The sequence below is a fragment of the Psittacula echo genome (assembly GCF_963264785.1).
Source record: "Psittacula echo genome assembly, chromosome: 2".
NCBI lineage: Eukaryota > Metazoa > Chordata > Aves > Psittaciformes > Psittacidae > Psittacula > Psittacula echo.
The window spans coordinates 149165479-149232099 of NC_137737.1; the positions used below are offsets into that span (position 1 = coordinate 149165479).

At 46.9% G+C, this 66621-nt stretch overlaps 2 protein-coding genes across 4 annotated transcripts; both read right to left on the reverse strand.

Annotated features, from left to right (window-relative positions):
* Window positions 1–933: 933 nt before the first annotated feature.
* On the reverse strand, window positions 934–25379 carry FBXO32 (F-box protein 32). Of its 3 annotated transcripts, none has more exons than XM_080611687.1 (9): window positions 25080–25379; window positions 22002–22114; window positions 20259–20308; window positions 19486–19578; window positions 13069–13162; window positions 12031–12215; window positions 8433–8615; window positions 6720–6863; window positions 934–6055 (listed from the first exon to the last, which is right to left on the reverse strand). In XM_080611687.1, the coding sequence occupies exons 1-9, from the start codon at window positions 25193–25195 to the stop codon at window positions 5966–5968; spliced, it is 1068 nt and encodes a 355-aa protein (XP_080467813.1). In that variant the 5' UTR covers window positions 25196–25379; the 3' UTR covers window positions 934–5965. The 3 variants fall into 3 exon arrangements, with proteins under 3 accessions (XP_080467813.1, XP_080467812.1, XP_080467814.1); XM_080611686.1 differs by having other exon boundaries at window positions 13069–13189; XM_080611688.1 differs by lacking the exons at window positions 12031–12215; window positions 13069–13162.
* Window positions 25380–57261: 31882 nt separating this feature from the next.
* Window positions 57262–62303, reverse strand: KLHL38 (kelch like family member 38; the record flags this gene model as incomplete). The annotated part of the gene is made up of 3 exons (XM_080611069.1): window positions 57262–57548; window positions 59454–59559; window positions 60954–62303. 3 exons carry the CDS (start codon window positions 62301–62303, stop codon window positions 57262–57264), a joined length of 1743 nt encoding a protein of 580 aa, XP_080467195.1.
* Between the last annotated feature and the right edge of the window lie 4318 nt (window positions 62304–66621).

Sequence of the window (66621 nt, forward strand, 5' to 3'; positions counted from 1 at the left end):
ATTAAAGTAGGAACAATCATAGACAGACCTCACTGATGCACCCACCATGTTCCTAAAAAGATCAAGTGATCTTTTTAGTCTTTGAGTCTATTAAAATACGTAGAATGGAACATTTTCAAGGAGGTTTGTGTAATAAACATGTCTTAACAGCTCTCTCATCCCCTAGTTTAAAAGGCTCTGGGCATCTTGCAGACTGTCCCTTATTTCCAGAGCCTTGTGTCTTGGGGGTGAAACCCTCTAACTCTAAACCTGAGGCATAGCATAACTACAGACAGACTTATGAAACCACTTAAGCATACCTTGACAGTGCAAATGAGATTAAAGCCCAAGCATCTGCATTTCATGCTTATTTTCATAGCTGGCATAGCTTTTATCAGGCAAGCAATCCTGTTTTACCATGGTAACTTCTCTTCCAACCTGAGACATCTCATTTGCCTTTTCAACTGCTTTTCCTCCTATTTATTGGGAGTCCTTATAGTAGGGTCCTATTCGCATTCCCTCTGAGCAGGAGCCTGGGTCAGCCTGTTGCAGTCCTGACCAACCAGATGCAATTGTAACTGAAAAAAGATAAAAGTAAGTAATTTGGATAACATGTCCTTGAAAAACAACATTTCCATAAGCCACGGGTTAGAGCTGAAGCTATCAGACCAGAGTGAACACTGGTGATCTCTTTTTGGGCAACAATCACTCCTGTGCTGCGTCCAGAGCACACGAGCTCCACATCAGCACTGTTTTTTGCTAGAAGTAAGGGCTCCATTCACCTCAGTCTCCTTCAAGGTACAATGAAGCAACAGCTCTATCCAGGATATTCTTCTACTGCCACAACAACCCGAGTTCTGGATGTTCCTCCATCTGGATGTTCCTCTATTGCTTATAGTTACCAGAAATGTTAAGTCTGAAAGGTCAGCTTCGAAGCAATGAGACGACCAACTCTGTGGTTCACATTGTTTGAACATTTATTGCAATTCAGTGTCAAAAATGTTTTACAAAAATACATTACTGTCTGCACAGAACAGATGTAAAAATCAGAGCTCAACATGCAAGGGAAGAAGAAAAAAAAGTGCAAATTTATAATGGAAGGATTTTAACCACACAATAATATTAAACAGAAGTCTTAGATAAGGGATGCCTTTCACTTCATATCATCTCTAGTTACAGCTTTAAGGAAAAACAAAGCAGTAGACACGCTCCCTTCCATATATAAGTAGGTATTTATAATTACTGCCCATTAGTTCCTACAGATGAGCGTGTTTGCTGTTTCAAATTAAAATGTTCTCTTGGTAGCAGATCCGTTAGCATCCTGTGCAGCACATGATGGCTAAAACAAATACACAAGTTCCACCCTCAGCTGCCCTCCCAGGAGGGGAAGCAGCAATGCTTGGTCAGTGGAGGAGAATCTCTCTCATGTTCAAGGTATTAATATACTAGAGACTGCATGTGGCAAGGACAAGACGGATTTGTTCTCCCTAGGGCCAGATCCTGCAAAGCTGATTACCAGCACCCATGTCTATCACATCTTCCTCCAGTGATTTTGTTAAAGGTAGGTAAAGACACACAGCCCAGGAGCCACATGCTGACAGCTTCTGTGACAGCATCATTATAAGCCATGAGTGGAGCAAAGCAGCACAAGCAGAACACCAGAGACCCAAACTTTGTAACAGCAAGTCTTTATCAATCTAATCAGCCATCAGCTCCACAGGGTGTGTGTTTTGCAAGCAGGCCAGCTAGGCAGAGTGGCATTTTAATTTAAAGCTATGTCTTTTTGGCAAAGTGCTGATCTGTGGGGAAACTGCAACGGGTTTGTAAGAACAACCGCAGAGGACAATGCTGGTTTGCTATCCTGAGCAGGAGAGAAGTGTGAAACAGCACATCTGATTTATGAGCTACAGAAGAGAATTTGAAATGTTCCTGCTCTACATCACATTTTAGCTACTAAGGGCCAAGGAATTTTCCGGGCAGGAAAAGCTGGTTTAGTACCTGCGTATGTGTAGAAGGTGACAGCTTAGCAAAGGTAATTGAAGTCAAACAGAAATGGGAACACAAAGAGTTCAAAACCTGGGGGCAAAGAAAAAGAATACAAAAGATATTCCCATATACAGAAAGTGGCAGGGTGCAAATAAATGTTTACATACAAAGCCGTATCTTCAGAGCAATACAAGTCTTCCTAAGCACTTTACAAAATAAAAGGATCTAGAAACTCCCACAATTAAAAAACAGAAACCCAAACAATACAAGAGGACGTACACATTTTATGATCAATCTTTACCATACCATAGTTAGTATAAAGGGCTTAAGGTATGTACAGCTGAAATTACGCCTCTTGAAGTGGCTGTCACATTAAAATGAACTCCAAATGCCTGCCTCTTCTAGAAAGCTGAACTGCAATCTCTGGGATCTCTCCCTTCCTAAGCCGCCTCCTTCCCCTGCATGGATCTATTTTTCCTCTTCACAACACCATGTTCTACACTGCTGCACTGGTTAACACATCCTCTGAAGATAATGAGATTTCTTTGGATATACTGGCAGGAAAAAAATAGAGGAAAAAACCCCTCCTTCCATTAACTGGAAGGTGAAATGTCATTTGAAAAGAACATTCTATTTCCAAAATACAAGTAAAAGTCTGTTTTCCCTTCATAACAGCTTTGCCACCATTGTCTTAAAATAAAGAGGTCCTTTTTGCATGAGAGCAGCCTCAAACCATCCAGCCTGGAAGCCCCGTTATCACTGTCAGTTCTGTTACTCTGCCATCCTCAGCCAAGCAGATGCCTTTGCACTGCTAAAATACTGATCACTTTGTTTGTAAGTTGTTGGACTAAGGTATTTGGATGCAACAGCATTTCATTTGAAATACAAGAGTATTGAATTCACCACAACATCTTCCTGTACCAGACTTTCAAGAAACAATGAGTCTCCCAAAGAGATCAAGGCCTTATGTGACTCTTGCTGTAGCAGGAGGGTAATGACTGAGGCAGTAACTGAATGAGGCTTATTCTGTTTCCTTTCGATTAGTCCATTTTGTTCTCCAGCACAGTAGTTGCTTGGTTTTCTGCTGCTTTGGACACAGACAGCAATATCCCAGGACCTCACAAGAGCAACACACAAGTGTTAGTATGTATTAACAAATAATCTTCACCTCTTTGACCCTTTAAGATTAAATACTGCTAATAAATAAAACCCCCACCTCTAACTGAAGCTTTATAAATACGAGCCTCAGTTGCACATTATGTTGTGAGCACGACCCGTGGTCTCTGGGCAGAGGACAGAGAGTAAACTCTTTGCTCAAGAGCAGCGAAGGGCTGATAGAGACAATGGGTAATGCTCGGACATTCCCAAATCACAGCTAAATGCTGAGATTTTGTCTTGCTGTGCAAGGAATGGACTGGGCTGGGTTCAAACCTGAGCTTGAAATTCACCCAGTGTCACAATCTCACAGTGGATAAGTGTCATCTGCTAAGCATGGACTCAGACTAGGCAGAACCCCCCAGCATTTCATAGTGAAGTAGCATTGCCTTCCCATCAATCATAGTGAAGTTGGCTCACTATGGGTGGCAAGACAATGGAATAAACCCACCCTAGGTCAGAGCTGGAAACAGATGCTGCCAACGGGCACAGGTCCTCTCGCTTCTAGAAGAAGGAGCTACAACAATCTGAAAATACAGTGGCAGTGCTTCACTCACTTCACTTGCATGTTTCTGTCCTTAATATCCTCATTCACAGAGCCAGATTTCAGCCCCATCTACCTACTGTGCATATGAATATGAACGCACAGTGTGGGAATGAAAACAAACTGGCCTCCTTCACTCAAACATCCCCCCCAAACAAGCACAAGTTCATTTTTCCAAGGTAACAGCTTTTAAATCACTTTCAGTTGACGTATGATCAGCAGCTTTATGCTTTCCATCAGCAAACTGATGGATAGGGCATCAACACCAAGATAGAGCTCCCTATGCTCCACATGTTTTCTCCTCATCTCTGGAGTGTGCCAAGCTCTCGGCCATGGCTAAGGGTGCACAGGCTCACAGAGCAAAAGCTTGGGTTTGCTGTTGGAAGGCAGAATGCGCTTGTCAGCATTTTCCTGGTTTTCCTCCCCCATTCCCCAGTGCTCCATCTAGAGGCAGCTTTTTTCCCTTTTTGCGTCTCTTCCAAGAAAATGCGAAGTGATTTAGTTTGCAAAAATGCAAATACTGTCAATTTTTAATATAAACAGCTGCAGAAAAGTGTGGAAAGTCAGTTATAAAAATGTAAAAAAAGGAACAAAATAGTTAACAATCATTAACTCAAGTAGTTCTTCCTGAATTGTCCTGAGTACTCCACTTCCTCACGCTTCTTTGTACATAGTCACATAAACGTTTACCCTTCCAAGGTATCTTACTTACATCAGCACAGAGAAAGTGCTATACAGGAAATCTACTGGCAAACAGCAAAACCCTTGCATACCTTGTTAGATATGAGCTGGATGCTTCGAGCTCCACTGTAGGGAAGAGCGAAGCATTGCATGCAACAGAGGAGATGCTGAGCCAGATCACGGCCGAAGTGAAGTCAGTTTGGCCACTTACTCCATAGAACTGAAAGTTTAGCTCTAGGCTGGTATTAGATGATCTCATAAAGCAGCTCAGCACTGGAAGTGGAAGGGATTAGAGGCTGGGTCTTTGGTTATTTCTCTGTGCGAGTAGCAAAGATGCCAAGGGCCATGCTGGAAACCCCTTGATTACCCCAGTCTTGACTGCTGTTTTTAGGAAAATGCTGACCAGTTTCTTCACGGGGGTTGGACCAGATAAGTTCTGAAAGTCCCTTCCAACCCAAACTATTCTATGATTCTATGCTGTCTCGCTCATTACCCTAAACTCCAGTAATCTGAAATGATACTGCCAGTCCTCCAGTGATTAAAAACCGCATAATTTTACTAGACTGGATGGTCCAGTTCTCCCTGTATTTTACCTGCCCCAAGATAACTGAATTCACTTGACAGCAGTGAGAATACAGAGCAGTGTTGGAAAACATGGGCTTGAAGAACCAGATTCTAACCTCACTTGGGATTTCAACCAGTGTAATTAACCTAGTGGAGTTGATACGGCTTTACATGATGAGATTAAATCCAGTCCTTTGTTTCTCTGTAACAGAACTTCCTCCCTTTTAGACAATCTTCATCCTTGTGGCTTCTCTTTTCCCTTTTGCTTAGTCTTTCATAAACCCAACAAATTAAAAGAGGATGGAGTAAAGTCTTAGGTATTTATATGGTGCCTATCATCTAGGCATTCAAGCACAGAGCAAGAAAACTAATGTAAAGAGGTAAGCATTAATACAAGAAAAGATGCTTACTATCACAAACATTTCCCTTTAAATCATTGTACAAAATACAAAAGTTCACATTGTACACTGGATTCTTGTTTGAAAGGTACTCAATCTATTAGAGGTAGAAAGTAGTATGTTGCCATTCTCTCACACAAGTAGGCTAGAGTTCTATGCATTTCAGAATGTGTCCTTTAAAAACAAAAGTTAAACTTGTCACAGGGATATTTTTCATAAATAGTTTTAAAACATCGTATTTATAAATATGTATGCTAAATAAAACCAGATGGAGGAACAGTTCAACAGTCCTAGCCTCATATTGCTTTCTCTCTATGAGAAACAAACCAAAAGAGTTCTCAAATGGTTGAGGGGCAATTTCATATTTAACTCCTAAAAGCAAGAAAATGAAGGTTTTTTGCCCTGTATCTTGTACTCTGATCATAAAAAAGGGACTCTGTACAACGTGCTGCATTTATACACCAGTCCTATGGAAGTCTGTATTCCTTAAGTGCTGCACGTCAGTGAGCAACTTCACCTTTCATCTCCGAGATCCTCTTGTTCCTTGACTCAGGAGCTTTGAACAGACACAAATATTTACACTATTTACAAATGGAGTGTCCAAGCTCAGTGGCATAAAGTGTCCTGTAAGAATCGCATAAGCTGCGGTGACCCAAGTTCAAAACCTGAACAAGTTGATAAAGTCTTGCGGCGAAAGTGAGGTGGAGCAAGTCTCCGGGTTGTTGGCTGTGCAGGGGTGATCAGTGCCCTGGGAAAGGAGAAAACAACTCCATTTAGAGAGACTGTGGAAAGAGCGCCAGAGCATCAGCCAACTTAGCACTGCCCCCTGCCAGATATCCTGCTTGCAAGTAGAGCAGAGCCCAGAACAGTATTTCTACTCTCCAAAGCAGTCAGAACTGGGCTTTGTGTATTAGGGGCTACTGGCAAGTCATGGGAAATAAAATCAGCAAAGATCCGATTCATTGTTTTCCCTTTTTCTGAGGGATGAGAGACTGGAGCCTACCATCAGCAGCACGAGTTTAACTAGAGACCTGCCCTACCACAGCAGCCAGCAGATTTTTGTCTAGGCTGCTCTGTAGCCAGCTAATTGTCTTGCCAAGACCTCCACCTCCATGTAATGGGTGGGAGGAGTTGCTGGCAATGCTAAAGTGATTTACTGCAGGCAGCCCTACAGTATGCCCATTTCCCTCCCCTCTGGGCCTTGAAAGCCACTACTTTGTTCAAGATAAAGATGGGATCTCAAGCATATGGGAGAAATGACCTTAACAGCTGAGGGAGGATTAAGATGTAGGAAAACACCAGCTTATAGAGGCAAAGGAACCACAGCACCCCAAACCAGCTGCAATCAGGCAAAGCACTGGTTGCCCCAGTGCTCCCACCCCAATTCAGTTTGCCCCACCAGCACCTCATACCTTCCAGGAGAGGATGTGGCAGTGCCTGCAGAGCTGCAGCGTGTCACCATACTGCTCCTTCCGTGGGTAACACCTTATGAGCTTGAAGTACATCTTTTTCCAATCCAGCTGTCCCTTGTCAGATAAGATTAGCCGTTTGCGAATCTGAAGAGAAAATAACAACTGCAGCAGGTCAAAAAAATAATGCTTTGTTCTTCCCAATTCATGCTCTTCTCTCCCTCGCATCCCTGCGAGGTCTCATAACAGTTCCTGAGAAAGCTCCTGCTCTGAATATCCAGCTACAACCAGCTTCCTGATGGCAAGAGCCTCACCCAATACCGTTATCAGGATCTATCCCCATTTCATTAACATTACCATATGAAGCCTGAAACACTGGGAGCTATTTTGTAACTACTTTGGCCACTGTTTCTGGCTGGCAGAAAGTACAGTTGCATTTAACAGTTTCAGAAGTTGAGGTATTTTGCTCCTTCACTGACTTGTAGTCAGTGATTTGTCACATTAGCTTGTGCAACACCCATCTTCAAGGGTTCATTACTTGCAGAGACTGAATTTGAATTAACTTCCCCAGAGTCACTTCCAAAGTCAGATTCAGAGTAAGCAAATAAAGCCAAGTCAGCAGAGAGATGTGGCACATGGTCCCTGAAGTGCTGAGGTCTGGTTATCCACACCCCATTCACCCATAAATACAGAGAGGGACTTTTGTTTGGTTTTAAGTTCAGAAGGTCCCAGATCTGGAGCCCACAATGTAAGGATGTGGACCTGTTGAAGTGAGTCCAGAGGAGCTCGTGAAGATGCTCTGAGGGCTGGAGCACCTCTGCTCTGGAGACAGACTGAGAGAGTTGGGCTTTTCCAGCCTGGGGAAGAGAAGGCTCAGGGGAGATCTCAGAGCAGCTTCCAGTGCCTAAGGGGAGCTACAAGAAATTTGGAGAGGGAATTTTTACAAGGGCCTGTAGGGACAGGACAAAGTGTAATGGTTCTAAACTGAAAGAGGGTAGATTTAGGTGTGAGGAAGAAGCTCTTTACTGTGAGGGTGCTGAGGCACTGGCACAGGTTGCCCAGAGAAGCTGCGGCTGCCCCACCTATGGCAGTGTTCAGGGTCAGGTTGGATGGGGCTTGAAGCAACCTGGTCTGGTAGAAGGTGTCCCTGCCCATGACAGGGGGGTTGGACCCTTCCAACCCAAGCAATTTTATGATTACCAGCTTGCAAAGGGGGCAAAAGATGTTTGCCTATGTAAACTTGGGTACTGGCAGGGCTGTTTTCCACAGGGCTGTTTTCTGCATAGTCCTGTCACTCAAAGAACAGCTCAGAGGGGATTTCCTGCTCTAAAGCATAAGACAGTACAACTCATCACTCATGGACCACATCCACAGAGATTCTCTGTGAGGGTGTCAGCCCTTGTGACATCAGGGTCCAGGCTGGAGCTTGCCTGCATGTTTTCCCCACACACGTGGGGAGAGGAGCATGACTTGCAGTTGTTACTACCTGGATTAGGGTTGAAGTTCACCGTATGACTAATTCCTCAGGCTCTTGTTTCAGGAATCATTGCTGTGGCATGCAAAGCCCTCTACATAAACCATCTTCACAGCCATCCTCATGCCAGCCTGTATTATCAGCCTGTGGCACAGCACTTAGATCCAAGGAGAGTCAATTAAGAGTGTCCTACCCATGTGTTCACTTGCAAGTGGGGTACAACAAGCAAGTGGTGGTAGTACCTGTCTGTCTGTGAAGTGGTACTGGCAAAGTTTCTTCCACAGCAGCCGGTCTTCGCTGAGGACTTGCAGGTCAGGAGCCACCTGACCAAGGCTAACCAGGTCTCTCCCATCGCTCAGTCGCTGCATGATGTTCAATTGTAAACACAACGGTAGGTCTGTGAAAGTGGTTCCTTTAAAGGCAGGCTGGAAGAGACAGACAAAAATAGAGCTCACAGGAAGCTGAAAACCCAAGCAATTCTATGCTGCAGCAGTTACTGCTTTCTTAGCATTGTTCTTCACATAGAGAATAATGCTGTAGTTGCCTCTTTGAATAAGGAAAGATTTTACATAGAGATATTTAACCTTCTGCCCCAGAACAGTTTGAAATACCTTCAAGGATGAGGCCATGTACATGTAATACAGTAGTTAGAAGCAGACTTGCAGTTGAAGCCTCCTCCTCTCCTTTTTGTGCATCCCACATCCACACTCATGAGACTCTGCCCCCAGAAGCACCACCATCAACTTTCACTACAGCAGGACATTGGCTGCATCATGGTATCAACTATAAACCATGCAGGTCTCTCCACCATGAGGGAGATCAGTATTACTTCTCAGGTTCAGCCTCATGTTACACATATTGCTGGGAATCTCATGCTCCTCTGACATGTGTTTTAGCTTATGTTGTCACAGGACCCTACCCTGCTGTAACCACAGCAGTGACTGATGAGTACCCACAGCAGGGTTTTTCCCTGCATGTCTTCCCAGGTCACTGCTGGCAAGACTAACTTTGTGAACGCTTGAAGGACCTGCCCCTTTCCCATCAGCTCCAGCCATGGCTTTCCAGGCTGGTCAGCCACACCAGAGCACATCCTAGCCCACAGAGACAATAGCCACCTTCACACCCCATCCACCTTTGCCTGGTCTACATTGGGTGCAGGACTGTTTTGCAAGTCATCATGGTGGCACAGCTCCAGGACAAACTGACCACGATGGATTTGCAGGCCCTGCACTTGGGAGAAATTCAAGGCACACATGGGAGCAAAGCATCAGCAAGGACCACAACCCAGACTCCAACTGCTTCAAAACCAGCCCCAGCCTTATTAAGGCAAACAGCAGCTTTTAGGATTAGGCCCCAATGAAGAAACAATGTTAGACAGATGTGCCAAGTTTATCATTTACCCTGTACAGAGATGCTGCTATTTTAAGTCACAGAGTCACAGCACCCATCTCACAATTGGCAGAGCTATTAACTGTTTCAAACAAGAAGCACGAGGCCCACCATCAGCAGGGGAACACTGCATGAAGCTGCTTTTAATCATGTTGTTCCATCTCCAGTCATCCCATGTGAAACTCCACAGGCACAACAAGTATGTGTGTACACAAATAGCTCCCACCTTCCCTCCAGCACCCTCATCACCAGCCTGGCCAAACCATGCAGCACTGCCAAGTACCTGCAAGTGCCACAGCTTTTCAAATGCATCATTTCTGGCCATCTCCACCAGCAACAGGCCTGAAAGAAATGCTCCAGGAGTGAACTGTCTCTGCCATCGCCAGAGGACATTTCTTCCCATGACAGCCTGGGTCATATCTTGGGGTAAGAAGAATGCACTGGAGCCTTGGATCCCATTGATCCCCCTTGCATTCTCCTGCACTCGCCACATACAAGCTTTGCTAGGGCACAACACTAAAGACTAAGCTCAGAGGCTCAAAAAAGCCCCAAAGTTCATGCTTATGTCTTATTTCTGAAGAAACCAGAGTGACTCAAGCAAATCCTTACAGGTTTCCTAAGTCAGGGCCAAAGACTTATCTGCTACTTCTTTTCCCTCAGTACTCCTTTCCAGGACTTTTGAACATTACTTATTTTGGAGAAGGAACAGAACAGAGATGAGATCAGAGCAGAGCAGTTTGCTGTCACTTTCTGGACAGAGTTGGTTTTTTTGTTTTAAAGCAGCTCTAGTGCACAATATTTTGCAAGTTTCTTTATTTTAAAGGGTTAGGTCTTGGCTGTTGCGAGACATTTCCCCCCTCCAGAAACCCCAGAAGCACTCAGTGCACTGTAAGCAAAGGGCTGCACAGAGCTGACCTTGTTCTTCCTTCCTCTAAACTCAGCTGGTTTTGTTCTAACTTGACCTGAAGTCATCTTCAGGGGTGTGAAATTTGTTTTGCAAGCTCAACATCTATTTTATTTTAGAAAAGTGCCTGTAAACACACATGTAAGTACATAAAAATTGAGTTCTGTTCACAAGCAACGTTTTGATGCACTTTAGTCTGGATAGACAGTTCTTTGAAATGCTTGTCTGTCCTTCATGAGTTCCTAAAGTAGAGGGAAGCAGCACTCAGGGCAGTAGACGCCCAGGTGAGCTGAGCCTGACAGTGCCCAGGCACAGGGCAGCTCCCCAGCTCATGGACCTGCTGTGCCCCAGAGCCACCCCACAGCTGGGCCAGTGCTTCCCCTGCAAGGCCCATCCCAAGAGCTGCACACCAGGAGGGACAGCAGAAGTGGGGACTCCCTGACCGCCATCAGATAAGGCACTGCTGCTTTTGCAGCTCTTCAAACTCCCCAGAGTTCATCTCCTGTGTCCTGTTGCCTGCATCACTTCAGTGAAGGACTGGAAATTGTTTCCTGGTGTTCCCAGAAAAAATGATGAATATAGGCCCTTTGCTTAATCTTTTGCAAATGTCTCTCTGGTTAACCCCCCAGAGAAAAAGGTGCTCTTTATATTCTCTTGAGCCATGCCTTGGTCTGCCCAACCAGTTTCACAGTCCAGTTCACTGCAGGGAAGTCCTACAAGAGGCACACCAGAGATCAGCCTTGGAGGAAAGCTTGATCATTCCTGTGAGTAGCTGTCCATTCCATGTGGAAAAAATGTTTAGACATGGTCCTGGGCAACTGGCTGTAGCTGTCCTTGCTTGATCAAGGGTGCTGGACCAGACTACCTCCAGAGGTCCTTTCCAACCTCAACCCTTCTGTGATTCTGTGAAACGGAGCAAATTCAGACTATTCTCATGCAAAGCCAGGTTAGGCATTTCTCAATACATCTTTCCCATCCACAGTGACACTGCTGAAAACACACATTGTAAAAGCAGGACTCATCCAGCTAGAACAGGCAGCTCCAGACTATTGGAAGAATCAGTGATATTTTCAGCCAGGAAGCATGAAGTTGCACAGCTCTTTGGAAATTTGCATTTAATTTACAGATTGAGCAAATCTAAAAACCTCAACTATCTGATAAACAGGTTTTGATGACAATGTCTCAGTTTCAGAAAGACTGAGTTGACTTTTTATACTGAGGCTTAGTCTCTAAAGACTCTCAAGTGGGGGAGGTGGTTTCCTGCCCAGCTGTTTGCACAACATTTCATGGCCATTAAGGAGTCAAACCACGGTCTGTGACCAGTAACAGTGAGCATGATCCTGGGTCATGTACACTGAGTTTGATTTAAGGGACACAAGTAATGCTAGGAATGCATCCAGTTATTTTGGCAGCTCCAGGTCCTTCCCCAGCACTCTGTGCTTGCACTTGGGAGTACAGTGAGATGCAGTCACCTAAGTGAGAGCTGCCACATGAGAAGGTTTCACAAAGGAGCCACGTTATTTTTGGCTTTCAGGATTTGTGCTTACCCTGGTGATCTGAATGTTGTTCAGTTGCTGCTGCCAGTGGAGAATACTCTCCATCCTGTGCACCCACATGTTGATGTTTCCAACCAGGACAGACTTGCCGACCCGTTGAACTAATGTGCAGAGGGATGTATAGAGGGTCTGCAGCAATTCCCGTATTAGCCTGATGTTCTGCTGATCTTCAAGGACTTTGGAAGAACAGGAAAGGTTAAAATTGGGCACTGCCCAAATCCTTTTCTAAATTTACACGTTCCTCAGGCAGGTCAATTTATCTGCTATAACCCCACAGGCCAGAAGAGCCAGCCTGTGCTTTTCTTTTTAGAGGAAAGCACTTAAAACATTAGCCAGGCACAGTAGGTTAGACAACAGATGGAAGGAGATTCTCCAGGATAAGCAGATGAAGTATCTGCCCTTTCTGCATCACTCCCCATTTCCCACCACTGGCAAGCAGCCAGTTTTCCCCTCTGATATCCATGTGTACCTCTTCCCCATCTACCCCAGCTGACATGCAGGGAGACAGCTCAGGATCTCCTTTCTCATTATGTATACACACACTAAGAGGTTGTTCTCAATTCCCAGCCCTCAGACAGAGCTAGAGCATCAGGGAGGGAAGCGCCACATGTCAACCATTCAGCCCCCCTCACAGGTGAAGACAGCTCTGGAGCTTTCCCTCCCTCTGGAGCAGTGGGAGCACTTGATACAGCAAACTGGCAACAAGGCGGCAGCAGAGGCTACAGATAGGCTGGGGGCAGGAGCAGCCCATCTCTTCTGCAGTCAGAAATAGGACTCAGTAGGATGCAAGAAGAGGTGGTAGCAAGGAAAAGGAGGAATCACCTCAGATACCTACTGGAATACAGCCATTTCCCACTCGCCCCCCTCTCCAGTCCTTCCCCGAGGGAAAATGGAGCTGCACTACAGAAATAAGCAACGGTGCCCTTCTTCACCCATCGTGTATTGCCTGGCTGTTCTCAAGGATGTGGTTCACAGAGGACAGCAGATCAGATCCACCTCCTCCTCCCCCTCCCTGCTCCTGTTTCTTACCTTTCTGCACCACTTTCTCCAAAATGTTCATGTAGTTCTTCTGGGCAATGCCGCTCAGTGACGTCAGCTGAGACTTTGCTATCAGCTCCAGCAGCTGTGGATAAAAATAGAGGTTGCAAGCCTCAGAGCACAGAGATACCTTTCTAATCTTGACTCCTGGTCACATGACACAGCAAAACAGTCCACGGACTTGTTTGCTGCTGGAAAATAAAAGTGAGATAGAACGACAGAGCAAGCGAATGCAAAGGCGGAGGAGAGCAGAGCCAAATAATTAAACCCACATTGAAGGGGGGGATAAGAGCATTCTAATGATCTTTGAGGGGGAAGAAAACTTGATTTCACGGTTCAGAGAAGCAGAGAAACCACAGAGCAGCGCTGAGGCTGGCAGCCTCTATTCACACCAAGAGAACAACGAATAGCCAACGTCACTGTCCTTCGCTGGGGCACAAACAAGCCCTGTCATGGGGGAACACGACCAAATGCCTGTTTGGATGGGGACATTATTGATGGAGCCTTAATGAGAATCAGACTCCGCGATTTACGTCAAGCTCCTGGGTTGCATGGGTTTTGTCAGAGTGCTGTCACCATGGCAGAAAGGTTGTGCATTGTATTAAAAACAGCCTCCTCCCTTCAACAGACTCCTATTCCCCCAAGGTTTCCTCCCCTGTTCAACTCTTACAGCTGAAACACCAAGCCACCTTTCCCCCTTTGTCCTGTTTACTTGTTAACCTCCCCTAATGGAGGTCTTGCTTTTACTTTCCATTAGGATTTGTTTCCCCATTACTGATCTGACTTGTGTACAATCTGAACACTAATTTTGGGCTGCAGATGCTAAAGGAAGCACTTCCCACAGGGAAGATGCCCTTTCCTCCCCAGCTACCACCACAAGAACAGCTGTGGAAGTTCCCTATGGATCATGCACTGCAGAACATGCGTCCTCTGATCTTCCAAGCCTTCTTCCCTTCCCCCAGCATTATATAAATACACAGGCTGTCCACGTGTCAGTCCATTTGGTTTGGATGTACATAGCCTTCTGTTTTAATTTAGAAAGGAAAGAGAAAACCTTTTATGCTACAAGTCAATCAACACATTGCCACATGACTAGCTTATTAATCCTTTATCATCTTCAGCTATAGTATCCAGTTGCTGGCACTGCAGAGCCCAGAGAAGGTGCAACTACTTGTGTCAAGCAACTAAGATGGCTTTTGACAAGACTTGATAAGCCATAAGCTGAGCTGTTTGCCCCGCTATAAGAATGACAGGAATGCATCCAAAAAGTCATCGGCAGCTTGCCACAAAGCAGGGAGCTGGGGAGAGGTGTCACTGCAGTCATTCGCCTGCTCTGCTCACATGTGACTGCCACTTCGGAGCAGTGAAGTTGCCTCGAGTGACTGATCTTCTTCCATCTGATTTCCAGGCCAACACCACCATCAGATGGATTTGAGTTTACATTCTATTAATATCTTGTACCTCTCATGACCGAAAGAAAACAAGATGAAAAAAGACCTGTGCTAGCTCCTGTGAAGGGCAGGCTGCCTGTTTTCTTGGCTCATCTGGAGGGAAACAAGAGATGCAGGAGTTTGCTAATACTTGGTGCACAGGCATCAGTGGGTCTTCTTGCTACACCAGCTAAACTGAGACAACAATAACTAGATACTCTTAAAAACAAGGCAGTTTGCAAGATGCTCGAGATGTTTTATAAGAGGTCTTTTATTCATTTTTTGAAATAATGGAGAAGTAGAAAAAATATCAGTGCCCCAAAGTGGTCTGTAATACCCTGCTTACACTGAACTGTTCAGTCTTTAGACCTTTGATTATAGTGATCAATTTACCAGAATCCATCTGTACATTAGCCACACATGCACCCAGATCAGCTCTTCTGTGCATGAACAACTGCTGTCTCCAGATTGCACCATTCTGGAACTGGCATAGAGACAGCTTCCTCCAGGCTGGGTGTTAGCAATGTTGTGCCCATTACAGAAAACACCAAAATGCACCCAGTGATAAGCATCACGTAATGCAATACTGTAGGAGTGAGATACCAGGGCCATTCTTTAAGAACAAGGATAAAAATCTCAGTTCCTTGAAGAATGGCTAAATTAATGCTGTCCCAATTTAGCAAAGGAACAGATTCAAATTTGCCCGGTGTTTATCAAGGTTCAATTTATGCTCAGTGAACCAGCTTAGATATCACGTGTCACCTCCCTTCCCCTGCAGCAATAAACACAGGATGAAATTCCATATGAAAACTATGTTGTGAATACTTCTCGGACTGCTCCATCGGGACTGCTGGCTGAAGCAACCGGCTTAGCTCTCCAAACCAAGACACTTTTTATTCTTCTGTGCTCATGTAACACACAAAAACCAAGCAAGCAATACAGTTTTATCCATGCCCCACATGCTCCAGTGTATTGGAGGGTCTTAGCCTTGGCACAGACCCAGAGTATGTTCTCTTAATGGACTGCCAAATGGGGGTCTATAGCATTATTAAAAGGAAATCAATGTTGCCACTTGCATAATACAGACTAAGAGCAGACTGATGAGTTCAGATTAATGCTGAGTAGGGTAAAAAGGTGAGAGAGCTACAAGCATGTGTTATGATGCAGTTGCATTAAGTCCAACCCACGCTCAACTGAGAGGGACAGATGGTAGGAAAGAGTGCACAGGGAAAGGTTAAGAGCAATTTTAAAACGCCTGCTTTCAAAACCACGAAGTGATTGCATTCCAGCTGATTGTAACTAGGCCTGGGAAGCCTGCAAGACCTTCAGAACACAGGGCATTAGATCCCAATTCACTCTTTCAACTCCTCAGAAGTTGATAAAGGTGATCTGGTAGCTTCCCCAGAAAATCCTTCCTACCATCTCACCCATATTATTTTGTGTGCTCAGAGGTCTACCGGAGCCACAGAGGAAGGGCAAGAGGTGCAGTGGGCTGTTCCAGAGCCTCTGCAAAGCTGGCAGGAGGCAGCATCTTCCACAGCAGGGCAATAACCTGCTCAGTTCCCCATAAGTGATGGGGCTCCTGCCCAAACCCCACTAGCAGTCAGCCTAAAGCAGCTGGTGCAATGAGCCACTCAGCTGCACAGGCAGAGCAGGTCTCCTACCATAACAAGGGAAAAACCCAGCAAACACAACACTGCCATGTGGCAGGGAATAAAGGTCCCTGTTTCAGGACCATGAGAACACATGACATGAGTCACATACAGCAAGTACTGTGCACAGCATTGCCTAAACCTGCTTCAGTCAGATGGCCCTTGTGCCACTGTCCCCAACACTGGGGTGTGTGGGCAATCCATACCCCAAATAACCCACAGCTATGGGCTTATAGCACAGAGAGCCAAAACCCCCCCCAAGCAGGCCTGCTGCACCCAGCAGATGGGCACAACCTTGACTCAAAAAGGGAAATGATTTGTAATGATTAAAATCACAAGTCTCAAACTACTCAAGTGTAAACCCCCTTTAAATACCTCAAAGCAGCTATAGGGAACCTGGACTGCACCCTGTGGGGATCCATAAGCTCCTCCTAGTTGGGGATTATGGTTCCTCACATCTGTACAGCTTAAGAAAAATGTATTGCAATGAAAAATTCCTCCTCCAGCCCCACCTTGCTCTCACAGCCCTTCAGTTTGTGGCTGAAATGTCACATTGGCTTTCAGCTTGGATGTAGAGCAAGAGCAGGGCAAGTTATAATGATTTACAGCACAGGTGCTGACAGATCTTCATGAAACAGCATCAAGCTGATTCTTTCAGCACAGCATAAATCCAGGACTCCTGGAGCTAACTGCTGTAAAAACATAACAAATATAAGAGACTACTTTAGCAGGCTGCACACTATCTAGATCATGTTATTCCAGAACTGTGCCCATGCAGCTTAACCTGACCTAAGCTTTTATGATCAGACACAGCACCTTGCCTTGAGATATTACTGCACAACCATCACACAACAAATCTTTCTGAAGGAAGCAGCCTGTAAAATCTCACTGTCATCTGAACAGTGATCCCAAAGGAGAACAAACAACTGCTGGGCTATATGTACTTGTTGTCTTTGCTGATATTACTTATGCTCACAGAATACTTCCAGTCTTTAAAGCCAGAGAAACCAGGGCTGCTTCGAGACCAAGAACAGTTTGGGTACTCTGTACCAATCACACACTTCTTTACTAGCTCTAAAACTTTGTCCTGTAACATGTAGGCAGATGGTATAGTTTAAAAGATCAACAAGAATCAAGTCCTAGCAGCAATGCCTAGACTTAGCACTTCCAGCACTGCATCATCAGACTGTCAAGATGAGATTGATGTTGGAAGAGAATTTCTTCAGTTAGACGAACTCACTGGCTCCATGAATACCTGCCAAGCTTCTTGCAGCTCACACCACCTCAGAGGTGCCCATTTGATCAGTGCACTGTCAGTATTACTTTGGGAATATCTTAAGCAGCAGACACTTACGTAAGACAAGAAAATCAGCACCAAAACCACTGTAGCACTTAAGTTCAGAGAAATTCAGAAAGGAATGCTTTGAAAAAGACAAGCTGATGCTCAGCCTGAAAGCCCATTTTGCTGTCAGCAGTGACGTAGCTTATTTCTCTGTAGGGCAAGTTGCATGTAGCCAGCAGAATCCCAAGCCTGCAGCTGTTTCTCTCCTCTTTTCCCCTACAGATAACCTCATATTCTTCCCCAGCCTCCAACTCTAAACTTCCCTCCTTGGAAAGCATTTGCTTGATGAACTAAGTAGCATGACATTAATCAGATACCCCAAGCAACGGGTGGAACTAGAGAGAACAAGGGAGGGAAAGGAAAAATGTTATGCCTGCCAATATTCAAAGGCATTTTCCATGTGACAGTCTGCTCATCTGTGTGCTCTAGGAGGCCTGTGATTTGCAAAGGACCATAAACAAGATCCACATCTAGGCAGAGCTTTTCATGAGTAAATCTGGCCTCTAAGGCACTTTATGAGCTACTATCCACCGGAGACTTGGCTGATAGAAGTCTTTCATTTTAAGAAGCCAGTTTTCTATTTGATCCATGGTACCAGGTTTAATACCTTCTTTAATCTGCCAAACCACAAGTCAGCCTCAATTAGGAAGCTTCATACTTCTCAGTAGTCCTGTATCCTTAAAACTACCGAGGGGAAAACTAATCTTAAAAGCTCAGAAGAGAGGCAATCTGTAGAAGCAAGGACACATGCTGACTTCCATACAGAAAACTGCTGTTTTGGACACAGCAGACTCAGGATGCTTTCATGGGAAAAAGAAGGAAGAAGGTCAGCCAGAGCCTCCCCACCAGACCACACCAGCCCCCCTGAAACTTCAGTGCACTATTCTGCTCAATCATTGCAGTCCTATGCAAGATACCTTCCCAGGCTGACAGAGGCTTCCACAGGCTTCTTGTCACCTAGACAAACCAAGGTGAACCTGCTCAGATCACTTCTTCCTTAGACACTTCATGACATTTGAGGGAAAGCAATACCAATGCTGCTTGCTCCAGAACCTAAAACCTGAACAGCTGGTGCCTCACCAGTGATCAGCTGCTGCTGAGACATGAAAAGGAGCTGTTTATAAACAGCCTCAAGTTAATAACAGATTTTTTTTTTAAGCTTATTGAATTCCAAACCTTGATAAACATCTGAAATTCAAGATCAATTTGCAGATCACATGCACATAACATACAAGCATCCACAGTCCCTGAGACAGTAGCTCCTCAACCACTACCACCCCCCTCAGTCACACAGAGCCGAAAGATCTGTTACGCAAAGCCAGAGTATGGGGAACCTGGGGCTGATGCCTCTTTCCTACCAACTAATGGTGTCAGGACTAACCAAATGCTTCACCCACTGAAACCACTGCTACTCACGCAGTATTTAGAGCAACCACAATCCTTAGCAGAGAAGAGCAGTGCCTCCAAGAGGTTCAGCCCATTCTCTCATTCCCCAAATGCTCAGCTCCTCAGTGTTTCTCCTTTATCACTTCAAGAAAGATAAAGCTTCACAGCCCTCACAGAGCTGAAGCCTTCTACACGAAGAGATTCCTGCTGCTCTACAGCCTCTGCAGAGAGCCCATGCTCCTTTTGAGGGCTACAGAAGTTACACTTAAGCTGAACTGAGAAGTCAGGAATGAGAAGTTAAGTTTCCTGGGTTTCAGAAGTGAATTTCACAATTGAAAAGTAGTAGGAATGCTAGGCTAAGGACAACCCATCACCTATGTTACCACCACCTATGTGCCTTTCCATTTCAACAGATCAGAGAGGAGGTTTTGGGCATTTATCAACACAGCTACCATCAACTACTTGATGCAGCAAAACACAACACCCCCTCCTTCCATGCCTGGGCCTCTCTTGGCCAGTGCTTCCCATCACCCAATTGCAGCTCAGTTCAGAGCCTCTACCACCATCACCACAAAATAAACCCCAGCCTTTCACTCACCCTCACAACATAGTTGAATCTCCTGGAGTCCAGGATAGCACTGGAGAAGTCAAGTCGGTTGAAGGCTTCCCCCAGGGTGCAGTAACCATGGCGCTGAGGAAAAACAACCACAGTCTGGGTCATGCTTTGGCCGACATCAGTCCAGACAGCACCAGGTAGATGTGACCCAGGGCAACTCAACTGAGCAAGCTCATGGTTACAAACCATGGGAGCAGCTTGCAGCTGGAGGAGGCCTCCCACAGAGCCACGCTTACTGACATCAGGAGTGGGCATGGCCAGATGTAGATTAAGCTATTTTCCTCAACAGTGACCTGAGATCTGCTCATGACCAATGAATTTATGGGTGAGAATGAGCCACACATTCCCAGGGTTCAATATATAGGGCAAGTTCAGAGCAGTCTCATACAGCTGCTTCTCTCCATGAACGCAAGCAAGGCGTTGTGATGAATTCCAATGATTTTCCATGTTAGGACTGTTCTGGGTGAAAGCCAAGAACAGTATTATGGCTTGGTCTGCAAATGGCTGTTTTTTTGGTGGGGTTTTTTTTTCCTAACTGAGGAAAGCAAACAAGTCATATTTTAAACACATGTACAGCAAGCCCTGGCTCCCTGATTAGGGCTTAAAATCATTACTGAAATTCCAACCACAAGCCAGATCTTCCACTTATCTCTGAAGAGCTTCTGCTGATTTATATCAATACAGTATCTCCCACTGTGTGGGGAAAAAAAAAAACACAGTAGAAAATGGAACAAAGAACCTATGGAGGCACTCACCTCTTTTGTGCTCCCCTTATGAACATAGATCCATTTCTCCTGGTGGAAATCTGTTTGGATAAAGACATTTTGTTCAGTTAATCTCCCACCTCAGAGGGCTGGGATCTCTGTTCTGCTCGTAACCCTCACTGCCCTTTTAGTGCAAATGAAGTTATTTTATGTTTACACCATCTGCACTTGAAACCGAATCTAGCAACTTGCTAAGCTGCTTTGTTTCCATACTCCTTCATTTGAGACTGCAGTCCTGAGCCTTAGAAAGGGCTTCTGTTTCAGTGACACAGATCAAGACTCTAAATGTTTAATCTGCGAGCCACAGATATACCATAGCACCTTCTCTTCTTTGGTCCCAGACAGTAAGTGTGGCTGACAGCCAGGTTCTGTTGTTATTGATTTTATTAACTATTCATTACCTTGGTTACAGGCTTGGGATTGAATGTCAAATTCAAAGTTGAGCAAAAATGTCATGAGACACCAGGCATGTGAGAGAGAGCTTTTAGCAGTGAGGTCAGGCTCAGAGGAGCATGCTTGTGCTTGCAGCTAACTTGCTAAAAAAGAAAAACCTATTTGGGACCAAAATTTTCCTATTTCTAATTGCCCCTCCCTTCCCTCAGAAATGGGAGTTGTCCCATCCACTCCCTAAAATAGCTTTCTTGTACCCACCACACACTGACTTGGTTTGCAGTAAAGCCCTTATTGTAAGCAGTTTTGCTGCTCAATCCTCCTCCCACTTGACACTACTTCTACCACACACTGTCAATCAACAGCTAGTGTAAGGAAAATTATTCTCATTGTCCTGCTAGACTTCTTTCCTTAAAGAAAATATCAGACTTTTGGAGTCCCTCCACCTAAGGATGCAGCCATGTCACTGCTGCCTGGTAATGTGAGTCCAAGGCCAACCCATCTCAGTTACAGATGTGCAGACCCTGCACCAGGCCCTTTTAAATAGTAGGTCACAGCAGAAACCAGCCAAAAACTGTCATGGTAACATTTGTTTGTTCAGAGAACCAAATACACTGAGGGGCCAACTTCTGGCCCCAGTTTCTGAAATCCTGGGGGACACACAATGAGCTAATAGTAGTGTGGGAATTGTAACTCATTTCCTCTGTGTGTGTTTACATTTGTAGCCCTCACATTGAACTCTAGTACCTATCTTCCAATCAGATCAACACAGACCCTGCTGCCCCTGCAGGCTCCCCTGAGTCCTCCACAGTGCACCATCCAGACCCCTGCTGCTCACTGAGCACAGAGAGATTTCAAACCTTCCATTGTTTTGAGCGAGCTGAAATCTTACTTCATTTTTCACGCACTCCGCACACAGAGATAGGATCAAAGCTCGCATTCAGGCTTATAGCCTCCAGTAATGTAGATTAGTGCTCAACATGCATATGGAAGGAAGAATAAATTTAGCTTGTTGTGCACAAGGAAGTCTGGTGGGGGGGGACACCAAACCCTGGAACTGGTTCATTTGAATGTACCATAGGAAAAAATTACCCCTCCTTCTGACAAGCACAAATGACAAATTTGAACAGAACAAGAACAACTCCTCAGAGCAAGGATTATAGCAGGGGCATAAATCTTCACATTAAACTGTATCCAAGTTCTCTACTTAGGTCAAACATGGGCGCAAAGCCCTTCAAGGCACTCTGGAAGGCTTCATAAACTGCAAAAACCAGAGATATGAAGCATTTTCCATTGTATTGCAGCAACTCCTCTTAAAAAAGAAAAGCCAAATAGACATCTTACATTGAATCTTGGCTTTGTTATTCAGCAGGTCTTTTTTTCTCTTCTTGGCAGCAACATCATAGTTCAGGCTGTTGAAGAGATTCTCTTTGTTGTGATCATCCTTCTTGCAAAAGCTGTGAATGACACAAAGCAAGGTTTCTGTTTATTTCTGCAGTCTGCTGAACACTATGTTTCCTGCAAGGAGAGAAAACACACAGGTTTTCTCCAGGAGCTCCAAAGCTGCCTCCTTGCAGGCTGCTCTCAAGAAGTCTACATGCAGATTTTGCACCCAGTAATGGTATTCTTAAATGAGCCTCTGGTGTTTCATTCATGTGCTACAATACCCATAACAAACAGGAACAAGTAATACAGATTGCAGTTAGTGCTGGGACACTACTGGGCAGTATTTTCCTTCCTTTAACCTGTTTCTATCTTTAAGTAGCACCGTATCCTCCTGCTGTAGGTGGTAGATTCCTCTGAGCCATTCAGGCTTCCACAGAAAGACATATTTAGACATCTGAGGACATATATATGCACTCAAAATATTTATTAACAAAAGAGTCCCTTCTTTCAAGCTCAGCTGGTGGCTTTCCAAACACCACATAGTAGTGACTATACAATTTAACAGCTAGGATCCCTAGTTCAAGACTGCCCATCTGCTTTTGCTGGAGCTCTGCTGTAACTATATGATTAGTGCAGAGAGCTATAACCCCTTATTTCCTCCAAGGCCAATGAAAGACTATCTATAAAGAGGATTTGCATCAACATCTCCACATTCTTCAGACCTGCAAATGAGCAGATCCATGTAGCAATGCCAAACCAGGAAGCCCCCAGGCAGTCATCTCACTGTAGCACAGATCCATGGGGGTGGCAGCACCCACCAGGAGCTTTCACACCAGAGGACCCTGCACTCACCATGCTGCCCAGAGCTGTGGGGATGATGTGTATGTGTGGAGATGCTGTGAAGACAGGAAATGCATGCAAGAGAATGAAACAGACAGCTCCCCCATTGCCTCAGCAGCTCACAAGGGACAGGAGATGGCTGTCTGCAGCTCCGAGTTCAAAGAAGGGTCCCAGGCACATCACTGCACCCCTCAGCTGCTGTGGCTGGAACACCCCTGGAGCTCTGGCAAGCCCTTGAGAGTTGCTGCTTACACTCCTGGGCAAACTTCCTCCACAACAGCGATGAGGACCTTCACACAGCCAGACCACTTCCTCCACAGACCTCATGTTTATACTGCCTCCAAAAGACAACACAAGCACCACACCTGCTCACACCTCTGACAGCTACCCAGCATGGGCTTCTGCAAGGGAATGAAACCTGGGGGACAAGGTCCCTCTCCCATTTGCCATCTGTCAGCACAGCCACACCAGCAGCATACATGGAAACCAAGTGACCAGGTCAGTTTCAGCCCCATGAGGGACCCAGGCCTCTTCCAGATGGGTATTCTGGTTTGGCATCTCACATGGCTCCCGATGCAGAAGAAACTTCCCCCGGCTTCAGAACACCAAGAGCCTCAGCTCCCCCTTCCTGCTCCATGTTCTCCTCAGATAACAACAACTGCAGCAGCTCCTGGAGGTTCCACCACCACACTGCAGGAGGAGAACAACAGCAGCAATGCAGCTGCACAATATTCACAGTAACAACTCAGGGAGCCTGACACTTCCACCAGGATCACCCAAACCTAAGTGCAGAACATCTCAGCTGCACATCTCCCCCATCCATGCTGCCTTCTGGTAGGGGGACCAAAGCTCAAGAACAGAGAAGGGCAGTAAGGAAGAAGCAGGTTTGAGATGTTCGCACTCACATCTTATCAGGGTTACACAGAATCAATAATGGGCCAGGTCAACAAGCCCCACGCAGTGTCAGAATCCAGGCCCAAGAGCACAAGATGGATCTGCTTTAAATCTTATGTGTCAACAGCACACCCTTGACTGTTGACTTCCTACTGAATGACTCTGTAATCTGAAACCTCCATAACAACAGTAGTGGACAAATTCCAGCATGGGAGGAAGATTATCCCCCGTTTATGTACTGCCAGGTTTCCACATGCTTCTCCAAGACATCTTGACAGGTTGAACAGTTGGACACCAGGACCTGGCACTGCAAGAACCTCAGACTGGGGCCAGTATGCCACCTGCTCGCTTTTTAATGGGAAAAGGGGTGTATAAACCCATGGCAAAGCCAGTATTCACAACACAATCACAGTATTAACAGCCATTTTCCTACCTACTTACAAATGAGATGCTTTCAATTCTAAACTTCATTTTAACTTAGAGCTTGCAGAAAAGGGAGACCTGCTACATAAACCTCCTTGCACAACAGCATTTCAGCAATGGCTCACAGCAAATCCCTGTTTGTTCCATGTCCCTGTGCCACGGACACTCCTGACCCATCCGTCAGCCCAAACCTAACTGAAAACAAGATGCAGCTCTGAGAACGCTCCGTTCTGACAGGAGCAATCTGGCCGGAGACCACGAACACCCACACTGCTGCACAGGCTTCCTGCCCGCCGCAGCTCGGGGGGTTTGTTGATGTTGTGCAGGCAGATTAGTCAAGCAGCACGGAAGGTACATTCATTACTCATGGGCTGCGGAAGATTCATGGCTTCAGACACATCATCCCGCTCCAGCCCAAGAGCCGGGAAGCCCCAGGCAGGGTTGTTTCAGGAGGGGGATACCCCTAGATCCCACAGGAGACGCTCAGCGATGCTCCCCGTGGGCACATCGCCCAAGCCGTGGGTCTGCAACTGTTTTCACCCCCCTCTTCCCCATCCCGCAACAGGGAAGGACGGGAGAGACAACGGCCCAGATCTGTGTATCGACAGCCCGGACCGCCGCCAGGGCTGAGGGAAACGGGCTCTGGGTCCATCACATGCGCGGGGGAGAGCCGCCGAGCCCCTTCGCCTCAGCAACACCAAGGCCCGGTGTTACAGGCAGCCCCGCACAGGAGCCTCCCCAGGCCGGCCCCGGCGAGAGGAGACGCCGCCGTCCATCTTACCGACCCCCCCGGCGCCGTGCGGCCGCACCGCGGCGCCCCCTGGCGACACCGAAGTGAGGGGGGCAGGAGCGGGGACCGGACCGAGCCGCCGCCGGTACCTGCTGATGTCACCGACGAAGCCGCCGCTCTTCTCGTCGAGGAAGCGTGTCCATCCATCAGCCGTCTTCACCCAGCTCTGCCCGGGGGACCGCCAGTCCTGCCCCAGGAACGGCATGGCGGCGAGACGGAGCGGGGCAACACCGGGAGCGGGACCGACACCAGAAGGAGCAGCGGCGGGATCGGTGCCGGAGCGGGTCGGACTGGACCGGATCAGAGCGGCGCGGAGGATGCCGCAGGGCTGCGGACGCCGAGCCGCGCCGCGCTATTTATGCAGCGCTGTGTTGCCGGAAGCGCGCGGCTGGCCCCGCCCCCGCCGCGCCGCACGTGGCGGTGTTTATCGGCACAGCCCCGCCCTCCGCGAGAGGCCCGGGGCGGGGAGATGGGCACGGCTTGGGTGGAGGGGGCGTGGCTTGGCTGGACGGGGCGTGGTCAGGGGCGTGAGCAGCGACAAGACGCGCGGGAGTCCGTGCGCTGCGCAGGAGTGTGAGTGCCTACGTTCCATGTATAAAAACAGCAACTATCGGTTACAGATACATAGAAACATAACGTCTTGTGCATATTGCATCTCCAGATAGAATGTATATTCATATATTCGATTTATTGATACAAATAACACATTTACACAGGCATGTTTGTTAATACTTATGAATGTGGTTTACATTTTCATGTATTGCAAAATTGTGTTCTATTTATAGAAATATACAGAATCTGAACATACAAATTTAGAACCTTGTGAAAACATGCAGGCTGTATATAAAATGTAGTATGTGGTTCTATATAGAGAACACATACAGAGAAATTTTTCTGTATTGAATGGGTTCTAAATATATGCTTCATATATTTATATGTAAGTATTTTATACTTGCATAAAGTTTTATGTATGTACAACATAAAACATGTATAACATATATAACATGGTTTATGTATAACATTTTATGTATATCATGTTTTATGTACCTGTTTTTTATATAGTCATGTGGGTTTATATGAATTTCATTTTTATATATAATATTAATTATTTTTCTATTTTACAGATAAATATGCTGAAAGATACATAAATATATATAGCAATATTGCATATGGAAATATATATACACATAGTTTATTGTGTGCATGCACTGTCATTTGGCAGCAGAAGTGTTAGGTATTGAACATTAAAAACATAGGGGTTTTGCACTCAAGCCCAGGCTGAGGGGGTATGTTCACAGCCAGAGATGCACTATGGGACATTCTGTAAATATAGGACATTTTGGATTAGGATTACGACGTATTCACCCTGTGCTGTGGTGTATGGATCTCAACACACTGATTTTCATATTGCCGGTTGGCATTACCTGGGGGCACTGCACATGGGGCGTTCCTGGGTGGCCAGGAGCAGCTCCAATCCCATGGGAAGGGGTGGGCCATTGGGACAGGGTGGCCATTGGGATGGAGCAACCATCGGCCTTGCTTGGAGCTGAGAGCTGAAAAGAAGAGACATGGTGAGCGGCTGCCTGCAGAGCCACGGGGATAAGCTGCCCTAATCCGGGTCACGTTGCCAGCAGTTCCCTGGCTGCGCTACCGGAGGCTATCAGGCATTTGGCAACATCTGGCGCTTGCAAGTGACAGTGTTACGTATTCACCCTCAAAACAACCCCAAATCCCTAAGAAAAACAAGCACTGGAGGGCTGCGTGTGCAGATGTAGTGCTGGCGGGGCTGAAGGCAGGCAGCAGAGCTGTGGGGGGTGTGTCTGCTGATGCTGGAAGCTCCACACCAGGAGCGTTGGCCACCCTTGGCCATCCCACCTCCATCTCCTGCTGCGGCTTGCCAGCGGGAGGAAGAGTGAAAACCCATCAGTTAGATGCTGCCGTGTCTGAAGGGTGGCTGCAGTCCCTGGGGACAGAAAGTGCTTTAGAGCAGCACTGAGCCACAGCACGTGCATAAAATAAAATGCAAATACAAGGCCACCAGGGACAAGCTCTCCTTCTGCTCATCCAATCCACCCTTTCAGGGCAGTGGTCTACCCTTCTTTACAGCAGTGCCAGCTATTTTTTGCATGGCAAGGAATATTGTTTAAACTGTGAGAGTGTTTTGAGTAGCAAAATCACCTTTGTTGGGTTTCTTCGGCAGTTTAAGTGCCCCATGCCTTCCAGCGAGCATCTTCCAACAGAATCACTGCAGGTGATGCAACCAGAAGACCCTGGAGGGGACCAGGTCTGCAGCAGTGGAGCTGCTTGGGTGAGGCAACCTGCTAACAGCATCATTGAGCTCAGTGTGTTCCTGAAAGGCTGTGGCCTGTCATCCACGTCCTGCCCTGGAAAGTGGGTTAAGCCAGGTAGATCCATGTCACTGAAAATATCTTCATCCTTTCAATGAGGATTGCTTGGCAGGTCTAAAGTGCAGGTTCAGCCTGAAGAAGGGGATGGAGAGAGAAATGAGTGTGAGGGAAGGCAGATGCAGGCATTGAGTTGTCCCATCTCTTGAAAACTGTCATGATCTGGGGCGATAACCCAAAACCACCATCAAACCCTTGTGAGTGGCCAGGGAGCCACTGATGATGATTGTTGTGAATGTTCTGTCTCTGGCAGTGTTCAAGGCCAGGTTGGACAGAGCCTTGGGTGACATGGTTTAGTGTGAGGTGTCCCTGCTCATGGCAGGGAGTTGGAACTGATTGATCTTAAGGTCCTTTAGAACCCAAACCATTCTGTGGTTCTTTGATCTGCAGCAGGTGGTTGGTTGGCTGCTGACCTAAAGCACCGTATCGGACTGTGAGCTGGTGAGAGCTCTGGATTCAACCAAGCAGGGGGAGTGTTAAACCCTTCAGAGGTTTTAACACAGTGTGGCAGGAGACCTGCCACCATCAGCCCTGTAGGACAGCCTGAACACAAGCCGAAAAATCACAGAATCGTAGAATAGGTAGGGTTGGAAAGGACCTTAAGATCATCCAGTTCCAAATGATATGATTGAAAGCACAACACAGAACTGAGAGCAGAGCTCGCTGTGCAGACACACAGGCGCGGAGCCGGGGTTCAGTGGGCTGGACCTGCTGCAGGCACTGACATGTCAGAAAGGGTGGTATGGGTAGAAATCAAAGCTGCTGCTCTGGAGCATGGACCCTTTCCCTGGAGACCAAAATAGATCTGCTTGTGGCTGAGCTGTGCTGCTCTCACCGACCGGGCACAGTAGCCATGGTCCACATGGGAGCAGGTCACGGTGGGGAGGCTATTTTGGGGGCTCCTCCCACCCACACGCATGCTTCCACACCGAGGTGTTGCAGCCTCTTTAATAGTATTATTAAAGTACCTTTACTTAGCAGGTACCCCAAACCCTGCCTTCAGGCTGTTGGCATGCAGGGATTGACGTAGCAGGGACAAACCTAAGCACTGCCTGGGAAGGTGCAGAGATACTGCAAATGCGGGGATGGTTTTGTCCAAAGGCGGTACATCTGTAACTGATTGTGGCTCCTTGTTTACAGGTCTGGGAATCGGCAGCAGACGGATTAAAAGTGGTGTGTTGAGCTGTGAAGGGAGAATGTTCCTATCCCTACCCAGCATGATGGCTCTTGAACAGGCCTCCCTGCAGCACATCCATCACAGCGTTACCAGCCCTGTAGAAACCAATTCAGGCAGCCAGCCTGGTGTGCACATGTGCATGCATGTTGCACAGACATCAAAGCAGCCTCTATTGCCTCCTATTTGAGCTCCCTAACCTTGAACCCCTCCAGGGCTGGGCTCTTCATATGAGGAATGAGTTTTACCTCAGGGCATGCAGGAATGGCTCTGCCATTTCCCACAGCTGGTTGGAGCCAGGGGGGATTCACCATAGCACAGTTTCAAAGGGAAAAATTGAACTTCTGAGTGATGCTGCCAAGCTTCCACAGGGTGCAGCTGGGAGTGGGCATAGTCCTGGTGCAGCGGTGCAGCTGCTCTGCACGCAGGGTGGTCAGGACTTCAGTCCAGCGGTGTCTCCATTTCAACCTCTGTAGACTCATGGTCAGGATATATGAATTATAGACACCACAGGGCAAAGCTAACACTGGAAATCAGCTCTGTCAGTGAAAATGGGCACTGAGGCTGTGGGGGAAGGGTACTGCACTGGGCCATGTGTAACAAAACCCAGCAGTGTTGGCTTACAGAAGGGCAGTAGGTGCTTGGCCGTTGGTTGTAACTCACTTGGGCTCCCACAGGGAGGTGGACTTTAGGAGAGATATTGATGTGGTCATTGTATCATCAATGTCTGCATTACAGAATACATTTCCTGCATGGAGGTAAAGCCAGGAACCCTCTTTCAGAGCAAACCCTGGGCAACAAGCCCTCATTTGGCACATCTTAGAGGGTCCTCAAGCCATCCCAGGTGAGCTCCCACCAGCTGATGGGGAGAGGCGAGGAGCCGTGTTTGGCTGCGGCAGCTGGGCTCTCAAACCTCAGAAGCAAAAGTGTCCCTCTTTTACCCCCTAAATGAACCAGCTGATGGATACTTCCTTAGGGAGACAGGCCTGGTAGCCTACATGCCCCCATCGTCCCTGGCTGGGCACAATGTGGCTCACACTGCTGTGAGAGGGTTTGCTGTCTGGCAAAGACACACAGTGATGATGAAGAGCATCGAACTTTGGGAACAATGAGCCATGGTGTGGCCCAAGCTTTATTTTACTACACCTCTGTTCCCTGAAAGCAGCAAGTCACTGAGTGAGAGCAAATGCCAGAATAAGGTTGGCTCGCTGGTGTGTGTGTTATAGGGATGCTTTAGGAGAGCTGGTTTGTGCCTGGGATTCCATTTCTCCTGTCTGGATGCTCACAGGTGTCCTGTGAAGCCTTATCTTTCAAAACATTCAGTAGCTGTACCCTGGATCAGGCCTCCCTTTTGCCCTGGGCATGGGAGGGGACCCTCCTCCTCCTGCCTAGAAGCTTCTTTGTGACTACCTGGTGGACATGGGTTCCTCAAGGCACCCAGCAGTGAATTCCTTTGGGATCCTCCCAGCACAGGGATATCATGCAAACGTGTATGATCAAATGCCTCTCACCAGGGACTCCTGCCTGTACATTATCAGACCCTGGTTCTCAGGTTGGCAGAGCACAGGTCTAACAGCAGTAACAGTGGCAGCCAGTGTTCTTCTCATCTTCAAAGCATTAGTGGTGGGAATTAATTCTCATACCACATAGGCGAGTCTCCTGACCCTTGCTCGACAGAGAGACAGAGTAAATGGTGTGATGAAGGGTGAATCAGGTCATGGCTGCAATGAAATCACAGCAGTTCCTGCCTGCCCGTCCCGTGACCATTAAACCTTATGTAGTCATCAAGGAGGTATCTGGCATGCAAGGAGGTGCGGGAGCCAGACTCCTCTGGCGCAAGTCAGGCAGCCCATGGGGAGGTGCTGAGCCATGACTCACCTTTAGAGGCAGGTTCCAGTGCTGGATGTGGCTGGGGAGTTGCGGGGTGCATCCTCCAACAACTCGCTCCTGGGTCTGGCAGTGACACCACTCAGTTAAGGATGCAGAAAGGGAATAAAGGGAAAATAAAGCAGCTCCTGGCTGGATCAGGGGGCTGAATTTTATGTCACCTGTGAAAGCCCAAGCCTAAGATTTTAACTGTGTGGATGGGGTCTTGGTGCTGATGTTGGGGTGAGAGGGCTGTTTGTGTAAAATGAGGACTCAAGCCAGGACACTGGCCCCAAGGGCGGATTTGGTCTCACCAGGTGCTGGTTGACCTTGGGTGAGTTAACTTGATCTCCCTGGGGAGAAGCCTGCTCTGCAGTGAAATGGGATCAGGGCAGAGCTGCAGCTTCTTTAAGAAGCAAAGGGAGAGGAGCAGCACAGCTTCCTGGGCAAATACCTGCGAGTGGGTTTGATGTGAAACAGAAAATACTTAGCAAAAGTAAAATGATGACTTGGCTTTACCTTCATTAACAGAAATGTGCCCCTAAACACGGGTGATGTGGTTAGGACAGATAGCAGGGAGGAGGAAGCCGCAATAGTACTGGCAGTTCCCCATGCACAAAAGACAAACAGTGGGGTGTTGCCTGTGAGCCAACTTCCACGTATGTCGCACGCGATGGGCCAGTGCTCCCTCCTCCTGTGCCATAGGTAGAGCTAAAGGAGGAAGGAGGCTGGCAGCAAATTAATATCAGCAAATTGAAAGGAGGAGCAGCCCGAGGGACTTGTGTCTTGTCAAACTGGAAGTATACCTGGGAATTATTTCTTGGTTACAGTAAATAGTACATGATGTAGCTGACAGCAGGACTGGGATTTGATTTCATAGAAAATATATGTTTTCCATGTCAAAGGGTGTCTCCACCTCCCACCCACTGGGGGAAGCCTAGGGTTTTGCAGCCAGGAGTCATTAGCACTTGACATTCAGTTCCACAATGGAGAAGAGGAGGAGTTCAGAGCTGCAGTGGGCAATCAGCCAGCGGCACCTGAACCGGCTGCAGCGACAGCCCTGCAGCACACAGGTTTCTCTGTGGGACAGCAATTCACCAAGCCAAGAGCTGGATCAGCTTCAGTGCCTTGCTGGTGGGGTGTGTGTGCTGCACCGCCAGTGCTGGGGAAAGCAGAAGGCACCAAAAGCATTGAGCTCTGAGGGCATCGCACCTGAGAAGCTCAAATAAGTAGTGGGGATGGCTTGGCCTGGCTTTGTAGTGCAGGTCATGGCTGAGCTCCCAGAATAATCAGTGAGCTCCTGTAATTACCCCAGGGACATCACATAGTGGCCATGCCTTTCATCTCTCCCATCCTCCTTGTGGCACATCAGGGCTGTGGCTCTTACAATGGGTGTGAAGTTTGTTATTGGCACTGCAGTGTTTTCTGTGGCTTTCAGGCCCCTCTGTGCAACAAGCATTACTGCCTGGTTGCCTGCAGTCTCAAGGGACCCGGTTTGATGACTCAAATTCTCCCTGTTTTTGCCCACTGCTCTTCTTTTCTGGATGCCTGTTAATGGGGAGGTGGTTAATGCTGGGGTACTCCTTTTTGCAGCCTTCTTGCATCTTAATCTCCTATAGGGATTTGGAGCCTTCAGAGTTGGAAGGATGGTGCAGTCCAAGGGCAGAGCCTCCTGCAGAGGACGGGTGTCCCTGGAAGGGAAGGTAGGAACACAGATGGAGTGAACCGAGTGTGAAATTCCCACCCTTCTGTCCCTCCTGCAGCCTCAGAAAGCAGCTGTTTCCATTGTGTGAAGAGCCATCCCTGGGCAGGGCACTTTCCTAAGGTGAGAGGTGGCCCCAGGCGAGGTGTGGGAAGGTGCCAGGGGGTTACAGCCCTGCCCATTGGGCATGCTGCCCACTTCAGGCCTTCATTCAACACGATGGGGGGGAAAATCTGATAGGTCACTCCTTGCAGCTGGACCACCCAGCACATCTACCCTCTCTCTCAGCTTTTCTCACTGGCCATTAATCACAGAATCCTAGAAGCATTAAGTAAATGCAGATTTCGTAGTGGTGCTATAGAAACCACTGCAGGGGAAGCAGCCTGAGTAGTTGTTCCTGACTGGATTTGAAGGTGCCCCTTAGCTGACCCTTTCCTCCCTTACATGTTTCTAGCCCAGAACTACCTGTTTGACAGAACAGCTCATTCTTCCACATGCAAGAAGCCTTCTCCTGCACCAGCAGCTGATTCTATGGAAGCCAGAGCTTTTCCTGATTGGTCTCAGTGAAGATCCCACAGGAGTTTATCAGGATGCTTGCCTCCATGTCTGCAGCAAGCCCCACCTCAACACCACCCTGGCAGCATCAGCGGGATGCAGGGAGCATCCCTGCCTGACAGGGAGGGCCATACAAAGCTGCTCCAGGGTGGCTGGGTCTCGTGGGTGGCCAGTGCCTAATGCAGTGATGGGAGCAAAGGGCAGCAGGGCAATTTGCTGTGCAAAACCCCCCGCGGAGGGAGGAGTGTGGTTATTAGAGGGTTCCAATCCTCCTCCCTGTTGGTAGGATACACAACTTTTCCTAAACACAGCCTGTCCAGCTGCATTCCTGAAGCACGCATTCCGGGCTGGCGTAGCTCACCCAGAGTGTAGCCAGGAATAGCGCTGTGGCTTCGTGCGGGACCTCTCCCAAATACATTTTCAGTTGAACAGGGACACTTGGCCAGTGTGCTTGTACTTGGACCAGAAGTATTGTAATTGCTGGTCTTTTTTGCTGTTTTCTACCCAACGCCATCTATTCTTTACCCCTCACGTCTGTGACTTGTAAGCACCACCACTTTTTCAGCTTTATTTTCTGTTCCTTGAGTATCCAACAGATGCTGTGCATGTACCACTGTCCTCTATCGAGCTGTGCATCAGGCCAGTGTGGCTGCCAGTGAGCAGGGACACTGGTGGAGCCGCCTTCTTGAGTTGATATAGTTAAGGCTTGTTGTCGCACAGCTGGAGGAACTAACTTGTGTGTCTAAAACCACATAGCTGAGATTCAGCTGGCTACACGTAGCCACAAAGAATGCTTTGCTGGAAGGGCAGTCATCATCTTTCTGATTTTTATCATCAGCCTTGTGATAACTGGCTTTGAGAGCACCAGTATCTGGAGCATAGTTTTGGGGTGAGAAGCTCAGCTTTTGTCTTAATGCACATTTGCAGCCTTGACAGTTGCAGAGACAAGCTTTGAGGTGACTTCTGAGCATGCTCCCATGGTTCAAAAGATGCAAAATACCCTGTGCTTTGGTTAAGAAAACAATCAGAAAGGAATAGTAAGTTTTTTAAGGCTAAGTTGTGGTCCTTAAGCACTTGGCACTGGCAATGTCAGGGAAAGAAGCCAATGTACCAAGCTTTCTTGTTATGAATCTACCTAAAATGTTGAGATCCAGGACTGCAGAGATTTAGGTGTCCTGAAATAGATGACAGATTCTTCCCTTCACTCCTGTGAAGTGCTGAGAAGGGCAGTGGTGAGCTCAATGGGCCACCTCTCATACCCAGGACCTTTTAGGGGAGCAGGTAGGAGGCATCAGACCAGGTTGGCTCCTTTCCCTTGCCCTGCCTATTACTGCCCACATGCAACCGTAATGCCAGCACTCTTAATCTAATTACATACAAGTAAGATATTTTTATAGCCTTTTTTTTTGTGTGAATAGCTGCATGAAAGAACATTTTCTCCTGCTGAAGATCACTGCACATGGGAGATTTTCTCTTCCAATAGGTAACACAAAGATGTATTTGAGGGGCTTTGGCTTGATGTCTCTCAGGCTTGGTATTGCTCCAGTAGAGGCAAAGACTTTGTGGCTCAGCAATCATAGCTTTTAATTTGCTTTTTTGTGCTTCCCTGTGCTGTTTGCAGACGTAATCACAGTGGTCAGTCCTTGCTTTCAACTCCCCCTTGCTGCCTTGTGATGTTTACATGGTGTGTAGTGTTCTGCAAGCTTCAGATAAACAGATATAAAAATCAGTGTTGGTTTGCTTTAGAAGAGTAACCCCTGGAGTCAACAGCCATTCACTCGTGACCTTTAACTCTCGCACCAAGAAGTGACTTTACAGAAGAAATAAATAGAGTATCAGCTTAGGTTTCCCATGTGTCACACTATTTTCACATGGAAGCATTAACAAACTAAGCGCAGCACGGGGATGCAGCAATAAAGCATATGGACTTTCTTGGCCAGGCATGGAGAAAGGCATGCCTGATTTTTTCCAGGAAGCAAGTGGATTTGCAGAGAAAGTGCCAAGAAGTCACAGCAGCATTGCCGTTATTACAAGGAGGGGATTTTCAGCACACACTGATGATGGGTGGCTACTTCATCTTTAGGATCGTTTAGTCTTTCTGCAGGCAGTTGGAGCCAAACTCCTAGAAGGTGCCAGAAAGGGGGAGCAGTACTGTCCAAGAGGTTTTTCATCAGCCCAGAGCTGGACTGATGGAAGTGCAAGGAGAAGGCACAACACTGGTACTTGCAACAGCAGGAATGAATTCAGAGTTTAAGTGCATATTTCTGTGGCAGCAGTTCTCTCTTTTCCAAGTTTTAGCTGGGAAAGATGCAGTCTTCTCCCTGTAAAATAGAAAGAAGACCTAAGTAATACCAAAATATCTATTTTCTAAAGAATACATTCTAAATATATCTTGATTTTAAAATATAATTAAAACTGCAGGAAATAAAGCAACTTGCTGCTTTGAGCATCTTCGAGTCCCGTCTCCTAACTGTGGCTAATACTGCAACTACACAGCCTCTTGCTGAGTTGCTCATCTCAGCACTTGGCTGGGGGGCAGGAGCATTTTTTGGTTCCTTTCCCAAAGGCTGAGGTACAAGCCATGACAATCCCTCAAAATCACAAAAAGGCCCCTTTACACATTGGCAGGGGATCAGGTGTTTGGGGTTGATGGAATAAATAGTCCCCACTATAGTAGAAGTGGGATATGGGGCTGCAGGACTGCGAATAACTCAGCAAGTTCAGTAGGCTCATAATTCAGAAGAAGCACAAGTAGGCCACCTGCATGGCTGGAACATCAATTTTGGGTTTTTTCCTATTGGCAAGAGCTGGTGTGCATTAAGAGCCTCTGAGCTCTGCAGAAGCAGTTAGGTGCTGTACCCAGCCGCTGCGAATCAATCCTAAAGGACAGAAAAGTTACCTTCCATCCTTCCTTGGCTCATGAAAGGATATGTGAGCTGCCACATTACAATTATAGGCCAGTTCGGGAGACAATTTTGTCTGCCTGATCCAAAATGCATCACATGGCCCAGGACAGGACCTTTCTTCTGGTTTTTGGCAGCCGGGATGCACAGTCGCCTGGGTTTAACAAGTCCCGGTGCACGAGGAGAGCTGCAGGCATGCGGTGGCTCTGTGCTCCTGAGGGTGATGCAATCTGCCTCCCTGCTCATCAAACGAGTCAGATTACCTTGTGTTTCGCTGGAGTCAGAAGTGTGCTCAGGACAGTTACTGCAGCTTAGCTCACAGGCAGAATGTTGTTAAATCTCAGTATTGGACTGCAAGAAGGAGTCTATCGGTTGAGTCTGTCCCAGCCTGTTCTTTTAGGTTGCAGGTCCCTAAGAGCAGATGTTGTTTTTATTCAGAGCTTTATTATGTAATGTGATTTACCACCCATAATGCATTAAAAAAGGCGGGTCCTTCTAAGTTTGCATTTAATTTTAACTCTCTTCTGCTCTAACTCATGTGAGGTTTGCCCAGGCTAGGAGGGACACAGTACCTCTATCAATCTTCGAGTGCAAAGTAAGTCTCCTCTTCTGCTGCCAGAACATCTATCTTGGTGCCTGCAGCTGCTGTTGGCGACTTTCCTACTGATATTAGTGGAGCAGGTTTTGTTCTTAAATTTGCAGTCCATGACCCTAACAATAATCTAGCTGGAAACTCTGTGGTGGTGCAAATGAGGCTTTTTGCTGACAGCTGCAGTGGACCAGTAGTCTGGAGGCAAAGCTGGTGGCCAAGAAATAGCATTTCCCAGCAGATATGGTGCTATTTATTGGAAGGTATTAAGCACTGTGTGCAGGATGCTGACTTTAAAAGTGTGACCACTGTAAATACATCAGCTGGAGCACAAGGAAGGAAAACCCTTCCAGATCCAAGTTTAGTGATCAGCTATTCCAGTGAGCATAAAACTTGCGTAAGAGCTTATATCTTTCTGTTGAACATCCAATTACTGCAGCAAAATTAATTCCAGATAATACAATTGAGGTTAACTTAATGGAGAAAAAGCATGGAAAGCTTTTTTTGAAGGGGATGTGTTGTGTTCATCTGTATATCTACATGCATTACGGGAAGGACATAAGCTCTGGTGTGGGAGGGTAACGACACATGGGGCCTAACGGAGGTCTCATCATGTGTCTGTGGAAAATACATATCATCTAAAGCTGTGTGCGTAGCGTAGGAGAATTAGGAAACCTTGAACAGGTGACAGCTGATTAAACAGCTGAGTTTTTAGATCTCAGAGCTGTTTGAAATGCAGAGATACATTATAGAACATCTATGTTCTGCCTTAAATTGCTTGACCCCAGTCTTTTCCACCCATTCCCAGGCACTGAAGCTTACCTTGTACAAAGCTGTTGTTGTTTAGCCTGTGCAGAAACAGCCTTTGTCATCATATTGGAGCCTAACTTCTCCAGCTAAATTAGATCATTGTGGCAGTGTAGGCAATATACAATGCTGCAAGCCTAAATGTAAATTTATGACTTTTCCCATAAAACTCATTTCAGGCTGTTTTTGGAACAAGCCTTCCTGCTGTCTTTCGCATAGAGTGTTTAAGGAAGAAAGAGAAGGTAAATTCAACTTAAAATCTTTAGACCCAAGATCAGCCCCAAAGTGTTTGTGTCATTACAATCAGAACCCACCTTATCTTCTGGTGTGGTTTCACTGCAGCTGAGTGCTTACAAGAATGGCTGATATCATGAGAACAGTTGATCCCTTTTTCACCCTTCCCTGGTGCTGGGATTTGTGCAAGTTTACACTGAAATGTACTTCTCAAGGAAAGTCAACTGGGGATACCACTCAACTCCCTAATCTTGATGGATCTTCAAAGTCTTTCCCCATCCCAGTATCCATCCTTATCTGGACATAAACAGAGACATGCTCAGTGCATCTCTGGGCCATCTTCCTCACATGGTCAGGCTGTACAATCATCTGCTGCTTCAACAGCAGAAGTTGGAGTAAAACCATAATGGATGAAAGATTTGTAGGCTGTAAAGAAGTGACAAAACACAAAGCGCAGATGGATGCTATTCCCAGACAGAAGAGGAGTGTGTGTGGGAGTCAGTTGTGCTCCCTGTTAATCCTCCTTCCCTAGGGTGCATGGGGTCTGGATGGATCTTCCTGAGGGGGTCTTGGGTAAAGACCTGAGACCTTGGATGATGTCAGCTATCCATGTATTCGTGCACATTGCCAGAAAACCCTCAGTTCCCTCTAGAAAGGGGAACCTATTTTTTCTCCTGCTGGGGGCTGAAGCACAGAGCGCAGAGCATTACTACTCTGATCTGATTAAGCTGACATAATAGGCTTCAAATAAATAAGTCTGAGGCAGACGGTAATTGCAGTAACATCGGCTTAGTGGTGAAAATGCAGGTGGCCACAGGTATGCCCCAGCTGCGAAGGAGGGCATTGTCTCCTCCTTTGCTTCTTGCCACATAGGGCTCCATTCTATAATTTACAGTTGTAGCTTGATTGGCACTGCAGACCTGAACCAACAGATGAAATGGAACCTGATAGCCCCTCTCTGCTCTATAAAATAGTATTCCAAAAATATCCCCCTGTTCCCCAGGCATGGAGAGCACAAAGGGCAGGAGAGGACACCACCGCCCAGATTCCGACTCCGTCTCTTTCCCCTAGCTGTAGACATGTCCTGACTGTCCATACAATGTGCCTAAAGATTTCTATTGTTAACAAAAGAAAGGAAAAAGGAAAAGGGGTATCCTCTATCAGCAGGCAAAACGCCTGGTTGCAATGCTTCCAGCAGCAAAAGGATAAATTCACCTTTATCATGTTTTTCATGAAGTGTCTGCTTTCCAGGGAAACTCTGGGTTTAGAAATGTGAGAGGTTTGCTGCCGTCATGTTACCTCAGTGTACCCCAGAAGGCAGGATCTTTGTTTCTCTGGTTTTCAGTCCTTTTCTATGGGCTGTCCTTCTCAGCCACAGGTGGTCTTCTGTGGTGCACCAGCACCAATGAGTCTCGTAAAATACCATTTTCCTTCTCCGGGAGGACAGAATTCAGTGCTTCCTGGGGTTTTGGTCTTTGCCAGTGAAATGACCCGTACAGTTGGCAGCATAACGTGTGTTAAGTACAGGTCCTGTAATGTTTAACAGGGATACAAAAAAAGTCATCACTGGAGTTAAGCCTATTTACATGTAAAACTCATTTTCTGACCAACCACATGCATGGGTTTAATTTACTTTATCCTGTACAGACTATCAGCATCACTGAGTCTGGTAGCAAGCTGTTGGTTTTTTTCCCCTAGAAAAGCAACACAGAGATGATGCACAGGGTCAGGGCTGGGACAAACCAACCTGATGTAGAGGACATCCAAAACGACACAAAAATGAGCCTGCACATAATAGCTTTAAGTGGTGCAACATGATTCCTGCAATTAAACTGACAGAGTATCAGTCACATCATTGATCTGATTTGCTGGACTAACAGAGGAGAGTGAAAACTCAAGTTGGCAGATATCAGAGTTTTGGCCCAGGATTTAGTTCTTGGACTGAATTCCTAGACTAAAGTACAGCTCTGAAGGCTCATTCAGTAACTGCTCGATTCCTTCTGCTGGGAAGTGATACAAGACATCACTTTTACCAGTGAACTGGATGGATGTCTCTTCTCAGAAATCACTGTTGTGAACTTCAGAGGCATTGTGTTATGCACAATATTAATCTCCCTGGCATGTTGGATGAAAATACTCTATCTGTAATAATAAGGTAATTGGCTGTAATTTAGCATATTAAGCAATATGACCTCAGAAGTCATCAGAGAGTACAATGGATGATTTAGCCCCTAGTACAGGGAATCATGGCATGTGTTTCAGTGGTGCAGGTAGTACTAGAACTGCCCCCTCTTGAACAAAACGCATTCTTATCCCAAGCATGCAGTCGGCATGGATCCACCAAGACCAGTATTTGGAGCACAGAAGAATCCTGCAGGCCCTTCATTACACGTTCCAGCCAACTCTCTTCTTCCCCTCCCAGATAAAATGCCCTGCAGAACTAACAGTAGAATTTGGCTCTCAAAGCTAGAAAGCTCCAACTGTAGCCAAAGTAATATCCTAAAATAGAAAGAAAAATGAGAAACCAGAAATGTTGTTTTCGTCTTTCAAAAGTTTCATCAGGAAGTTAGCAGCAAGAAACCTCTAAAACGGCTCTTTCCCAATTACCTCTCCTGATCTGGTCATCGCCTGAAATGCTTGAAAGATCCCTCATCTTAAGGCCCAAAGGGACCTTGATTTCGTGCCTGCGGCTCCGGTATCACTGAAAACCATCTTAAGGTAACTGAGCTCGGGATTTGGGCTTTCTGTATGAATCAGTTTTAGGGAAGCTGACAGCTACAAATCCCTGTGTTTTTGTTCTGATGAAAACAGCACGAAGATCTAAATTTAACAGTTGATTTCACAATGCTCATTTTTGCTTGTAGGTAAAATCACCCTTGAAAAATAGCTTATAATAGGAAGAAATACAGTCTCCGGATGCTGGAAAAGCAAACCAGAAAAGCAAACAGGACAAATATATCCTCATTCACAATTTTGATTGCTGCTGGTAGAAGCTTTCTCCTCCCTGCTTGGGATCTTTGGGTGAATACTGTGAATAAAAATAATGTGAGTTACCGAAGAGATTCATAATTCCTGACCCCATTTCAGAGGAAGACATAGCACATATCTGTGGTGTTTGGGTCAAGGGAAACAACGCCTGTAGATCAAATCTGTGATGCAAATGTTTTTTTCACATGAGGAAACCAGACAGAATGCTTTTCCAAGATGAAAAAGACTTCTTTTCATGCACACAGTTATCCTGATGTATTTCTCCTTGTAGACAAGTTATCACTATCACTTACCTCACAGTCACGTTACTACACTTTAACAATGTAAAAAGACCATGGAGTAGATGTGAATACAATTCATAGTTGAAGAATGGCATAAATCACCTGCACATTACGAGGCAACTTATTGTAAATGAGACTGGGGCCTCTACAGTGAAAATCTGCTCCCAAGAGTGAGAAATGGCATCTTCTGCTCAGCGCTTTGTATTTGAAACAAGGTCTGCTTTCAAATAAGCCAGGATGGATACCAGAGAATGACCTGTGTCCTGCTCCTCCTCATGCCTTGTCAGCAGTTCACTGGGTTCCAGCCATGCAAATTCATGGAAGAAAGGAAGATGTGCATGTGTCCTTGGAAACACGATTTTTATTTGGGAACATCCTGAACCGCAGAGGCCAGCGGCATTCATCATTCCAGCACTTAGGAAAAGAGTCACTGCACTTATAAATTGAACATGGCAGAGACCAGCCACTGCGAGAAACCACACAGAGGCTTTTATAATATAGAGTAGCATTGCCCCTCCCTGAGAATAACACATTCACTATGGCTTAGTACCTGCTTTTGGCCATGTTCTACTGATCCAGGGGTGACAGAGGTGTCCCCTCTGCCAGTGCAAGTGAACATCTGCCTGGAGACCCCTAAAGAGTCAGTTGGGAAATGGGTACCAAGAGCACCAGTATGGCCCAGGCTGCCCTCCTGGGCCATGTCCTGGACCTCCTCTGTTCTGGGTTCCTTGAGTGTTTCCCAGGCTGGTAGGATGCTCGAGCATCCTCATCTTGCACTTCCTTGGAGGTGGTTGTCCCCGAAGCCATGTGCCCACTGCAGTCCACCTCCTCTGTGAGCATCCTCTTTCCTGGAAAGGCTCCTCCTGTATTCCCCAGGTAAGCTGTGGTGGGAGGGCTGGTGCTGCAATGTGGATGGGGCAGGAGCCATACTCATGGCAGAGGAATGTGACGTGCTGCCCGGGCTGCAGGGTGTCCTGTGGGCAGCTCAGCGCTGCATTGCTCTGTGTGCCCTGTGACTCGTGAGCGGGCAGTGTGGCATGCGGCTGCTCTGCAGCTGACAGTGGGGCACATCCAGGGAAGCGGTGAGCTGGTGTGAAGCGTGATGTGTGCTCAGGTGTGCAGCTGCATGGATCATGAGGCTCTACCCAGGCTATCATCTCTGTCCCTGACTGTAACTAGCTCCCTGGGAAAGGCAGGGTTCCATGAGCTTCACTAGGAGGAGCTGAAGCAGGGCTGCATGGTTAGGTCTATGTAGCAGTCCCACCCCCTGTTGCTGTGCTCCATCCTGCCCCCTTATATCCCACTTCTGCTTCAGGTCCTCAAGATATAAACAGCAATAAAAATAACTCTTTTTAAATTGTTCCTTAACCTCGATCATGCCAGTCCCTTTGGTTCAGGGTAGACTGCAGCTTCCCTAATCTGCCCTGTGGCTGCCTTGACTTGAGTACCTCCTAATCCTGCCTGGGCTCAAACCTGGCCCTACTCTGGGCTTGACTCTGCCTTGCCCTGTTCATGCTTACCTAAGAGGAGAAGCTCTTTCTTTGTTGGGCCCTTACTCTTTCCTTCAGGGAAAAGTTCTTCCCACTCTGATGGACTTTGTATCTGCCTTGGAGGACCCACAGGCTCAGGTCTGAGCTCCAACCTCAGGCAGCTCCAGGCTGCCATTGACGGCCTCTTTAGGGTCTCGGAGTCTGGAGACACTTGACAGAGGAGCTGTAGTTTCACCTATTCCTTGTGCTAAAGCTACAGTTTCATTCCCCTGCACAGCCTGAGGTGAGGCTGTTAATGACAGTTTAAAACCATGAGACCCCTCATGGTACAAAAACTGGTTTTATTTACAAAGGCCTGCTCATCAGCTGGAGTTAATCAGTTCAGCATCAGTTTAGCACCAGTGAGGCCGTCTTGATTTGCACATGCAGCAGATTTGGCCTCAGTGCCAGGTCCATATTATTTTACAGCAGATAATGAATGCAGCATGTTGTGATGTTATGCTTGCTTTTCCTATCCTTGTCTGAAGCTCCAGTGTTACTGACCTGAAAGCATTTTCCCACTATTAAACTTTCAGTCAGGACATAAGTCCTTTTTAAGATGCTGAACACCACATGATGCCTTCTCTTTGTGTGGGAACAGCTCTGCTGTACCAAGAGGAGGTGTGATCTTGACTTATGGGATAGAAATTCCTTGTGGTACTGACTCATACTCTGTACGTTTGCGCTCATTTTCACATCTTCCTCCTGATCCTGTTTTAGGCTGCTTTTCCATTACTCCTCCACCCTGGGGGAGGAATCCTCAGCCAACACTGCTCTAACCCGGAAACCACAGAGGATGAAAAGACCTTTCATAGCAGTAATGATGCCATGTTCCTCTCCTCTGCAGCTGCATTCTGAAAACAATAGATCAGGAGGCAAAGTCACCACCCACAAGCAGAACTTGCAGCTCTGCAGCCATCGGGGACTGGTGCAAACGGGCCTAATGCAGATGCCAGAGAACATACTTCCTATTGACACCAGGGAACAACAAGAACAGAAACTATAACCTAATCTAGGGTGAGAACAATGTCTGGTTTTGCATATTTAGCAAGGATAGGCTCGGGCCATGAGCTGAGAAATAGCTTTGCCCACACCCTGAATCTTCACATGTGTGTAATCAGCTGTTTGGGTCAATCTATTGTAAAGACTATAGAATGTCTGCAAAAGAGGTGGTGAATGCACTTTTACTTCTAATGCCTTGATAAATGCCCATGCCTATGCATGTATTACAGCTCCAGCATCTGTTAAAGGTTCCCTATAAAACAGGGAGGAAGACGTGGAAGCACATCCAGCAGTTTGGTGAGTCTGTTGTTTAACACAAAGTGTAGAAGAACAAGTTGAAGGCTATGCACTGATGACGTCTTTTTACTACAGTGTATTGCTAGGCCAGGTTTAGCTGTGCACTTCTGGGCTAAAGTGTTCCTTGGGTCTTGCTTTTCCAGCATGGACAGCACTTTTGAACTGGCAAAGGGTATGTGATTGACATCAGACAGAAGGCTTGATTTTATCAAGGCTTTGGCATGCCACTTGCTGGAAAATCTATTCTGATAAGTGCCATCCAGTGTTATTAAATGTGGCACGGAAAGGTAAACTAAGTCCCTGCCAAGGAACTGCCACTCTGGACTTGTTTGCTCTCTGCTCGTATAGGCAGGCCTGATGTTAGTCATCAATGGGAAAAGGTCAGTGGGACTAGGAGAGGTCTGGCTCCATCTGGCTTTAACATCTAAAAGCCCCAGTCACATAGCAGCAGTGTAATCCTGTAAGCTTAGTTTGTAAAAATTCAGCTCTTCCTTCTCTTGGACAGGCTCAAAAGCATGAATTGGAGGCAAACTATGACATAAAGTTGAATGGCATTTCATGCGTTCTTTATATGCTGGTGCCAACATGAGGGGTAGGATGGCGGGGAAAAAAATCAGTGTCCAAGTGAGACACTAAACGCCTATGGAAAATCTTCCTGAGCTTCCCCAGAGACTGTATTTCAAACCCTGTGCTAATTGTTTTCTTCTTGACATGCTATGAGTTCACTCTCATAGCTGCCTGTGGCTTCATAATCTCCTCTGGATTGCAGTGCTCTGCTTGGATTTCTGTCACTGCCTCTGTATGACCTGTCCTTTGCCAGGCAGAAACCTGCCGGGTCACACAAGGTACCCGTGCTGAGCTGGAAACAGCGGAATGGGTTATTCTGAGCCGAGTGGGCCCCTAAAGTAAAGACCTCATTTCAAACAACATTTGGTGCAGCAGAATGCATTTGTCTTCTCCAGTGTGCGAGGTAGGGAAGAGCTATTTTTTCCCCTGACATGGAAAGGAAACGGGAGAACTGAGACACCAACGCCCACGACTGTGAAGGTATTTAAGCACTTGTTGGGATCTGCACATCGTGGCCAAGCGGTTTGTTGATCGTCCCACACAGCCTGGGACAGCAGGTGCCTAAACCCCGTGTTTCCAATGTCCTGAGGTAGAGCCCTTATCGCAGGGTCAGGTTTCTCCAGAGCTCCTTGCAAGACCAATCCTAGGAAAGGGATGATGCTGCGTGTGCCAGTTTCCCTGCTGATTTCCATGGGTTAAATCCCTGCAGACACTTTTCCACCCCATGCTTCGGCAGAGGCTGCTCTCAGCACCACTCATCCCTCATGGGTCCCACCTGTTACTCCAAATCCGGCTGTTTCCTCATCTCCCCTGCATCCCCATTTCATCTTCTGTAACTACATCTCTGTGCCCTGTTCCCTCCTGCTATGTAGAAACTTGGGCAGTCACATGGGGACGTATGGGGTCACTTGTACTCCCCTGACCCTGTAAATGTAGAAGGGTCAGTTTATTTCCAGAAAGTATGGTTTACATATTGTTTTCCTTTCATTATTTCATATGTCAGCTGGAAGGGCTCTGTTCGCCCCCTTCAGCAACAGCAAGTAAATACCCAACCTGTTTAGGAAAACTTAACTCTGGAGACCTAGAGAAATCTTTGGATGCTGATGAACTGTGTGTGACCCTCTGAAGAGAAACATTAGCTCAAAATATTAGTAAATGTTTCTTAGTGAAGATAAAAGAATATTAGAGAAAATATACAAGGCTTTCAGTCAGAGGTCCCTGTGCAGCCCATTTTCCATTGAAATCAAATGGCTAAAATGAAGAGGTCAGGAGAAGTTTGCTTGAATTCGCATTGAGGAAAACAAGGAAAGCTCTTTGCTCACTCCAAGCAGTGCTGTTATCAAGAGAATCTTGTCATAACAGACCGAGGCCAGGATTTTCAAACATAGTTAATTGGTTTGCTTGCTTGCTTTGAAGCATGCTGAGCAGAGCCGCTTTTGGGAAGGTGTGAGAAATAGTGGAGCACCAAGGAACCCCCATGCTAGTCCTGGAGGACTTCACCAACACCCCAAGGCTGCTTTGAAGCATTTGATCCATTTACTGTCAGATCAAACTCCAGGGGATAAATCAGGGAATTTTGACTTGGACAAGCGCAGATGAAGTGTGCGCTGTTCATAGACTCATAGAGCATTTTGGGTTGGAAAGGACCTTAGGATCATCTAGTTCCACCCCACTGCCATGGGCAGGGACACCTCGCACTAAACCATGCCACCAAGACTCCCTCCAGCCTGGCCTTGAACACCGCCAGAAAGTCTTCTGTTAAGTCTTTTGGGTTGCCAGGTTGAGCACCTCCATTGCTCTGTCTCCTTTTGTGCCAAGACAGGCATGCGGAGGCCAAAGAATGGAGATGCCTCATGTTAGTTTAGGATTTCAGGATGAGTTGAGCTTACCAAGAGCGGTGGTAAGTGCAGGGACCTAAGGAGTTGTGCTTGGAAGACAAGGTTGAAGGACTCCTGCAGTTCGCAGTGCTACTTGGGAACTGGATAGTCAAGTACTGCCAGTTCCTAGATCAGCTTAAAGTTAATAGAGTGATGGCGGGTGCCCAAACATCCTTGTAATCCTACATTTGCAGGCAGTTTTCTGCACAGAACAGACAAAATAAAAGGTTTTTTTAGAAACAACACACCCTGCAGGTCTCTGTCCTTGCCACTGGGTGTATGAAAAAACCCATATAAATAACATAGTTGGAGAACCTTGAAAGTAGCAAGAATGTGTGAGACTTTGATGCATTTTTATCCTTTCAAAATAAAACAGATGCTGAGGGGAGGCTATAAGAAGGCGTCTCAAAAAGACTGGTGCAAACACATTGAAAGAACTGAAAAACTTGCTGTTTTCCAAGAGAACAAGCAAGGAAGTGGTCCTACAGACTGTGGGTGTAGAAATGCATGTTATGGAAGCGCCATGTTTTGGCATGATCTGAAATTGCAGACTTGGGAATGAAATGAGTGCATGGAATGCTTCATACATCACTACTCTGAGCCTGAAAGGAAGTTTCAGATGAACCCAAAGGGATGATTTTAATATCTTCAAGCTTACTTGGGAGATTGCCTCCAAGCTGAAGAGCCCTTGCTTGAGTAAAATCATTACTAGTCCATGGGCACGATCAATCTGCAAACACTACAAATGCTTGTGTCCTTTTCATAAGGCCTGTTTTTCCAGTGGGTCTGTAACTCCATATTCAATCCATTCTTGATTTCTGTGGAAAGCTGTGTACAAAAACATACTGTAGGAAAATGAAGTGGTCGTTAACTTCAGCCCTGTTCTTTACAAAAGGCTTTTCCTAATACTGATAGTTTTTAAGGGAACATTTAGGGGGGTTTTTGGATAGTCTCAGTCAAACCCAGACCCACATTCATATTATAAATCTTTGTACTTATCCAACCAATTACTAGTTCATTTAAGAACATCATCATTTTCATTTAAAAGCACTGTTTCTGTAGGTGTGGTTACTTCCCAAATAGCAAGTATTCCCAAATTCCAAGTCTTGGAAGGTGAACACAGGGACTGTGAGAATGAAGACCCTAGGCCCACTGTAGGAGAGGATCTGGTTCGAGACCATCTCAAAAACCTAAACGTACACAAGTCCATGGGACCTGACGAAATCCATCCGCGGGTCCTGAAGGAGCTGGCGAATGAAGTTGCTAAGCCACTGGCCATCATATTTGAAAAATCATGGCAGTCAGGTGAAGTTCCCGACGACTGGAAAAAGGGAAATATAACCCCCATTTTCAAGAAGGGGAAAATGGATGACCCGGGGAATTACAGACCAGTCAGTCTCACCTCTGTGCCTGGCAAACTCTTGGAGCAGATTCTCCTGGAAGGCATGCTAAGGCACATGAAAAACAAGGAGGTGGTTGGTGACAGCCAGCATGGCTTCACTAAGGGGAAATCCTGCCTGACCAATTTGGTGGCCTTCTATGATGGGGCTACAAAACTGATGGACAGGGGCAGAGCAGTTGACGTCATCTACCTGGACTTGTGCAAAGCGTTTGACACTGTCCCACATGACATCCTTGTCTCTGAATTGGAGAGACATCAATTTGATGGGTGGAACACTCGGTGGATAAAGAACTGGCTGGATGGCTGCACGCAAAGGGTTGTGGTCAATGGCTCGATGTCCGGCTGGAGACCGGTAACGAGCGGTGTCCCTCAGGGATCGGTGTTGGGACCGGTCTTGTTCAACATCTTTGTCGGTGACATGGACAGTGGGATTGAGTGCGCCCTCAGCAAGTTTGCCGATGACACCAAGCTGTGTGGTTCGGTTGATACGCCGGAGGGAAGGGATGCCATCCAGAGGGACCTCGACACGCTTGTGAGGTGGGCTGATGCCAGCCTGATGAAGTTTAACCATGCCACGTGCAAGGTCCTGCACCTGGGTCAGAGCAATCCCAGGCACAGCTACAGGTTGGGCAGAGAAGAGATTTGGAGCAGCCCTGCAGAGAAGGACTTGGGGGTGTTGGTCGATGAGAAAATGAACATGAGCCGGCTGCAGTGTGCGCTCGCAGCCCAGAAAGCAACCGTATCCTGGGCTGCATCAAGAGGAGCATGACCAGCAGGTCAAAGGAGGTGATCCTGCCCCTCTACTCTGCTCTCGTGAGACCTCACTTGCAGTATTGTGTGCAGTTCTGGTGTCCTCAACATAAAAAGGACATGGAACTGTTGGAACAAGTCCAGAGGAGGCCACGAGGATGATCAGGGGACTGGAGCACCTCCCGTATGGAGACAGGCTGAGAAAGTTGGGTCTGTTCAGCCTGGAGAAGAGAAGGCTGTGTGGAGACCTCATAGCAGTCTTCCAGTATCTGAAGGGGGCCTGTAAGGATGCTGGGGAGGAACTCTTCATTAGGGACTGTAGTGACAGGACAAGGGGTAACGGGTTCAAACTTAAACAGGAGAAGTTTAGATTGGATATAAGGAAGAAATTCTTTACTGTGAGGGTGGTGAGGCAGTGGAATGGGTTGCCCAGGGAGGTTGTGAATGCTCCATCCTTGTTGGTGTTCAAGGCCAGGTTGGATGAGGCCTTGGGTGGCATGGTTTAGTGTGAGGTGTCCCTGCCCATGGCAGGGGGGTTTGGAACTAGATGATCTCAAGGTCCTTTCCAACCCTGACTATTCTATGATTCTATAAGTAGCTGCAGCAGGATGGCACAACAGCAGTCTTTGGCAATTCACAAAAGACTGCATTTTTCAGGCTTTGGTGGATCCATTTACAATGCCCTTGTGCCGTTGGTATTATCCTTACTTTAAAGATGTGGCAGTAGAGACACAAATAACATTTTACCCACAATCAGCAAGTCCCATCCTATATTACTTGGCCGATGATGCCGTGTAACTCCACTGCTGATAAACCCTGACAAACTGTGTCTGCCATTAGTGACAAGCTAGAGTAAAGTATGAATTAAGGCAAGAGATGATGGACAGAAAGTTCTCCGTAAATAAGACACTTGTTTCCCCAAGGGTGCGCATACGATTTGTACTTCTGAGTTTCCCCCATTAAATGCAGTTCTGTGGGTGCTAGGAAGTCCCACTCGTGTGCAATACAGGGAGACCAAGGTCTGGCTCTACAGGGATGTTTTGTACTGTCCTGAATGCATAAGTTAATCCTGTGAGTAGTTAAAATGCAAAGCAGTGAGGATAATGCAGTCTTGAGTTTCTGTCTCCTTGACTCCATCCCTGTTTTGGACAAAATTCCTCTTGTTTCCAAGGGGTTAACTCAGAGCAGATCTCAGTATTCTCCTCCCTAGAGTTTATTATGAATTTATAAAAAAAGTAATAAAATCCAATCCCTTCAGCTATGAAAATTACCCTAATTTGTATATAAATAGGCTTAACCTCTTAAACTGTGTCAGATGCTGCTGATTCACCAATCTGATCTAGATCTTCACATGGTCTCTGCTCCTACAGCTCCAGGGCAAATGAGTCACACTGTTCGCAAGTGCCGTATCCCACCGAGCCTGGCAGTACCAGCATTCTGCTAGCAGTGCGTCTGCTGATTTCTACTAAAACCTGGGCAGGGATTTTCTCCTGATCAAGCTGAGCTCACCAACACCCTGCAGCCACAAAGCGCTATGTGGCATTTATGTGAAAATCCATGTATTTTCATTAGTCCAGCCTGAAATCAGCAGAGGAGAATGTATTCCAGAATCAAATGTGATAAAGGCAAAACCCCACTGATCCATGAAATCACTTCCCCAGCTGCATTTCCCTTCCCTGGTGACAGTGCTAGGAAGATCGGCCTGCACTACTTTTGAAATTGCTCTGGAAATGTGAAACGGAAATGCCAAAGTATTTTCAATTATCTAAGTGGCTTTTTTAGTTTGTTCCTGGAAATCAGGGAGCCCTGAGCTGTCTGAATGTTCTCTCACTCTATAAAGCATTTGTGTTTAAAAGCAGAAGGGATCCACTTTCTCAGTTGCATGCCCATTCCTAGAGTTGTCCCAAACCTTGTACTACCTTTCCTGGGGTAGTGGAAAACCTAGATGCTGAAAACCAGGCTGAAACCTGTTCTCCTAGGTATGTTTTAGGGTAATGATGCCCTTCAGGCTGTGGGGCACCTGGGGACAGAAGAGGTTGGTGTAGCCACGTGTTGCCTGAGTTTCCAGGAACCCTGGGCCTTGGCACTGGCTTGATGGCATTTGTGTGCTGATCCATAGGAATGGCTGTGGACCAGGAAGCCACAGGGAAGAGCTGGTTTTTCTCTTTTGATCCAGGTTATGGCATAAGGTGTTGCTCTCGCCTAACGAATGAGCTGTATGCTTTGAAAATCCTGATGATGCTCTGAGTGTCATCTTTGTCCTCTGCTCTGAATCTCTTGTAAGCTCTTTGGAGTAAGGAAGGACTCATGTATTTTATGCTGCCATCACAAATAACAGACTCTCGGCTTTAAATCTGTGATTGACTGTGCATGTCGCATTTCATGCCATTAAAAACATAAGCTCAAGCTTGGAAGGGTGAACATGCTTTTGGCTTCTCTGCCATTTGTATTTCAGTCTGCAGACACTACTTCTCTCACAGCATGTTCCTGTTTTTCTCTTGAGAAAATTTCCAGGGCCCTCTATTCCTGGAGAAGAAGCAGACTCCGTTTACCGACATTTGTTCCAAGTTATAATGAGCAGAAAGACAACTCTTGCAGGCTTTGAACAGAGTATCTCAGCTCAAAGCCTTCAGGGCTTCAGCCAGCACCTCCCAAGCCCAAAGACTGTCCTCTTTTAAAAGGTCTGAGTTAGCCATTAAGTATCAGTGTCATGAAGAATGTCCATAGGACCTCTCTGCTTTCCTCCTCAGTCAAGGCTCGAGCTGGTGCCCAGTTAAGCTGCTGGGAGTCTTCTCCTCAGGATGCCATGGCTATGTGTGCATTGCTTGAACAAGCATGGGTTGGTTCATGCCATGGGTAGGGGGAATTTGGGATCCCATAAATGGCTAATTCAGGTGCAAGCTCCATTGCAAGGGAGTCCCAGGGCCAAAACATGGCCTGAAGCACATGGAGGCACCATTGACCAGACTGAGTGATGAGGAGCCTTTCCATGCTTTTGCACAGGATGAACCCCACATCAACACTTTGGAGATGAATCGTTCTCTGCCATCAGCTTCCCATCTGTGAGCCTCAGTGCATGGCAGGGGGGTCTCTTTTGGTGCCTCATCCCATTGCATGTCTCAAAAGGATGCTGTCCTGCCAGGTAGCAGCGGGCAATAGCCATGTGAGCCCCTGGGCTGGCTCCCCATGTCACGCTTGCCATGGTCCTCAAGCCAGAGGCAAAGTTTTCTGGACAGGGGCCATATTCTGCAGGGCTCAGGCTGTCTCCAAGAGTAAGAGCCCTACCCAGGGAACCGATAAACACAACAGTGTTTGAGCCTCTGGTACTCTTTAATGTCATCTTCACGGAAATATATGTGTCATAACAACATAAAGCAGGCATAGTTCCCTTGCTTTCGATCTGCTTGGTGCCAGGGTCCATGTCATTTCAGCATCAAAACAGATCCAGCAAGTTCATGGTCACTTTGCTCTCCCAGGAACTGCCTTTTTTGCCCCCTTGGTTTGTACTTGTCTCTAGTCTTCCTCACCCCTCTCAGGGGATGTCATGTACTGTTGTGGTTAACATCTAATTTTCACTGGAAGCCCTTGGGAATTGGGCCCTTATCTCCACATACCATGCACATCAAAACGGTTTAATCAACCCTATTAATTCCAGGGCTTGCTGCTGATCTGGATAAAACACTGCACTTTCCCAGCACTGAAGCTTTGTAGCCAAGTTTCACATTGCAGCACTCCCCATGCAGTTTGTTCTCTGCTCCTCTGGACTGGCCGTGTTCCCCTGCAGTGACCTGGCTCTCGTGGAGAGGTGTCAGGGCTCTGCTCTAAGGCTCAGATTGGTTTTGACTGATTTACTACAGCAGGAGGATCCCATCAGCTTGAAAATCTGAACTTGAGAGCCCTTGGTGTTATTTCCATGGGTGCAGGGCACCTGCAGAGCACATCTGCCCAGTTGTGTGGCCTGAGAAGGTGTCCAAGAGCATGGAGAAACCTCAGAAGACCAGGGCAAAACTCATGGGATGCCATTACAGCTGTGGCACTGGAGGACCTGAGGAAGGAGCCGTGCCTTTGCCCTTGTCCCAGCGTGCTTGCTTTAGGGAGGGGTGGTGGGACATGGCTTCTTCATCAGAAGACACAGCCTGCTCAAGAAACAACCTTCAGAGGACTAGAAATGGGAGGATTAGATATAGGAGGGTGGTTTATGGACATCTTCCTGGCCAGATGAAGAAGTGGAGCAGATTCTGCCAGCTTTTCCCACCTGCACCAGTATTTTACCCCCTGATTCACCCCCAGTCTAAAGCCAAACATCTCCAACAGCTGCGGGGATGCCTGGTGTTTAAAGCATCCACCGAACAGCCCAGGGCTGCAGGACACACGCTGCTCCTTGCTCTTCTCAGAAAGGGTTCTTGCAACACGAAGGAAGCGCAGGCAGAGCAAGAGCCCCAGGGAGAGAAGTGACAAGTGGCAGCTGGCGCCGGTGGGTGACTGCCGAGTGACAGAGCAGTTGGGCTCCTCACTATGCTACTATTTTGGAAGCTTCAATAAACACAAGAGGCCAGATCAATCTCTCAGTGCTCCAGCACAAGCCTTGAGGAGCCCTTTTCACTCCATTGCAGCCTGAGACACCCATTTGCTCTGTGCTCTGCTTGGACCCTGGGCAAACTCATCAAAATAGCCACTGAAATCACTGTTAGCGCTTCACTAATGAGCAGGTTTTGGCTCCTTTAGGTTGTACCAATGAATTCACGCTCATTTGTGCCATGGAGAATATGACTGTTTGAGTTCTGTATGGGAGCTTTCAAGCAGCTGGAAAAAGAGTATAGATGTTTATATTTGTAAAAAGGGATTGGTTTTGCTGCTGTCAATTATTAATGGCTCTCAGGTCAGGCTACGGAACAATGCCAGGGATAAATTACCCTGTACGCTATTCATATATGTTCTCCCCATTGTTTCCTTCTCAAGTAGAGGATTCACCCCGCAGTGAACTCCTCAGCGTTAGGAAAAAAAAGGGACTGACAAAGCGATGAACTCCGAGTGCTTGTTTATTTATGCATTGACATCTTCCCTGCTCTGTCAGGTGTGTTTAATCAAGAAGAACCAGGAAATGCGTTGTAATTATAAACACGTTACTGCGCGAGGAGGAGGCTGCCCTCGGAGAGGATTGTATTGTTTGATAAATGGTTACAGTGAGAAAACACAGGCTTAACCTACCAAGCTCTTTGCTGAGATCAAAGCAAGGCTGCCTGCCACCACAGCCCGCCTGTGCAGCAGGATTCAGCTCCAAGTTTGCACTGGGGGAAGTGGAAGAAAGTTAAAAAGAAAAAGCAATCTCCTCCCTTTTTTTTTTTTCCTTTTTTTGCCTGAAACTTTTCCCCTGTTATAAAAAATGACTCAAACATTAAATATTTGCTGTTAAAATTAATAGAATTAGTGAAGAACCCAGCTGAGAACACAATAATTAGGACCTGCTCCAAAGCCCCTTGCTGAAGCCCGTGGAGAGACTTATTGTTTTCAATGGGATTTGGTTCAGGATCCTGGTGAGCTGAAGCAAAGATGGAGTTATGGAATAACCCTGGGAGATCCTGGATCTCCTGCACTCTTTCCATGTGACCTTGCCCAAACTTGCAAGCATTTATTAGTTACGAGCACAATGGAACCCAAGGCAGTAATCTGCTGCTGCTGTGGGAAGCAGAAGACCAGGAGTGCTGTAGGTAAGATGCAGAAGGGGTTTATTGCCCTTCTCAGCACTGTGAGGCTGAGTCATGGCCCTGCACTTAAATAAACTAAAACCAAAACAGACAAACTGGAAATTGTCCAGAGGAAAGCAACAGAAACGATCCGACGTCTAGAGAACATGACTTATGAGGAAATATTGAAAGGGCTGGGTTTGTTTAGTCTACAGAATTTGAAACATCCTAATAAACTTTAAAGATGTAAAAAAATATATGGTATCAAAAGTAAAACTGATTGCCCTTTATCTGTGTGAGTATGGCAGAAGGTACAGCAAAGAGATAGGACAGATGGTATTAAAACCTGTGAGGTTAATAAGGAACTCAAGGGAGTTACTGAGGGAGGGAGCAATGTGAAAATCTCATGGGAGATTTCCAATGTGTCGGACAAGTACCTGCTGTGAGGGACTGGGTAACACGCTGTCCCATGGGGCAGGCTGCTTGCAGCCATGGGGTCCTGTGGTTTCCATGATGCAGTGACTGTCTCGGGACACTCAAGAATGAGACCTTAGAGGTGATGATCCTTCACAGCACTTCCTGATGTGAAAAAAAGCAGCAGGTGCTCAGCCTTCCTGAAAGGTGACCCCCAGATCCCTTTCTTAAACCCCTCTTTTCCCTGGTCTCCAGGGTTATTAAAGTGCAGCAAATTCCTACCTCTTCACGGGGCTCTCAGTGTATTCAATAAATACCTTTGCTGCTTTCCCTTCTAAGTGAGTGCTCAGATGCTTGAATATTAGGATGATGAGACATCTGGAAAAGCATGTGGTGACTCAGAAAGTGCTCCAGGTAGTGTAGCCTTGCAGATCCTGCTCAGGAAAGTCCCCTCCTGACAGTGGAAAAAGGGGTACCTTGGCCATCCTTTGATAGAAGCGCTTTCACCCATAACAGCACTGGATATGACAACTGCAAAACACTTGGGATGGCAATAGGTATTGCTTTAGGTGGATTGGGTGGTGGGCAACACCTGATTAGAAAGGCAGCATCCCTTCTCCCCATAGCATCTGCCCCAGGCCTGCACATCTCCTGCCCTGAAGCTGCATCTGCATCTGCATCTGCATCTTCATCCTTGTGACCAACTGCCAGCTCTCATCATTGGTAAGGCTCAACACTGTTCTCTGCTTTCAACCCATTTTGCAAAGGGGCCCAAAAGCATTGGTTATAGTTTGCATCAAACTGACCAAGAGACAGAAGTCTGTCAGAAACCAGGTTTTGTATTTACTGCTCAGTGAACCCAAATTCCTTGAATTGAAGGCATGAGGTGAGGAGTTTGTAAAGGGAAAGAGCAAAGGGCTGCAGCCAGAGCAGAGTTGGCCATAGCCCTTGGCATCTCCAATGACTTGGGGGTGACATGAGGGCTCCCTGAAGGCCAGGGGAAGAATGGTGTGCTCAATGCCGTTGCAACTGTGCCTCTTCTTTGCACTCCTCATTTCCTGCCCAGTTACAGCTGTGCAAGGTACTATTTGCTTGCAGCATAAATGCTGGGAAAATCACTAGTTACATGATATGGGAATTAAGAGAATCTGTTCGCTTCCAAGTGTAAACCAATGACTGTGGCAGGAGTTTGCAAACACGGTGTTATGGCCCCAAGTCAGCTCTTTTCCCTCGGTTCTGGGTATAGTCACGAGCCTGGCGGGAATCTGTGTCAGCTGAAACGTGTGGCAGCAACTGGCGTCTCCTGGAGTTTTGGAGCTGAGTGGGGTCACAACAGGAAGGAGTTTGGGAAGGCAGCACTGCAGGGTTAGGAATAAACATCTCCCCAGGGCAGGCTTTCCATAATTGGCCATGACAAGGCTTCTTTCCCCAGAGAGCCAGAGCTGGTCTGTGAGGAAGCAGAATGAATCACTGCTCCATCCAATTTGGCAAGTGCCATGATTTAGCCTTGCTTTGCACAGGGAGATGATGATAGAGACTGAACGACAGAGGAGAAATGTAGCCAAAGGCTTCCGAGCTGGGAGATGAGTTTGGGTTTGCATTCATTTTTTGCAGGTTTACTCAGATCCTTAGAAGGAAACCCTGGCAAAACCCACGGGTACAAAAACAATTCCCTTTATCAACAATGCAGAGGGAACAATAAAGACTTCTGAACGCAAACCTCATGTAAACAGTAATAACCATTTTATTTTGCATTGTTAAACCAGCAGTTGATATGCAATACTGCCTTCCAGCCCCCCACTGCATGAACTATTTCTGTCACTCTTCTGCTCCCAGATACACATTTTGGGGGGGATCTTAGTATCTTAATGGTTGGAGTTGGCGTCCTGCAACATGGTGGTGACCACATGGCTGTGCAGCCTTCGGTGAAGGGGAAGGTTGAGCACGGTTTCCTCATGCCAACTCGCACCCTTCGAAAAGGCCCACTGTCTTTCACATATGAGGTAAAAAAGAGCATTATTTCTGCCATCTCTTCTGTGGATGGGGGTCATCAGTGCAGTCTTTCGAGCTCCTTGCTATCTCAGCAATCTCAGCAAGCCTGGTGACCAGGCAGCACTTCACAGCCTGTTCAGTATCTGATGATCAATCCCCTCCCTTGAAAAATATGCACTTAGTGGCAGAACCCCATAAAAATATTGGTGGAGCCAGAGCTGCTTTGCCAAGTGGCAGACTTAGACTTGCTCTTCTTGGAAAGCTGGTTTCCTGTCACTGTCTTTCTCTCATCGTTGTTTTCCAGTGGTTTGGAGAGAGGAGAAAGGGAAAAAGAAAATGTTCCTCTCCAATACCTCTTCCCTTTTACATCCCCTTTCCTTTGTATGTCCCCTCTGCTATTCAGGATTTCAGGAATTCCATCAGCCAAAGGGCTTCCTAACTAGCCCCCTTTTATCCTGGATGCAAAAGGAGAAGCAAGCTCCTTGCAAAACAAAATCCCTCGAAAAAGAAGATGCAGAACATCTTCATTTCCATCCCACCTTCTCCCGCTCCTTCAGAGATGGAACAAAAGTCTTCCTTGCACTGTTGAAAGAGCAGTAGCTCAGAAAAGTCAAATCTGCATCTTGTCACAATGTGAGAATTCACATCAAAGCATCAGCCTTTTGCTAATTTCTGATGTGACGGTAGGAACATTAATGTTTTATTTCTCATGAGATGACTGCCATAGCTAATGCGGGCAGCTGCTGCTGGGCTGGATACAAGACTAGAGCTTGGGGCTGCCTATTCTAAGTGCCCCCACCACTGGAAATGGAAGGCTTGGTCAGCACTGAGCAGCAAAGGGTGGCAGCATGCAGCTGAGTTTGCATGCTAACAAATGCAGGTTACCCAGATCTTACTTTCCCCGGAGATACCAGCATTCCCATTCACCTTTCACTTTAAAGTCTGCACGAGGCCAAATCCTGTGCCAGGTTCTTACACAGTCTCTTTTCTCTGTTTTCTGCTGAGATTCTAGGTGAGGTGGCGGGGCTGGATTTAGCAGCACCACATGCAACACCAGTCAAGTGAGCACAGCATGAGCACAAAGCTCATGACCTTTCTGGCAGAGCGTTTAGGGAATGACAAATGCCACCGGTGCCCTCAAGGTCAGGAGTTTGTTGGACCCCATGAGGATTCCCCGTATGCTCTCTGCAGAGCAAAGCGGGCCCTTTCTGTGCAGGAAAGCACAAAATGTCCTGGGAAGTGTCAAAGGTTGCTTAGAGAAGGTTAGAACAGGGAACACACTGGAGCGTAAGGCACCCATGGTCAAAGAGTTTGTGCGGCAGTTTTCCCTTTGGTGTCCATGTGTCAGTCTCTGGATCATAGCAGTCCAAGGAATCCAAGTCCTCGATGACATTGTCTGCAGTGAGACATCGTCCTCCTGTGACATACAGCTTGTTCTTGATGACAGTGGCCCCGTGATGCATTCGTCTGTCCTTCATGTCTGCACATTTAACAAACTTGTTGCCTTTTGTGTCATAAGCAATTATTCTCCTGGTGTACCCTAAATGCAAAGCCAGAGGTGGAAGAGACAGATGTGAATTAGAGCTTATAGCCAGAAGATATATATTTCCTGCTAGTCTTCAATAAAACCTTTTATACTAACACATATTTTGGCAGAATTAAGATATCTAAGGTGGGAAGTGATGATGTGTCACAAGAATGCCTGTCTGTCTGTCTTCCCTTCCTGTTCGTCCTCATCCTGTCTCATAGCACCTTGACAGCCAAGGCTCAATGAGCACCATAAAACCCATCAGATCAAGAAATCAACCTGCCAAACGCAGTTGGAGCTTGCAGTTTTCTGCAAATGAACATCCCAAAGTATTTGTTTTCACTCAACAGACTCGTAAAGCATACAGAAATCAATGGCATATGGGAAGGGAGCAATGATGCCACACTGGGTAGGGGTCGTAGCTGTCTACTGAATGGAGCTGCTACTCAACAGTGCAGTGCCACTGGTGTTCGTTCCACTCCCAAAGCCCTCAGTGCCACATCCATGCTGGTTACCATGCCAGTGACCCAACAGACAGCTCTTCCACTGAGGGGAGATATAACCTTACATCTGCTGAGATGGAAGGGCTGGTACCATGGCTCTTGCCCTGGAGCAATGGGGGTGTGGAAGCTTGGTATCCAGCAGCATCTTGCCCATGTATTCCTGTGCCCATGGCAAAGAAACTGCTTTGGGCCATATTTTATGGGGCTTGTAGCCATGTCCCCTAGCAAAAATCAAGGCCTCTTTTGCTTAGGCCAACCCACTCCCTTTTGTTATGATGTGACCAGTCATGCCAAGAGGACCTGAAACATGATGAAAGCAGTTTTTAAGACAAAATGTTATTTTTGTGGGGTTTACTGTTGATAAGCTAAGAGTGTTTGGCCAATGTTTTGGCATGGCATTTGGTAAATAAAAATTGACCATGGTTAATCTCTCTACTTGCAAGCAAAATGAAAGATGTTTAAAATTAATATGAATTTCTGTGGCTTTTATTAGATAAACACAAAATAAATCCAGATCTTAAGCTTAGCAGCAGCAGGCCTGTGTCAATAAATGCTCTTCATATTAATGCATTTGAAGATAAGAGAGTCGGAAATACTGTATTTTGGGCACTGTAGTCTGAGGTCAGGGTAATCTGTCATACAGGATCTTGCTAGTCTTGGACCTTTTGACCCAGCTCTCCCCTATTCTGCAAAGGATATCAGTGACCTCACACTGATAGATGACATCCCATTTGAGTCCTGTGTCATTTGGGTTCAGTTTTCTACTCTCCTAAAGCTTCCCTATGTTTAATTTTCCCTTGAATAATCTAACACAGGCTTCCTCCTGCCAGCCTGTGGTCAGGGAGCTGCATTTAGGACTGAACTACCAATGACGTGCGATTCATCAAAGCACCATGGGTAGAAGCTGATGCTCAGGTTGAAAAGGACACCGAGAACTTTCCCCTCTTCGAGTGTTTCATGCCTCTATCAGGACATTTCACAGTTAACCCCAGGACCAATTGACCCCTCATAGCCCTGCAGCACACTCATCCCAGCAAGCTGTCCATGGCCTTGTTGTGTGTGCTCTCCACCCTTCCAAGAAGAGCAGTGAGGCAGGGCCAGGCCATGAGTCAGTAGGGAAGGAGCAGAACCCACATGCCCTTGGCTTCCTCCATTCTTCTGCAGAGCAGTAACTTGCATTGGCTTTTCCTAAGTTTCTCCCCACCACTTGGAACAAGAACGTGCCTCATGGAGAATTTGTCCCCACTTCCATGGCCATGAGACCCCATGAGAGATGTGTATGGAAGGTGGACGCACTTCTTTCCCTCCCAAGCTCCAAGTGCTTTTTGAGGGAGCACCCCAAGCAGGAAAGCTGCAAAATCCAGCAGGAGCTGGGCAGGGGGAGAGAGAAAGAAGGGTGAAACAGAGGGCTTACCACCTACGATGATAATCTGGTCTCCAATCACAACAGCTGGTGCACAGACGTTCTTCACCACTCTGGTCTCCATCCGAAACCAAGTATTCCTGGAGACATGATAAACCTGACAAATAAATGAAGATACACACAGCTGTTTGCGTTGCATTTTATCTGGCAATTGTAATTACAGAGAAACTTATGGGTTGTATTTTGTCCTAATTAACACAATCCTCTGGCTTAAGCTGAGAATTTATCCACTTTCTTTCCTAATATGTCCTCTTGGAAAGTGTTCTAGTTTTCCAGGCTTGTCTGCTCAGGAGATGCTAGCACATGCCCCAGGGCGGAGTGTATCTGCGATATGCAAGCTTCTTGCCTGTAAATCTTTGCATGGCCATTAAATCACTTAATATCGATTTTCCAGTGGGCAAGCCACCTAATTTAACCTCCCAGTTATTCTGTGTGTTGCTGCCTTAGCCTTAGCAATTTCCTGGGCAAGCAAACTTCAACTTCACCTAGCTCAGCTGGCAGCCACAGTGTTTGCCCAGTTGCTATGTTTGTGCTGGTGGCTGGTATGCACTGAGATTGGCAAAGGGACTTGTTAATGAGACTTAGAGTGGTATCTAAGTCATCAATTTATGTGAGAGAAAGAGCTGTTGCCAGATGATGGTCATTCAGTTGTCCATATCTGGGCGACACAAACTTTTACGTCACGTTGACTGCTTCTTAATACAGCAAATACAACCAGGACATCTCCCCACTAACTGATATATATTTCCTTCCCCCTGATTATCAAGAAGCGCTATCACCATCAAAAAGTGATGCTCATGTGCTGTCTGCCATCTTAGCCTTTAATGATCTTTGTCAGTTAAAACTCCTAAGCCAGTGAAAAACACACATGGGGAAAGTAACTCTGCAATGTTGCTAAAGCATCAGATCAAATAAGAACGGATTTCATGTATTTTTTCCTCCTAATAGAGGGTAACCACTGAAAGCAGGCAGCGAGCCAGCGACATGTGGCAGGAGCCACATTTTTAACGCAACTGTTTATATGAAATAACTGTCAGTTTAAGTCCTGGCCCTTTGATAAGTGAGAATCTAATCGCTGTAATGATCATGAATCTTTGTTTTGCTGTGAGCGAGCAGATGTGCGGATGAGACCCCATCTCAGCTGCCAAGTGGAAAGCACTGATTTAGGTAAGATCGGCTGCAGGCATGAAGCCAGGCAGTGGGCCTGGCTGCTGCCTGCCATAGCATCACCTGCAGCAGCCCTGGCCCCAGTGCCTACCAGCATCAGAGATGACACCCAAAGAAGTACCCTGGGGCTTGTGCCTGGAAAACACTCACAGAGTTGCAATGCTCCTTGCAGACAAGACTTCCCTGAAGCCATGTTTCAACTCATCCTGCCTCTGGCTGCAACTCACAATGAAGTGGTTTTGGGGGGTTGATTTACTCAGGAGGATAATGACCTGCTGCATACCTTGGCTGAAACTGCCTATGACAAGCAGGACTGACCATTACCTGGATCAGCCGGACAGGGTTTTGCATAATGTCTTCTCCCCCAAAGAGGTAGACCCTCTGATCTTTGGCAGCAACAGCAGGGTGAAGGACGGCAACAGGCATATTTGCCATGCTCTCACTGGTGTTGTAGATGCTGTCGTATCTTTCCACAGAATTCAGGATTTCCTGATTTTCACCAATTCCACCGAATGATAAAATATAATTTTTGTAAGCCAAGCTTCTGTGGGAGTAACGTGGGACTAACATGTGCTCAACCAACCTCCATTGATTGAGTTTGAGGGAGTAAATGTAAATATTACCACTGACTGGGCTTTTCTTATTGTTAACAGACATCCCTCCAAGCACATAAATATTGCTGTGCAAGCTCACTGCAGAGGCTTTGTACAGGCGCATGGGAAGTTTGGCCAGGCTTATCCATTGGTTTGTCTTGTCATCATAGAGCAGGACTTCCCTTGTTGTCTGCTGGCTGTCCTTCCTACCACCAATGATGATGAGGAACTCTTGGTTGGAGTACCTGCGAGGAACATGCAGCATGGGCTTGATGTCCGGTGCATTGGTGCTGTACAAGGAAAACATATGTCTCCAGGCTGACTCAAGGATGCTCCTGCAAGTGGGTGAGGATTGAACAAGGGAGTCATTGGCAATGAAGTGGAAGAAAAAAGTCGGATGAACATACTGAAGCCGGACCTTCTTGAACAACTCTTGGATGTAGCCTTGTCTTGCCTGGAGGTCATGCCGGATCCAGACCATCAGGGTCTCGAAGACTTGCTCTTCCTCCCCACAGAGCTCATCGTCCCCAAGGTAATCAATGAGTTCCAAGGGACAAAGGTCCTTCAGGTCCTCAGAAGAGGCCACCTCAGGAAAGCATTTCAAGGCCATAGTCTTGGCTTTCTTAGTCAGGCTTTGGCAGTTCAAGACTTTTGCTAGTCTGAACATGCTCAGACAGTTGTCAGGAGTCAGCTTGTCCTGGACGTAGGCAGAGCAGGCCTCAAACAGCTTCGCATACTGCAGCATGGAGGCTGTCTCCAACAGGCGCAGGACATTCTCAGTGGATATAAGAATCTCCCCTGTGTAAACGTAAAGGATGAGATGGTCCAAAATCTCAGCGTCGATGCCCTTCAGGATGACTTTAGCCTGGCGACTCTCTCTGAAGTTGTTACAGAACATCGCCTTGAAGTATGGACTGCTGGAAGCCAGCACGTTTCGGTGGCAAGGGATTTCAAAGCCCTCGGAGCAGAGGGTAACATCAGTCAGCATCCCGCTCTGCCGCAGAGCATTCAGCTGCCTCAACAGTTCAGAGGAGAAGTCCTGGTCTTTGAAGAGAAACTCCTCAGTGGATCCCTCCTCCATAGCAAAATAGGAGAGAGATGAACTCTGGACTTGCAGAAAAAACCTCAAAATTTTTAGTAGCTTTTATTGAAATATCCAGCTTCAAGGGAACAAATTGGGACTTTGATGTTGCCCTCAATATCCATTCGCTGTTATGCATAAAAATGGAACATGGGTTAAGCACAGTGGGAAAATCATAAAGAAGCTAAAAGGTCACTAAGACCCTTTAAAATTCACATAAAGTTATCAGCTAGGTTGCAGCTCTGAGGTCAGCACTGCCTATGTCCCTGGCAAGAAGCAAAAGCACTGAAGTTATCTCACTGATTTGGGATTAAAGCTGGATGGCTGAAGCAATCGGTTTGTTCGTTGAATAAATGTGCTTAGACATTTATTCGCTATTTTTAAGTATTAACAGTTTAGTAGCTTGCGCCTCTTTCCCCTAGAGTTAGTCACTCCCAAAGAATGTAAATCTGGCAGAGCTGAACTCTGCAGCAGGGAAAACGAAACCCTGGAGACGGGAATCTTCATTAAAACAGTTATTTATTAACTCTGCTTAGCTGTGGGTTTTTTATGTTAATCAAGACACGCAATGACTAAATTAAGTGCCAGGCAGAACAATAGGATGAGTATCTATTGTCATGGCTAACTGCTCAACCTGCAGTGCAACGGTAAGGTAGAAACATTTACCTTCTGTTGTCCTTCACTGCATGCACTTACTCTCTGTCGTTTATTCTCTGCTGAGATTTTCCATAGCTAGAGCCCGGATAAAAACCTATAAACCCACAGGACGTTTCTTTCAGTAGGTAAGTGATTCATAGAGGGTGATTTCTGGCCGTGTTTACTCTGCAGTCACTTTTGCCGCTCTCGGGAGCTGCACGCAGGAGCGGCGCGGCAGTGGGGCATTGTATACATTCCAGCGCTAAGAATAGGGACACGGGCTTCTCGCTGTTATCACATGTGACGCCGCGTTCCCTTTTGCAATGACCTGGCCAGGACTGAGCATGCCCGAGTGGTGTTTTTCTGGCAAATGTTTACATCTAATAAATAGACACAGAGAGGAAAGTTCACTTATAAAAGTCCTGGCTGTGTGCTTGGAAACAGGACCCTGACCTAAAGTGCCTGGGAACTCTAGAAGCCTGTAAACAGTCTGCAATACCTCACGCTAGGTAATGCACTGTCACCGTAGCTTCATGGAAAAAGAGGGAGAGACGAGGGCTTCCAGAAATCCCAGTGGTATGGATCGTGTCTCCACCTTATGGAGAGATCTGGGGAGCGTCACCCAGTTGCAGTCTGGTGGGAGATGCTGATGCACTGAGTCCTCTGGGCCCATGGCTGACCCAAGGTGGGCAGGGAGAGCCCAGCTACCTCTGTCAAGCAGAGTGAAGTTCACTTTTGGAGCAGTTTACCTTTATGGTGATGCTTCATCTTTCATATAGAAAACACCAGGTTGTCGCCTTCTTTGTAAGGACCTCAGCTCTCTGAAACCTTTAACAAAGAACTTCTCAAGCAGTTGGCTCGAGGAAGCTCAGCATCACGGGCGGGAGGACTGGAGCGAGTTGCTGAAGTGAGTGCAGCAAGCAGGAAACCAGGTCCCTGGGTGTCACTTAGTTCCCCAGGGCAGACACCTCAGTGGGGTCCCTAACTGCGTGCACCTGCACATGAACAAGGTGTCTGAGCTCCTTTGCAGCCGGTGAGGTCTAGTCAATACAACCAAGTCTGCTGAGTTATTCAGGTACCACCTATGTTTGGGCAGGTAAACAGTCCTCCAGTCACTGCTGGGTCTCCTTAGGTACTCAGCTGCCTCAATCACATGTAGGCGTCCATATTTAACACTCACATGTAGGTATCTGAGATGATGAGCCTAAATCCATCCCTAGGGTGGAATCAGTGGAGCACCTTGTGCCGCTGGAAGATCCTCCACAAGCCCAGCTGGCTCCTGGATGCGGTTTCCAGCAGATCCAGGTCCAATGTGATGTGTCCCAGCTCTGTGCCAATATCCTGGCTGTTTCAAGAGAAATGGCTTTGGCTGCCCGTGTCTGGGTAACTGGTTTGGGCCCCTCCTCTGTGCTGAAATTCCTCCCTTGGGATTGAATCCAAAGTGCTGTTTCTAAGCATCGCTGCCACAGGGAAACACAAGGTTAAAGCACAAGTCCTTCTCATATTTTCAAAGCCAAAGCTCATGGGTGAGTCATGTCTGCGTCTCGTCACAGCGGGGCAGATGAGCGAGAATCCTTGGGAGCCACAGTGCCCTTATGTCAACTCCCGTGCTGCGCTGGTGTTTGCCGTCCTCCATATGTTCCTGCCCCCACATCTGTGGCCCAGCAGACTGCAGGGCTGGGGGCAGTCTGCTCCTCTAAAAACAGCAGCTTTGCATCACAGGTCGTGCCATACGTGGCCTTTCCCAGAGACTTTTCGGTGCAATATAACAACATGGTGAAACGCTGCTGGACAAAACCCTGAAGGCCCTGTGTTAAAGGCAGGGTGGAATTAGGCTGGAGTAGCTTTTTGGAGGTTGTGACATCTTCCCTTCCAGCACGCGCATGTGATAATGGCCAAAGGAGGTGAGGGAGGGGAAGGGCAGAAGCCACTGGGCTTGACTCCTGCAGATGAGTCACTTTGAGGGTAAACCTGGCAATGTGCAGCCTTTTCCCCCTCTTTGAGTAAAGAGACAACCTGGAGGGTGATGTTTGGGCAATGGGGAAAATGTGCCCTCCCGTCCCTGCTCCCCACTGCCACTGCCTCACCAGCTGGCTATGATCTTGCTATAAATATTTACAGTGGCATTAAAAACCCAAAGGAAAAGTTCTCTCTCCTTGTCCAGAGAACATTAGCTACCCAAACAAAGCGCCTCTCGCTTTCTCTCTTGCTCTGTATGTATATGCTCTTGCTGCGGTCCGTTTTGATGATTGATTTAGCTTTATATCTCTGTCCTGGCTCTAACTCTTTGCTGCCTGTTTAGTCCTGCCTCTTCCTGGCAGCAGCTGTGGATTATTTTTTTAACCCTTAAAGAAACAAATGACGCTATGCCTTCATTAATGACACTGTTTGATGGGGTCGGGGAAGGGTAGGTGGGATGTTCTTCTGCTTTAGATACTGATAAATGTGGCATTTATTTAGAAGATCCCAGGCTCGAGGGCTTTGCACGGTTATGCAAACTCCTGCTAACCCAGAGTACATCATGTGCTGTTTAAATAGCTTATTGCTCTCGGGGGGGTTGCTGCTCCCTGCTGAGTCCCCGCACAGGTCCCTGCCAATTTGGGGCCAAGGCTCCCAAGCAATGAAGCTCCTGCTGCCTGCTTCACAACTCTCTTCTTTCTTTCCCAGAGATTATGGTTTCAGATATGTCTCCAACCAAGTGGGCACACCAGCAGTGCTCAGTTAGGATTTCCTCTATAAATAAACTAGAAATCATTTTTCATGGCATATCCTAGGACAGTATGTCCTATATGGCCCTTACTGCTGCAGCATGATCCTTGGTGAGAGGATAGAGCCATTTCCTCTGTAGGACAGCGTACCCTGTGTGAGAAAGTCTCCTTCTGAATGAGTTCTGAATGAATGCTCCTGTCCCGAGCCACTCTCCTGGCGAGGATGTTTTTCTGTATGTCCAATAGAAACAGTTTCCCTAGGTTTACATGCTATTGACCAAACCAGGACTGAGTGTCCTTTCTGGGAGGACAGGATATTGCATTAACCACGGCAGTGGGATGTTACATGGATAAAGGGCTGGTCTGAACACCATGTACAGTGGGAAAGTGGGCTCCTTCACAGGTTAGGTGACCCACCAGCGCTGTGGGACATGATCCTGCAAGTCTCACATAGCCAGCACTGGGCGCTGTTAAAAACAGTGACCCACTGTAACTGCTGGTGTATGAACTCCATCAGCAGCCGGTTTCTAGACAGTGGCAATGTCTACCAAAGGACGGACCTGTGCTGCAATGCTGTATACTCATCCTGCTCTTTCTGCTGTCTGTCCTTAAGTGTTTGGGATTGCTCAGTGTTGGAATTAGGATGGTTGAACCTTTTATCTGGCCCAGAGTAACTCTTCTTATGTTTTAATGGAATGGGATGATGGAATGTCTATTATCATGCATTAAGCAACAGAGCGGAAAAAAGCGGTGATCTAATCATCCAGCAGACAGGTGCACAGAGGAGATTGGTGATGTCAGACAACTGCTAGAACTCATACACTGATCCTATAACAATTCAGGTGAAAATGAACAAATATGGATAAGGGAAAAGGACTGTTCAACGCACAGACTTCACTGATCTCACCCAGTATTATGTGCTCTGCCCCAGTGACTACCAGCCCCCCAGTTGTTGAGAGGAGATCATCCCTTTC

Coding starts and splice junctions, on each gene's coding strand:
- FBXO32 (XM_080611686.1), bottom strand. CDS start 25,195: ATGCCGTTCCTGGGGCAGGACTGGCGGTCCCCCGGGCAGAGCTGGGTG. Junction 8,616..12,030: donor ACAACATTCAGATCACCAGG/GTAAGCACAAAT, acceptor TGTCTCTTCCAG/CCTGCCTTTAAAGGAACCAC. Junction 6,056..6,719: donor GCCACATCCTCTCCTGGAAG/GTATGAGGTGCT, acceptor CTCCTTTCCCAG/GGCACTGATCACCCCTGCAC.